This window comes from Brachycentrus maculatus, unplaced genomic scaffold (assembly GCF_059751285.1).
Source record: "Brachycentrus maculatus isolate JH-2025_06_01 unplaced genomic scaffold, ASM5975128v1 h1tg000055l, whole genome shotgun sequence".
Taxonomy (NCBI): Eukaryota; Metazoa; Arthropoda; class Insecta; order Trichoptera; family Brachycentridae; genus Brachycentrus; species Brachycentrus maculatus.
This window is the reverse complement of record NW_028280809.1, coordinates 5,917,592-5,978,539: the sequence shown is the minus strand read 5'-3', so window position 1 is coordinate 5,978,539 and position 60,948 is coordinate 5,917,592. Positions and strand designations below refer to the sequence as shown.

The window sequence follows — 60,948 nt, the reverse complement described above, 5'->3', positions numbered from 1 at the left end:
TACTGCGATCAAACTGCGATTATAATTTTTTTTCCAAAAATAACCTAAAATCTGCATACTATTGTCCTGACGAAGAGACGGGTACGTCTCGAAACAGGTAGACATAAAAATCTCGGTGAGTGGTTATATAACCACTACTATATATATACTTATAGTATATACTACTATTATTAACATTTTTATAAAAAAATAAATAACTAAAAAATCTGCGCTTAAACCTTGATAAGCGGTGGATATGTTGTCATAATTGTTGATTATATGGAGGCAAGTTTAATTCATAATTCATCACCTGAAAGGAAATGAAGGAGAATTGGTTCGAAGGAGTAAAATTGTGTCATTGGTTGACATGGCTTAAACATTTTCAAATTATACATATATGTACGTAGTTTATACATTTTTTAATTAACTTATACGTATTATTTGGGTTTATAAAATGTAAAAAAATATCTATTGTTTTGAGTTTACAGATTTAAAAAACGTTTAAAATTACATTGTTACTATACGACGCAGTGCCCTATGCGTGATTGAGTGTGGTCAAAGTTAAAAAAGAAGAAGTAGCAGCCGAGTAATGAAATGATTTTTATAGCAAGCAATGTCTTTAATTGATTTTTTAATTTAAATTTTACTTGGTGAATTCCGCTGTTTCTCAAAATCTATTTCAACACGTATTTTAATACATTCCGCATCATTTTAATTGTCACAAAATATTTGAAGAAATAGTTGTATTTACCAAGTAAAAATAATTAAAAAAAAAAATGTCTATCTACGCTCTTACAACTCTGATGGATAACAAGGATTATTAATTTAAATTGATCGTGTAGTTTTATTATATAAGCATAAAACACGTATAATTTGGGTTGCTCTTTGCTTACATATATTTGTACTGGAGGAAGTTATAAATAAATTCACCCAGACCACCATCTTTCTATCTGTCAAAATAATGTCGCTTTCGATAGCGCGTCTCGGGACATCTCCGCCTGCGATTCGACTTCTAATGTATTTCTAAAATAAATTTATACGTAGGTAGTGTTCGTCTGATTGGCCAATGAGATTTCTAGTCACAGATCGAGATGTCTAGCTTGAAAAGAATGATAGCCAATATACTCGGAAAAAAATGGTTTTTAATTTAGTTATAGCGTGGATAATTAGTGTTAGAAACTATTATATGTAAATATATATGGCACACTACATAAGTCAGTGATATTTTGTTTAAAACAACAATTAAGTATAATAAAACTGCAAATATATTGCTTTTCACACTTGTTACTAGTATGATGATGCCGGTAACGACAAAAACCTGTCACTGGTCTACTAAAATTAGTGGAAAAAGCAATAGAATTGTTCTTTTATTATGTATAATATAATATAATAAAATGCTGCTCTACCAAAAAAAAAGTATGAAAAACATAAAACTACAAAATTTGATGGAATAAAATAAAAATAATAAAAATAAATAAATTGAATACTAAAGAATAAAATAACAACTATGTAATTTTTCCACATGAGTTTTATTTGACCAGCAACCGGGTTTCGTCCTAACCGACATTATCAAACCAGTCTGATGTATCGGTTATGACGTAACCCGGTTGCTGGTTAAATAAAATTCATGTGGAAAAATGACATACTTGTTTTTTTTCTATAATATGCAGTTCCACCAAAAATGTCAGTACAAAACTTAACTTTAATAAATTGAATACTGCTGAAACTTATCTCAGTTAATGATTATGAAATAAATAAAACTTCAGAGATGCAGAGATGCATTATTATTCAACTTCATTATAAACCTTGAGGTCAGCCGTGCAAGTTTCGTATGGTATAAATATTTTATAAAAAAAATAAGATATGTTATTACAGTATGAAATTTGTTGAATCACAATGACGCATTTTAAGTATTTATTTGTTTTACATATGTGTTTTTTGTACAATAATTGACATTAAAGTGAGGAACTCTTTTAAACTAAATTAACAAATAAAAATTAAAATATTAAAATAATATAACTAAAATGAATCTGCAGTAATAAAGTTCCCTATAAATTTCCACTGCTTGAACAAGTCCACTGGATACAGAAATAGATTCGTGTAGTAGACTTTATTTTCGATTTCAACTGGTGTAGCCTGTTGCTTATCACATTTTAAAACCATGAATGAATTTTAAAGTGAGTAATTCCGAGAAAATGTCCCTAAGGCTACTAACCACATCATAATACATACGTACAATATGCCTACGTACAATATTCTGATTTGTATCCTATTGAAAAAGTTAAATGTATCGGGTTATCTTAATAATCGGGCTTCGACTGCTGTAAATTTTGTTGATACGTCATTTTCTTTATTTAAAGTAACATTTGTTTACTTTTTTTTTTTTTTATTAAGCCTCCACTTGTTATTATACTTATTTTTAAGAGTTCTCATATAAACACATATTTTACAGTTAAGATAATAGATATTTGAAAAATCTACGTGAAAATCTAAAATACACTTTAAAAAGATTATAACTTAAAAATTAACCTTGTAAAAAATTACTTGTTGATTTTTGAAAAAGGTTTTTTTTTATTCTAAAAATGAAAAATTTCAAAAAAAAAATCACAAATATAATTAGAATATATATTTTAAAAAATCATTTAAACATCTGTTTTAATACGAAAATAGGAATTAAATATATAAGTGCCTGATGAATTTAGTTTTATTCTGTTTGCTGGAAAGTTTTAGCGATTTGTCTTTTCTTGAATGCTCCCCTGAGGAGTCCAAAACAGAGTGGTCCAGTGTGCCGGGCAAGCGAGCGAGACGTCGAGACGCAGGCTGCGTGCTTCGTTATACGCGCCGCGACGCCGGAACTCGGCACCTACCGGAAACCAAACTGAAAATTGCATAAACTTCAGCCAATCCTGAAAATCTTTCAAAACGTGCATTTTTTGAAAAGTGATTAATTTTTTTCTCCTGAAAAACTTCCGCGGCGCGCCGAACTTCGTCTTTTTATCATAAAAATTACGAAATATGATGAATTCGTACGTTTAAAGTTCGCTTTATTCGGATATAAAGCGGTTGCTTTGAAGTACTGTGCTGAATTTTACCAACTGATTTATTTAGTTGAAAAGTTATCAAGTTGTGTAGGTTCTTGGCGGTAAATTTGAATTAAGGGACCATATTTTTCGCTTAGGTAAGTTGCTTTGTGTTTTACATATTTGGAGTAAATTTACTGTTTGTAACTCAAAAATTATTATAGTCAACCCATTCATTTTGATTATTTTATTTCTTTTCGAAAAATAATTTATTCTATAAAAACTTAAATTTCTTCCGATTCAGTGGCTTGTTGTAGTCAGTAATAGGGATCAAAATACAAAATAAACATTTTAAAGACTAATTTTTGCTAATCAATCTGTTAAACACTTAAAATAAAATAATTTAATAAATACGAGTATAACGACCACAAATTCAACACATTGCTGATATGTTTCGGAACACTGCTTTTTGAAACCAGTAATACAATTATTTTATATGAAGAGTAAATGGTGGTCCCGGGTTCGATTCCCAGGGGGGGTCAAATAAATGTAAGTGATTTTTTCACTCTTATATTTATTCAATATTACCTTGGACTAATACCGGAAGCGGAGGGCTGATCACCTTTCCTTCATGTGTTAACGATCAAGATAACACTGCGTTTATATGATGCAGAGCCCAATGCACCATTGGGGTGCGGATAAGGGTTTGAATGAAATGGTGTATTATTTTAAAACGTTCAATTGCTTTGCATGAACTTATATTCTCGTACATAAATGAGCTTTTTTTTCAAAATTATAGTACCTTCAAATATCTAAGTTTATTTTAATTCAAGACAAACCCCTTGCTTATTTTTTGTTTTTCATCCTACGTGTAACTTCGTCACTACTATATCTCTTAATTTTAGTCATTCTGATCATTCTAAAAGGTTCCTTAGCCATACTCGATTTATATGCGTTGGTTGGAAAATATAGGGATAAAGGATGTTAGACTTTGAACATAATATATATTTTTGTAAACTACAAAATCAAATAATGTTAAAATAAGATAAACCATGAAAATAGCGGGGTGGTTCGTATGAAGGTTATATTTGGTGATTTTTAATTTTTTACGTATGTCTAAATAAAACATTTGGTAAAAGTTCTTATAAGTTAAAAGCATGTAGTTTAATAGTGTGTATATAAATTACACCTTTTTTTATTTTAAAAAATTATATCAATTACTTCTTTTAGATTGTAAATTAGTGATTCGATGCGGTGATTGATTCACATATCAATTATCTTATCGATTTATCGCATAATGGACTGCAGGATGATGTCATTGACAAATTTGTAATGAAAAATCAGATGAATGACTGCATTTTTGAAGAAAATCATATTTATCGATGATAGTCTACTCTACTCTCACTTTTATATTCTTACTATGTTTATTATTTTTTATTTGGTTCTGTTTTTATTTTACAATTATTTTTGTTTACAATTAGTTTCATACCATAATATAGATATATCCATTTCTAAAAAAAAAAAAAAAATAAGGTTTAAAATTATATCTTTCGTCCATAAACAATGATTATTGTATAGGTCTAGTCTGAAATTGAACAAGAAATTCCATACACACTAGTGTATGGCATGTTGTTGTATGCCATTATGTTATTAATATGCCAGTTTGTAAAGTTTGTTTAACAGATTGTCTAGCTAACTCCCTCTCTAAACGCCAACTATACGCTCTCCTTCTCGTATAGCGGCAACTCTTTTCCAAATTATTTGCATTTATTCTACGCAAGATATAAATATTTAACATTTTCCACCCGATTGAAGATTGATTTTTTAATAATAAAAGTACTCCAAGAAAATTACCAGGTCGTATACGTTTTTCTATCTTTGAAATTTAAATGTAAATTTATTCACCAAAGCACAAGCTCTAGGATGGTATTAAAAATAGCAAAACAGATCTCATTGTTTCATAAATTAAATTAATTCTTGCATGAAACAGGTTCATTGGATCGTAAACTAAATAAAAACCAGATGATTTGCTAATGCAGTAAATTACGTCACTGAAGAACAAGACATGGGTTAGATTTCCCATTTAATCAATGAATGTTTTTTCAAATTTTAGGTTGAATAAAAATGTAGATATAATCAAAATTTGAGGCACTTACTTTTTTAAATTGAGATGTAAAAACAAAGTACTAATTTAAGTTTAAAAAATAGTAATATATATTAGTTTTCAACAATTGTTTATTGTGATTAACCCATTTTTTTCAGTGTTAAAAAATTAATACTTATGAAAATTGCTGAAAATATGGCATTGAGAATTTTACTAATTTTTGCTTTTCTGTAAATTCACAACATTTATAAGAAAAAAGTCATGAAGTATGATTTTTTGTTTGTATTTAAAATATTTTTTCTTATTCTGATTTATGATACAAAAAAAAAATAAAAATGATGCAATAAAAAATATAAAGAAATAATTATTATTACAAAATATATACTATTTTAAAAAAAAAATTGTTTATTGAGATGAAGGGCTTATTGTCATGACATCATGAATTGTAAAATTAATAAATAAAGGTTATCGTAGTATCAAAAAAAGTTTAAGACTCAAACAGAAAAAAAAACACTTTTTACAAATTAGAAACCATTCAAAGGGTTTGATTTCCATAAAAAAATGTTTGAACGTAATTCCAAATAAAAACGTATTAAATAATGTTCACATACCTCGACGTTTCCATTTGTCAAAAAATAAAAACATCTTCTTAAATAATCTAATTTTGTTCATGGGTTGTAAAACATATATTGAATGCAAAGCTGAGAATTATCGAAAACATTTAGAAAGGCGTATTGAGATGGTTTGGTTATGTGAATCGAATGAGTGAAGAAAGAACAATACAAAAAACTTATAATATTATTAGGCGACTATATAATATAATGTAATATGTTCGTTGGGTGAATACAGTCGGAAAAAGAGAGAGAAATACCCTTGGTATATTAAATTATTTCAAATTCTTAAAAGTGGCCAGATTCGAACTCGTGGCAGGTAAATGGTATATGAGGAGATGCATGAATGTGGAAGAGGTGAATATCGTTTGCAAAGACAGAATAGTATGACCCTAAATTCTCTCTGCCTTCCTCTACGGGGAAGCGGAGTGATGGTATGTAAGTAAATAAATTGTAAAACAAAGATAAAAAAATGTAAAAACATGGATGAATTATATTTTTTTTTATTAATGTTTTACATAGTAAATACCACTATATCTTAAAATCTATTGTGACACGTGTTTCGATGCATTCAGTATCATTTTCAAACACCGCATGAAAATGATGCGGAATGCATTGAAACACATGTCACAGTAGATTTTAATAAATTGTGGTATTTACTAAGTAAAACAATAATTAAAATCGGATAAATTTTTACCGCAAAGTGACTGCCGAAGCAATCAATGAATTATTGACAATAAAGATAAAATATGTATCGTAAACATGTATAGGAATTTTCCATATATTCACATAAAAAATATGCTTTAAGGAAGGTCTTTGAGAAAGTTTTGACAACCACTTTCGTACTATCCTACAGGGCTTCAATATTTTGAGAAAATTTAGCTTCTGTGTAATGTTGTGAACAAAAGGCTATTTTTAATTTAAGTTTTACTTGATAAATATCAATCTTTATCATATGCTATTTTCTTATAAAGAAAAAGTTGTATTTACCAGATAAACCTCAAATTAAAAATGGAAAGATATTACCACAAGTGACTGCTGAATAAATTGATGATAAAAAAGGAAAAATGATAAAAAAATGAAAAATGATAATGAAATTCAGACAAAAGATTTTTTTTTAAAGTTAATGAGCAAGAAAGAAAAGAAAGTAGGTTTTGCTAGTTTCTCAAGTAGAACTTGATTTTCGTTATTTGTATAAAGTTTTTAAAATAACACTTCCCCACCTAATAAATCTTATCAAATTAAGGTACAAGGAACTATAAATACTGTAGTTTAAACACAATTATTATAAAGACGGAAAATAATATATTTGGGCTAAGGCCAGACTCTTTGGTAGCTTGCTACTTTAGAGATTGTTAATTTCCTCCGCCCGACTTATTGTTTTACTTTCCGAACAATAGATAGTGTTCAGGTCTAAATAGACAGTTGAAAATGTAGGACATTTCACCGAAAAAATGGGTCGGTGAATTGTATTTCGGGCCTGTTACTCAGAATTTTAATTGGTGCAGTTTAACCAGTAGGTACCTACGCCTCGGGATGTAGTAAAGGGTATTTTTTTAGAGGTATACGAATCCAAATTACCCGCTCAAATTGATGGTGGCACACGCCGTGTGGCTTGTTGCGCCATCTTGTTGAAACCACAGCTCTGTCACATCAATGCCATTTAACTGAGGTACAAAAAAGTCCGCAGGATGCCTGAAAAATTGTATATGGAAAAATCCTGAGTTGAAGATCGCAGCAAAATCAAAATTTACAAAAGTTATGTACGACCCATCATGACGTATGGGATCGAAAGTATAGTGAACAAAAAACACGATTAGAGTGTCAGAAATATGACTCTATGAAGCATATCTGTCAAGAGTCTACGAGACAGAATAAGGAAAGCAAGGATAAGGGAAATATGCGAGATCGAAGATGTCGTTAGGTGGGGAAGGCAACGAACGAAGGAGGAACGAAGGAGACAATGGTATGCACATGTGAGGAGGATGGAACCATCCAAACTCGCCCACATTGCACTGTACGGCCAATCCAATGGTAGATGACTCCCGAGAAGACCGCCAAAGAGATGGATTGGCAGCTGGGAATCGATATCACAGGTGGCTAATCCCTCTTAAAAACAGGCCACAAGCCCTAAACCAAGCTGAAGAAGTTGTTATTAGTTTACCAAGTACGAATATCGCGTTAAGATCATGATGAATTTTCTAAAAACAATCGATGGTACGTTTTTCGAGCTTATACGAGTATATTGAAAAATTATACTTTTATTTCATTTTGAGACTCGTATTTCATAACTTAGTGGAATTCATGTATACGTGGGCTGTACAATTAATACGTTTGTAGATTGACGTCATACAACAAAATGTATTTTATTTAGTAGTCACAAGTCTGGGTCCCCTTCAAGTATTCAACTCCCCGACGCACACACACATCCCAACGGTGTTTCCACTTTTGGAAACAGTATGTTCTTCAGCTTCTTCATCATCTTTGCCTTAATCTCAATTTTTTTCAAAGGTCTTTTGAGTTCCGTTCTTCCCGTTTAAATACGAAATATGTGATTTTTTTTTGAACTCATACATATATCGTAGTCATACAGGAGAAAGTGACAAAGTGAATTTTTTTTACAAAAACGTGATCATTGACTGTTTGATATCTTACTAGCTTAATATTGCCCTGAAAAATCCAAAAGTGATTTGAAACTTGTAAGTATAATATATTGACTTATTAAATATGACTAACTGCATTGATGTTTATTTTCTTGCCAAGCAAAAGTGACTTAAATGGCCCTCCTGAACATTTGACGTTTTGTTAGTTGGTCGCTTTCCTCTGTACGACTACGATATCATTAATCAAATGACACTGTACATGTGAGTTCACTGAAGCCATCTATGGTAGGATTGGGATACATTTTATTGAGACCCTTTTATTTGGATGTATGCACGATCCTAACGGGATTATTTTGCAACATTTTGAGTGTGTCCAAATACCCGTTCACAAATCTGGATTATCTCCAATAATAGGAGTTATTTTTCATATTATTTTTTGATATCTCATCCAAGGTGAAGAAAAATACGAAAGTCTTGGTATTTACGGGGCTGACGACCATCATAGGCTGGTTCAAGTGATCGCTTTACACACGTGCAACATTCACCAATTCTACCCATTATTGACAATACAATGGATTATTTACAATATATCACAATATATATGGATTATATTACATACTAGGATACGTTTGAAAACGTGATTGTCAATTTTTAGCAGCTTATTATATGACCTATTATTTCGAGAAATAAAAATACTTTGTGTTCTGATCCACTCACATTTGAGTGTGAGTGGATCAGAACACAAAGTGAGTACAGAACACTAATGTGAGTGGATCAGAACACAAAGTATTTTTATTTCTCGAAATAATATATCAATATGATCCACAAAGTCAATGCTTTCAATATTCAAAACATATTATATGACCACTTGTTTTATACACAACATTTCCCAGATTTCTGAACCAATTTACACACACTCAAAATATTGTGAATTAAACTAATATTTGAAAGAATTATTTACAAAAACCAGAGAAGACCAAAATATGAATTTATTTTTCGTTCCTGTTTGTAAGGACGTTGGTGAGTATGTATTTTTGTAGTCGAAATCTATAAATACGATGATTTCAAGCCACATAAATTAATTCGTCTCGGCCTTGGTTAACGTAAAGCAAATGGCGTTCATATTTGTTTCTCTATGACTGGAATAGAATACAGTTCAAGGTATCCCGCATGGGATGCGCTAGCTCACATGTGCACCTGGGGTTTATGTAATCGGAAATCGGGACGGACATCTGGAATTATTGATTACCATAATAAATATTTCCGAATGTCTGTAATGTTTACAATTACACGTAAACTACACACACACACACACACGCACACACATATATAATAATAATAATAATAAACCCTTATCCGCACCCCAATGGTGCATAGGGCACTGCTTCATATGAACGCAGTGTTATCTTGATCGTTTACAGATGAAGGAAAGGTGATCAGCTCTCCGCTTCAGTTACCAGTCCAGGGTAATATTGAATAAATATTACATTGAAAAAAAAGGTATAAACACATATATAAGTATGTAAAAAGGCTTTAGATTCACCCATGTATTATTTCAATTAACATACAAAAATCCATTTGAATAATAATATTATAAATTTTTTTTAAAATCTTTGTTTATAAATATAGAATATAGAATAATTGTAATTATTATTATAGTACACTACTTAAGTTCGTTTAATTTGAAATCACTTCGTCGGAAAATTAAATAAGATTAAATAAAACTTTGTTGTGTTGTGATACAACTTAGAATTTTTCCTGGCTGGGCGATGTCGGTAACGACGGTCACCGTCAAATTAAATAAATGTGGAAAAAACTAAATATATTTTATTTTATCATTACCATATATATATATATGTATATATATATATATATATATATATATATATATATATATATATATATATATATATATATATATATATATATATATATATAAATATATATATTTCTTAACATCTAAGATCAAAGTAATTGTCTTTTTGATACAACGATTACAATGTGAGATGATAGTGTTCAAATGTAATTATTTAAAAAAAAACACCTAAAAATACATTTTATATTATGTATACAAAAAATTAATAAAACATTTGGTTTTCACTTTTTTTATTGAGCAAAAATATGTCATATAAAAATAACTGAAATAATAATATTTTTTTTGAATTGATGGACCCGAATATAATAAATAAATACGCACTCTCTCTGAGCTCGGTACTATTCGGGAAGATTGAAAAGGGTCAAAGCTTTTAAACCAGTCCTTAAGTACTAGCATCTTTGGAAAAAATAATCTTGACTTGCGTAGAAAATCATAATAAGTATAAGGGTTCTTTGCTTTACCAATTTTTCAACAAATACCTAAAATTCTCTGTATTTACGTTTTATTCTAGAATTTAGTGAGATATGATTAAAGTTTTATCGTACTTGTATGAAATGTCATACGTACAAATACGCTTTATTTAGGAATCTTCTTTTTAAAAGGGATTACCAACAAAGTTTCTATTTTATGTTTGATGGTAGATATGACATGACAAACACCCAAAAAAATCAAAAATATATGTTTTTGAATTGATATTCCAATGAAGGAATCGAGCCTGCAAATCCAATTTGTAGTCTAGCGTATTCTTCAAATAAACAACAAATTGTAATAGTAGATAGCGACTAGAATATATATGAAATCTGTACGAATTGTGTACGGTAGTTGATGAGTTTAAACCTTAAACTAACTTGACGATATTATATATTTAAATATTTTGGGAATATCGAAATATAATGGAAATATCAAAGTATGGGTTTAAAATTAACTGAATGTAAGAGTATTGCTAGTATATATACACTGTCGTGAAGACAGAGGAGTAAAGACGCCTTTTTTTAAAAACTACTGTTTTGTCCACCTTTTAAAATGAGGTTTTGAGAGGCTTTTGTGTAATTACAAAGCAAATATTCACTTTTTTTATTTTGTTATGATGTTAGAACTCTGGATTAAAGTATATTTTTTACCTTTTAATACAAAATTAACTGTCATACACACTATCTGTGCAAAACAGAAGAGAGAAATCGCCATTTTGAATTGTGTCTGTCCACCTTTTAAAATGAACTTTTGGAAGACTTAAGTGTAATTAAAATCCAAATATTTACTGCTTATTTTTTTCCAAAATGTTAGAGGTCTAAATCAAAGTAGGTATTTTACCTTTGATATAAAATTAACTGCCACATAATTCGAACACAGCTTATGAAAAGAGAAAAGAGAGGTCGTAATTTTAAATAGTTGTTCTCTACATAAATACTTAATTAAATGCGTACTTTTACTTAAGTATACGCCTTTTATACATTTTAATCGAATAAAGAAACCATACACACAAAATAAATAATACAATCAACAAAATAAAAACACATCATTCATAAGTGTAAAGAATAAACAATGAAAGTCCCCCTCCAAGCACAAGAGTTTATTTTCTAGTGAATTTATTGCAAAGAACAGCGTAACTAGTAACAATATAAACTTTATAAAATAAAACAACTTTGTTTTAACCACTTTTTTATTAGTACACTTTATCCAGTCGGTTTTGACAAGAACCTTGTCATCATCAGGGTTTATGTACTAAATTCTAAAACATTGAAATACTCATAGTTAATTACCCTTCTTTTAACAAAAACTTCCACGCACTCCATACAACATATGAAAATATGATTTAAAAAATTTGATTTAAAAAATATTATTTATAAATATGATTTAATAACTTCTAAATATTATAACTTTATCCAGTAGGATAAAGTGTACCAATAAAAAAGTGGTTAAAGCAAAGTTGTTTTATTTTATAAAGTTTATAAAATGTGCCACAAAGTATCTGCGAAAAACATTCAAGAAAGGTATTATGATATGTTGAAAGTAGAAATGTCTAGCAAATTAATAAAGTTATAATATTTTTTGTAACTTTATTATTATTTAAAAAAAAAAACTTTACAAATATATTTATTATTATATTATTTAAAGATCTTAGAACTCTAGATCTAAGTTTGTATTTTACCTTTTCGTACAAAATTAGCTGCGAATTCATCTGTTGTCTACTCGAAGTCCCCATTCCCTCTTAATGAAAACATGCCTCCAGTAATATGATATGAAACTTTGGCAATAAAGTGTCCGTATGACGGCGCCGGCGACACGTGACGCTCTTGCGCTTTGCATCTCCTCGGCTAAATATAGCGGCGCTGCTAATATTACTACCAGGGACACATACACTGGAGAGGAGTCGCGCCGGAGAGACATAAGAAAGAATTAAGAGTTAGCAAGCTCAGAAGAAGTTGGTATATGACGGTCGGTAGGACATTTTGCAAACAAGATAAAACCCTCATAACTATTCATATCGCTGGAAAAAACACTCTTTATCGTTGAAGATCCACCAAAGAAAGAAATATGATTTTTTTTAAATATATAGTTTGTATATTAAAAGCATGGTTACCTTTGTGGCAAGGTAATTTAACACTCTCCTTATCATTCATCGTTCACTTTGTGTACTACCACTTTAGTATTGTTTTTTTTTATATAGTGGAATTACACAATGTGAACTATGAATTATAACGAGAGTGTTAATAATATATTGTTCAATATTCAGATATCAAATATTTAATTGTGAATAATAATTACAATAATTTAAGATAACAAATGTCTTTAAAGTAAATCGTTAACCCTACTTCAAGCACATATTTTAACTTGGTATTATATATTTCCTTATTAAAAATAAATCAAAATAATAATAAAAAACAAACACACACACACATACACACACTAGCTAAAAATTCTTGTTGGATACATGCCAGATAAAAAATATACTGGAATGTATTTTTAAATGCAAAATGTTTTACCATAATAGTAAGGCAAACAGAAAAGTGATAAAAGCCATGAAAAGAAATAAACCTTAACTACACATTTTATAACATGTTTAAATTGAATTTATGCCTTCATTTCCATAAATACTCTATAAAACCATAAAAAGCTTAAATTAATGTTTTTACTTTCCCAGATAATACAATTTTGTACTTGTTTTATAAACATGATTAATATTAAACTCGTTTTTAAAACGTAAATAAAAAACTTATTAAGCTGAATTTTAGCTAAAATTTATTTCAAAAATAATTTTTAATGACTTTCAATAAACGCCTGAAAGACTATTTATTATATTTTTGAAAATTTAAAGTATTTACTTTGTGGATCATATTGATATATTATTTTGAGAAATAAAAAAACTTCGTTTTTTGATCCACTCACATTTTTATTAACAACCAACTAGTTTCGGCAACAACCTGTTTCCCTCGTCAGGGTTTAATTTATGACTTAACATATATATAAAAAAAAAACAGTGTACAAGTTATTGGTTTCGATAAGATAGGGGTGGGGGTAAAGGTGTTTTAAGTAGGGGTAAGAGCAAGGAATTATTTATTAACTGTAATTGAAACCCTATTTTCTTTGGTTTACTCTACTTTTCTTGCCTCAAATCCTTACCTGATACTAGTTCCTTCGCGTTCCTTGCTTTCATCAATTTACACGAAAATATCATGATTTTTATTTATTTACTGTGAATAAGGAAACAAATAATATCGACCACTTAGCATACAAAAAATAATAAGAATCTGGATTCGTTAATCATATTAAATTAATAAAATATCAAGATAAGGATATACTTAGTATAATATACTAAATATATCGTTTTAAATAAGAACATAATTTTTCGTATTTAGAAACAAATTATGTTTCTAAATACGAAAAATCTATCTTATTGTTTAGGCACTTGAGGGATTACACAAACGTAGTGTAGGATAAATGAACACTGAACGCAACACTATTTTAATTAAGTGAACACATTGGTGCTTTCAACAAAATTAATCAGGTAAGCATTTTTTATTCAACAAACCAGTAAATTAAACTTTTCTTGCTCGAATGAGAATGTAATGTGATTAATTTTTTACAGTGATGTCTCGCATAACACACTTTATTTGTTCCAGGAGCAAGTTCGTTATACGAAAAGTTCGTTAAATGAAACGTGTTTTTCCATAACGTCACATGTAAAAAAATCATTTCTGTAGCATAAAATATGTAATTGTAACATAAAAAGGATGGTAACGTTTTTTTTATTTATATCAGGATTAAGAAGAATCTACCGTAGCTAATAGAGTCGAAGGTTTTTATTGAATTATTTCTGGTTTTATTTCAACAGAAAACGCCCTTCTGCGTTTTCTTAATCCATAGTATAAAATACAATACGTTGATACAACATATGTTTGTTCAAGTTCATAAATGTGCATTTTTTTGGATGGGAATTATACTTATTATTTACCTGTATTGTTTATTATGTAAAAGATTTATAGATCATTGAGTGGATTTTTGTTTCTTGTAACTAAATAAAGATATTTTATTTAAAACTGTGTTGGGAACAGGAGAGATCATCTAGTGTGGCCCAATCACGAACTTCTCAGCATTTGCTTATTGCTGGGAGGAAGCCATGTAAAACTCCTCAGTAGAAGACGGACTGTTGTCTGTAATCAACAGATCTTCCGTTCCACTAGAAGAGGGTTCGGCATTTTCTGTCCTAGCTTGGTTTATGGTACCAATGTCCTTCATAGTGCATTGACTGCGTGCGACCTTGGAGCGTTCGATCATCAATATGAAATACGATACAGTCCTTTGTGTGAAGCAAAATTCGTTATGCGAGGCATCACTGTACTTTTTTTTAAATACAGACATAATACAAATAGTTCCTCTCAAGATAGAATGACAAACTCCAGTGTACTGAGATGAGATATTCAGCGAACACCAAACAAACATTAATTTAATCATTGCGTGTAGGCTTCTGTCATCCAGTAAGACGTTAAAAGTCAAATGGTATAATTAGCTTGTTTACTTCATACGAGTATTATTCTTTATGCGCATGCATTTTAAATTAAAATTGACCCAGTCAGAAACAACTTGATTCTTATTTTCATCTCTACCTGAATGTGGGAATAATGGATATGTGTGAGAATACATTTTTAAAATGAAATATATGTAATTTAAATCAATTTCCCTTGAATTTTTAAAAACACTTAGACCTAACCATATTTTAAATAATTGTAAATATTGACTAGATTGTCTACATAGTAATGTTTAAAAAAAAATAGAATAAACTAAAAAGTTTTTGTTTCAATACGATTTTCATTTAAACTTAAACATTTTTTTTAAATATTACAATTCTAATGAAAATTCGGATTTAAAATCTTTATGTTTAATTTAACTGCGATACCTTTCTTATTCTGAAATGATCTTTTTACAATAATTTAAAAAATTTTGCGACTTAAATATTTTATTTTGATACAAGCTTCTCTGTAAGCTTTAAGTGAGATTATTTAAACTTGTAAATTCTTGATGTTTGTTTAAAAACAAAACGAGTTTTCATCGTTTTCTAAACAATTTAATTTGAAGATCGCGTTTTTGTACTACACTTTTTTTAAATTGAGTGGCCAAGTTTTATTATATTCTTTCCATGTTGATAACTCAATAGAATTCAGTACAGTAATGAGTTGAGAAAAATCTTGGAATTTAAAATTTATTTATAATTCTAGGTTAATGCTTGTTAATTTTCATTGAAGTTCTAATTACATAGTGATTGATTTATACTAACATGTGAGTATAATACGTATATTATATTCGGACAAATGGAAAGGAAATTGGAAACTGAATGTTTATCATTAGATATTCCAGGAACCGTTCCAAATAGGTCAATGTAATTGAATTGTATTGTAGAGTATACAAACAAAAAACAGTAAAATGTCCTATTTCCGTATACATAATATATACATATTTATTAAACATTCTGAGTTGGTATTCTTTTATACACACACACATGCACACACACACGCACACACACACACACACACGCACACACATACACACACATACATAAGGATTACTTATACATAAAAAGTTGATATTTTTTTCACATGGAAGATATCTCTTTCTATGTGGGTTCTTAGGAATTTAGACAAAAAAAATACCCATTTAAAAATAAATTACCTACATATCAAATAATAAAATTGTAACACTCCATCTATAAGTGTAAAATAAATGTGCGCATCTAAACAAATTCAAATGAGTTGAAGGAATTTCGACAACTTATTTCACAGTCGTATAAAATACAAACCTTGACTTGAATCACTAACTTGTTTTCAGTTATCTAGATAATGTTATTTCCTAGTAACAAACCCGCCAATGTACACTTAAATTGTACAAGAAGTTTAATAATAAAGTGATAAATTATTAAATTGTTGATAATTCAATAAATAAAGTACCTAGTAACATTAAAAAAATTGCTGGAATGTCGAAAAGTTTTATATGTTATAAAACTTTAGTAATGTATCGCGAGTCGTGAGACAAGATTCACCTGCTTCGCTTTCATCTTCCCCTCCTATCCCTAACGACTCAAATAACACCGAAGCTCTAAAATACCGGATTAGTGCGATTAATCGTAATTCACTGAGCTTTTTTGCAAGCTTCAAGGTGGGCCAGCTATGTATTATATATATACAATAGTATAAAACAAAACGCGAACGTAATATTTCATTCAAACATATCTCTGAGGGTATCAATTTAATTGTGTGACGTAATCTGATATATCGCCCCCGTAATTACAGCAAAGGGTGAAAATTCTCCGGGAAACTGGTCTTATTTATCACATTCCTGGGCTGAGTTTCCAAGACGATTTTCCCATTAACGCTAATGGGTCAGCTTTGTAAGGCAGCCGAGATAAAATACGAGTCATATCCGAGTACATGCCGCTTATATTATACAACTATATCTACATACCGTAATCCCGTGTGTAAGAGACGACAACCCATTATTTATCTTTCGATGCAAGATCATTTTAAACTATTAAATATGGTTTCTTGAATGTTTTTCGCAGATACTTTGTGGCACATTTTATAAACTTTATAAAATAAAACAACTACGCCGCGCAATGCACAGTAAAAATAACATTTAGGAGTTTTCAAATCATATTTTTTAAATCGTATTTTCACATGGTGTACGGAGTGCGTAGAAGTTTTTGGTAAAGGAAGGGTAATTAACCGGTTTGATAAAGTGTACCTACCAATAAAAAGTGGGTAAAGCAAAGTTGTTTTATTTTATAAAGTTTATTAAATATGAGAATTTAAGAGTTTCAAAGTTTTAAATATGTCATTTTGAGTGTGACCAAATACTTGCTCACAAACCTGGATTATCACAGGAGCTATTTTTTTACATTTTACATCTCAACATATGCAGATAAAGAATAATATGGAAGTCTGGACATTTACAAGGCTTATGACCGTCATAGGCTTGGTTAAGTGATCACTTTGAACACGTGCAACATTCACCAATTCTACGTATTATCCACATTCTTGTTCGCAAATCATGGTTTTCGCTCTACTTAACGCTGGTTTTCGCTCCACAAAAATATTTTTGATATCTCAAGCATGTGAAGAAAAATGTGAAAGAATGGGTAAGGAACAGTTTTCCATATTCTTCTTCGACTTTTTTGAGATATTAACAAAAAAAACTTTTAACCATGTTCAATAGATATTTTAAAATATCAACTTAATCGTTTTTTTAAATCATTTAGAATACGGATAGGTACACTAAAAACATTGAGCATATGAAATTTAAAAAAAAAAATGGGTTAACAATATAAAAATTAAATACTTTTTAAAATGTGTGGAATTTACTTAAAGTGTATTTCCATAACCCCTGTTTTCTCAGATGAGTTTAAACATTTAGAATACGGATAGGTACACTAAAAATATTGTGCATTTGAAATGAAAAAATCAGATTGGATTAACAATATAAAAATTTAATCCTTTTTAAAGTAAAATCGTCAAAATTTGGTTTCTAGTTAAAATGGAGCTTTTATTATGAGCGATTATAAATTGATTGATTTGAAATTGTTGTATACTGCCACCATCACGTATATTTTTGATATTACCTACACATAAAATGTGTAGAATTTACTTAAAGTGTATTTCCATAACCCCTGTTTTCTCAGATGAGTTTAAAAGTTTAGAATACGGATAGGTACACTAAAAACATTGTGCATTTGAAATAAAAAAATCAGATTGGATTAGCAATATAAAAATTAAATACTTTTTAAAGTAAAATCGTCAAAATTTGGTTTCTAGTTAAAATGGAGCTTTTATTATGAGCAATTATAAATTGATTGATTTGAAATTGTTGTATACTGCCACCATCACGTATATTTTTGATATTACCTACACATAAAATGTGTAGAATTTACTTAAAGTGTATTTCCATAACCCCTGTTTTCTCAGATTAGTTTAAAAGTTTAGAATACGGATAGGTACACTAAAAACATTGTGCATTTGAAATAAAAAAATCAGATTGGATTAGCAATATAAAAATTAAATACTTTTTAAAGTAAAATCGTCAAAATTTGGTTTCTAGTTAAAATGGAGCTTTTATTATGAGCAATTATAAATTGATTGATTTGAAATTGTTGTATACTGCCACCATCACGTATATTTTTAATATTACACATAAAATGTGTAGAATTTACTTAAAGTGAATTTTTATGACCCCTGTTTTCTCAGATGAGTTTAAAAGTTTCAAAAATAATTATTTGTGTTTTCGAAATGCAAGCTTTCTAATTTATGAATTTATTACACCAAAGGGCATGCATGAGCTGTTATTGCGATAACCAAGTTATAGTTTTCTCATTAATACTTGACTTCATTTTAAAAATACAGTGTAACTGAAGTGGACCACATAGACCACAGCCTCCTGAGAGTAGTGGAACAATATTCCCATTAAAACTTTTAAATTATGCTTTCGAATCGCACCAATCCAATATGGAATTAAATAACATATCAACAAAAAAAGTTTATTTTGAAAATCTGTCGTTCTCAACACTAACAGTAAGTTAATAATTTTAAACGTTAGTTTTCAAAACAAAGTGCATCAGTGCCAATATTTTTATTAATGTCTCAATGGGTTCGTCCCTTATGCATGTAAGTTTTTTTTTATGAGAAGATAATATAAAAGTTTGGGTGTTTGCATCATTTGGTCATAGCTGGCTTATACAATTACTTGGGTATCGTTTTCTATTTTGTAAAATATTTTATTTTACCTCTTTCGAGATACATTTCTCCCGGGGGTCAAATTCAGTAAATATGTGCAAAGATTTGAAGATACAAAAAACAATATTGTTTTTATTTTTGGTTAGATATTATCTCCTTAAAAAAAGTGAAATCTTTGTCAAAAATATATATCGACGTAAATATAGTTACATCAATTGATTCGGCAGTCACTTAGTGGTAAAACCTATCCATTTTTAGTTTAAAAAATTGCTTAGTAAATTCCACTATTTCTTAAAATGTACTTAATTAAAATGTTTGAAAATGATGCGGAATGCATCGAAACACGAGTCACATTACATTTTAAGAAATAGTGGTAAAAATAAATATAGTTACTTTTGACGAATTTTCATTTGAATTTTCATTACTTTATACATACAGTATGTTTTTTTGTAGTAAATTTTAACAATATAAATTGTCGGTTTTTATCGAATTGGCAAAAAATTGTAATTTTAAAATATGTGTCTACTACAAAGTATTTGTTTTTTTGGTTAAAATTGTGATTTACGTAGGTCCAGTTTTTAATGTATTAAATGTTTATAAAAATAATAAAAATCGTTTTATTCTAAATGTTATTGTATAAAAACAATTGTAACTATTAAAGACGACTATCAAAGCCCAAATACAATAAGTAAATTTAATTTATTTGGATATTTTTTTATATGTGGCAAAGTCTTGAGTTAATGTCACGCCCCCGTAAAATAATTTAACTTGTATATTATATTTTTTTCCACACTCATGTGAATTTTATTTATGGTACAACAGTTGCAAAAATAATTTATTTTCACGTAATTTATACATATGTATTTACATTGTATACTTATTTAGAAGCAGAGTTTATGGAAGACACACATTAAAATTATCATAAAGAAATGCTTTTCACCTAAATAAAAAGGATCAATCTCACTTCGTAAATTAAAATTTTCCATCCAATCAATAAAAAAATATAAAAAATGTGTGAGCGAATTTATTTTAAGAACGTTATTACATTGCGAGTATAAACTGTAAAAACTTTGGCACGGATTTCCGATCAAAATAAACGAGTAGTAGTATTGAAATATTTTAGAATCGAAGGTTTTTAAACTTTGATGTTGATGAAACTGTTCGTAGGAGCAGATCGGATCGGTTGCATAATACGCAGACGAGATAATACAAAATACAACGCCGATTGGCTACCAGCCAGTACAATATGTATACAGTTACAGATCACAGATTCACAAGCAGAGCTGTTGAACTAATTTTACAACAGCTACATCTCCTGACATGCGCACTGAATCAATTCATCCACAAAACAGTATCCAATCTAATGTACAATACTGCAAATAAAAACAGTATCTTTATTTTCTTGATTGTTTTTCACAAATACTTGGTGGCACATTTTATAAACATTATAAAATAAATTAACTTTGTCTTTAACCCCTTTTTATTTTTGGGTACTTTTTTTTCTCCTACTGCTTTCGACAATAACCTTGTCATCAGCAGGGTTAAACATGTACATATTTGTGATTTTACACTGTAATATTTATTTAATATTACCCTGGACTGGTTCCTGAAGCGCAAGAGTGATCACCTTGCCTTCATGTAAGTAATGATCAACTGCGTCAATTCGATGCAGTTCCCTATGCACCATTGGGTGTGGATAAGGGTTATAAGTAAGTTTTTAATCCTGATAATAACAACGTTACATTAAACGGTGGTTAAAAATAATTTTGTTTTATTTTATTAACAATAAAATAAAACAAAATTATTATTCTTTTAAATGGTGGAACGATTCTATTACTTGACACAATTACATAGAGACTGAATTTATTCTTCTTCTTGGTGTAGGTCTTGTGGCCTATTTTTAAGAGGCCTTCATAATTAGCCTTCTGCGATGTCGATTCCCAGCTGTCAATCCATCTTCTTGGTGGTCTGTTATGTCTGTCCTTGGGGTTAGATGTGCAATGCAACGTGTGGGAGCCTGGATGGTTCCATTCTCCTCACACTCCCATACCATTGTCTTTTTCGTTGCCTTCCCCACCTAACGACATCTTCGATCTGACATATTTGTCTTATTCTGGATTTCCTTATTCTATCTCGTAGACTCTTGCCAGATGTGCTCCTTAACGTCAACATTTCTGACACTTTTAGCGCGTTTTTTTATTACTGCGGTGTCGCACTGCATTTGATCTTTAAAGGCATTAAAAAAACTAACTTTAAAAGAGCAATTCAGAAATGCATGATGGAGGTGGGTAGATCTGAAATAGATCGCATTATTAGGCCATTTTGTATTTGATTGCATGTCATAAACAAATTTCTTTTATAAAACATTATTAGGACATATTATTTTAATTCTAAATAATGTAAATGAAATATAAATAAATTAATGTACAACATTTTGAGTGTGTCCAAATACTTGTTCACAAAATCTGGATTATCTCCAATTACAGGAGTTATTTTCATTTTATTTTATTTTATTTTAAATAAAAATGCCCAGACTTCCATATTCTTCTTCATCTTTGATGAGATGTCAAAAATAAAATAAATTAATGAATATGAAAGTAGCTCACAAATGTATGGAGTTGGCGAAAGAAGGATAAAAGTAAATTGAATGCAGTGAAAATACTAACTTTCAAATAAATGTAAGTCAAACGATGTATGAGAGATGTTTGAATACTAAGAATATTTTCAATACGTACATACACTAAATACATTAATCCTGTAAAATCAAGTCATTGTTATTTCAGTTCATTTCCTATTTGTATAAATCCGAATGGAGTGCAGTATTCTAAGATTAACATTGAGGTCAGTGACTCCAATAATAATTGGCAACGGAGCAGACCATTTAACATTGCTGTTAAGTTATTGTTTGTTCGAGTAATTTGACGGGTATTATATTATAATTCATATACAGTTCTTTAAAATCACTTGTACTAAAAAACTTGTCGTTGAACCCCAATCACAAATACTTAAAATTTAGTCAAAACAACAAAAGATACTGCCGCGAACTCACACATGAAGCGACGTACAAATTGTATCGTATATATATATATATATATATATATATATATTTATATATACATATATATATTTATATATATTTATATATATTTATATATTTATATATATATATATATATATATATATATATATATATATATATATATATATATATATATATATATATATATATATATATATATATATATATAATAGGTCGTAAGACCTGTAAATAATTATTTCCATGTTTTTCTCCATATTTGTTGAGATGTCGAAAATGTCCAAATAAAGCAAAAGTGGATAAACCCAGATTTGTGAACAAGGATTTGGACAGACTAAAAATGCTTGAAATGCACTTTTTTCTCACAAACCCGAGAACCCAAAAGTTTCTTATTCCGGAAGAACTAAACAACCTACAAATATTTTCTAGAATGGTTTTCACAGATAATTTGTGGCACATTTAATAAACTTTACAAAAAATATTACTTTGTTTTAACCACTTTTATTTGTTCTTTTCTCTGGTTTACCAATAAAAATTCGTTTAAAAAATTACACAATATTTTAAATAAAATTAAGTACATAATATATATTTAAGTTATATCAAAATATTTTATCGAAGTTATTTTAAAACAAAGTTACGGTTTAATTATAAAATGGAAAATCACAAAGTTATTGCTTCAAATATAAATCATATAAATACATAGTTTTATTTTATAAATCTCCAAATAAACTGTATTCTCTAATTGCTTTAGAATAAACGAATACAGCTCTAAATTTTATCTCTCAACCAATGCCTCACTATCTAATATAAATTCGTAATACATTGGGTCAAATAAAATATTCGATAAATACGCTATAGACACGTGGCGACTTCATCTGATAGCGAATTCGCCTGTAGGTAGGCAATCCGGCCAGCACGCGTCGCGTCACCGCCCCTCTTTTGTTCGCAGAAAACTGCTTTGAAAGACTACCCATAGAGCGCGTGGCGGGGCTTTTTGTAATCCTTATCAAAAATAAATTACAATAATTAACTGTTGTATATTATACGTATGTAATTTAATATTGGAACAATGTAAAGATGATTTCAGTTTTGAATTTAATGAATTAGACGCCATAAAAAACGTTTTGGAATTGACAAACGAATCCTCGTCACAGGAGATTCGTTAACAAAAAGTATTACCATAGGCAGGTTGGTGTGCATATTGACAGTTGAAATCAATGTATGCTTATCAGGATTATCAGGAATATATAATCACATCACATATCAATGGAAAAGGGTTATTGAAATACAAATTTCTTCAAATCTCCAAGCTTGTTCGACCTCATATGCCCCGCTGACAGTGATAGGTGCTTTTAAAGCGAGTGTTTTTGCGTAGAATTTTCATTAATGAATTACATGAAATTATAGTAACTTTAAACATAAAGAGTAAATCCACTCACGAGTTGGCATAGGCTATGAAACTTAAAAAGTTGAAGCCTGAGTAGGGTAATGATAAATGGTGTTGCATAAGCCGTAGCTAGATTTCAGAGTCACTTTGGGCGTTAGGTAATTAAAAAATAGGTGCTTTGAAATCATTTGATCTATTTATTTTCCGTATATTATAAATGTCTCATCTTGAGATGAACATCTATTGTTTTCGTACGAGAGAAGATGGATGTCTTAGCATTTCAGAGTTTACGAACTAGCATTTGGCTTGCTTAAGTGATCAGTTTTTACACTTGTGTAACTTACACCATCCTGCTCATTACTGAACATTCATATAACATTAACTTTTTAAAGATGCACTCTTATTAGATTGCTTGCGTATGATAGTTTTAATGCTGATAAAGATAGAGTTGAAAATTGACGAAGAATGTAGCTTTCACTGTTACAGGAATCATTATATTTTTCTCATTATACTCGTAGGTATCCAACAGCAGTGTATATATACATATTTCAATAAAATATAATTATACGAGGTTCAATAATAGGTAAAATCGTAAATGTTACCCAAATATATAAAAATAATCATCTTTACCAGAAAAATTAAAGGTCAAAAGTCTTGGACATCCATCTTCTCTCATATATAATAATAATAATAATAATAAAACCCTTATCGGCATCCAATGATGCATAGGGCACTGTGTCATATAAACGCAGTGTTACCTTGATCGTTTTCACATGAAGGAAAGGTGATCAGGCCTCCGCCTTAGGTACCAGTCCATGGTAGTATTGAATAAATATTACAGTGAATAAATCACTTATATTTATTTTACCCCCCTTGGGAATCGAACCCGGGACCTCCAAAACGGTAGCCGAGCGTGCTGACCATTGCACTACGGAAGCGGACATATATAAACTCATATATAAACGATAGTTTTTTTAAACGAAAGAAGATGGATTATGTTACTAGAAGACACCTAAAACATATATTGTTATACATACATATGATAAAATTGAGTGAATAAGCCAATGTCTGATAGTGTTAAAAAAAATTATGTTTGCTTGGTTGATACAAGTTTAAAATTAAAATTAAGGAGATTATCGTTTTGTTTGCATAAATTCTTAATCGTCTCTCTTGTCATCTGGTATAATAATTGAACAATATTTACTTTATTATGGTCGCAGTGGTGCCTTAACTACTGTTGTGATTCTCTTCGTTTGAAGATGGGCACGATGGGTATACATTGAAACATCACCCCTGACAAGGACTGAAATATCACCGATAACGCAATCACCCCTTATCTTCTAAATGACACAGAGCTTCTGTCTAATTGAACAACGTTTCATCGCCAGCTAAGTGTAAATTGATTGTTTGGAATACGGATGCACATAAAAGGCAAAGTTATTAGATAGTAAACCTACGTACAAAAAAATATAGATTTCTGGGATGAAAATGCATTAAAAAGTAGGATAAAATAATTTCAGATAGTCGAAACCAATTTAATGATTTATGTTTATGTATAAAATATTTTATCTGAATATTTAAACATAAAAAAACAACACAAAACGTTGATTTTTATGATAACTCAGATAAGATATAATATTTGAGTCTTATCAGTAAATTCACGATTTGGTGACCTTTTTTTCTCACATATGTATGTATATGTTTAAAAAAGTATAAAAATATTTGTTCGAAGCAAACAAAAGACCCAATTAGATCGAATACAAAACATCTTAAAAACTAACAGACAATCTCTGATAATTTGAATTCATAATTACAAAATTATTAACATTTTTTATCATTAATACTCAAAATCATCTACTTTTTTGTCATTTATACCTACTACCGAACACTGGGTTATTCATATTCAGACTATCTTTTTTTAAGTTAGAAGAAAGAAAAATCCACTTAAGTAATGGTCTATAAACCTTGTGCATAAATAGCAAGGTAAATAATAAATGTAACTCCCATCTAAAAAAAAAACACTACGGATGACATATCAAGTTTATTATAGGCATCTTTACTCGTTTCCAAAATAACGATGGTGGAAATCTGAGCGCCACAGGGCTTACGACCTGGCATTTGTTAGGCTTAATTATTTAATTAATACACCATTCTGCCCAATACAACTAATAAAAATTACAACTAACATACTAAAGGAATATAACAAAAGTGGATCTTAAAAAAATATGTAAATGGATGTTCAATAATGGAGAGAATGGTGAACGTAACACACGTGTATAAAATGATCACTTAAGCCAGTCAAATCCCAGGTTTATAGTCATTAATTGATTAAAATTCCCTATTTTATCGTTTAAAACGATAGATGCTTCGTTTAAGTTGAGACACCTAAAATATACATAAAAATCTCTTGTAACTTAAGGGTCAAATTCACGTGATCGACGTTTCTGGTTTCCTTTGCGCCGCCCAGGAGATTAAACAACAACCGCCATAGAAGACCAGACCTAGATTACGGGGCGATTAGGTTGCAGCCTTTGACGGCTGTAGAATATTGCAGATCTGATCAAAGCTAGGGGTGTTATGTGCAATGGTTATTATTGCCAATGTGTATTGTTTGGTGTCTGGAAATTCTCGTAGATCTACTGATACGAATAAATGTGAATTTAACTAAATAAAACAGACTCTACAGTTAATATGGTAGGTGGGAAAAAAATCACGAATCATTGATTTTTCGGTAAATTCATGGATAAAGAAAAACAATATAAAAAAAACAAATGATTGTTTCTAATCCGCCTGAAACAACAACAGATACCTATATTTGCAATATAATACAAATAATTAACATTTTTTTTACTTAGTAAAAAAACACTGTTTTACCAAGTAAAACTTTAATTAAAACTGCATAGATACTAACTACTGCAAACTAACTGCATAATTAATGAAAATAATAATATTAAGTAGAAATTTCGAATAAATCATTCAAGTATCCAACTTCATCTGGGCAACGTTATCCGAAATATATTTGGTAGTAATAAAACATAATTAATTTGCCATCATGTGCGATTTGACTCGAATTTTTTTTTTGTATTTTTATTCATAAGGGCATACAAATTGATATATTTTTGGCGTCGAAAATTTATTCAGATTAAATTATAACATTTTGAATTTAATATGATGGAGTTTATATATTATGTAAAAGGACGACGTTATCCGGTTTCACATATAAATCCACAGATACAATGTAAATAATCTATCATCTTTGACGAAGAGAAAACATAACAATCCATCAACCGGCGATGATATTTTCAAATACTTTCGATCTTAATGGTGTCAGCTTGTGGTCATTTTTGTAGTGAGTTTAAAAAATATTTCAAGTTTATTATAATATATTGATTAATAGGCTTTTAATGAAAATTAACATCGACAATTAAGGCAACTGGGATAATCAATAGCCCGAAACATAATTTCATTAAAACCCAGGTAAAATTTAACCTTATTACATTAACTTAATTTAATACATAACACCGTTTTTGTATTGAAAACATTAGTTTTCTTCCAAATAAATATATGGGTTTGAAAAGAAAAGAGTTCATTCACTCAGAGAATTGAAATATTAGAGTTTAAAAAATGATATAAAATATTTATTCGCCAAATTCCAATATGATCATATGGAAAATATAATTCTTATAAAGAAAACCAACCAAGTAGCCAAGTCAATCTTCCAGTGAGAGGCTCAAGGAACCCCTGGGCCTTGAGCTACCTTTAAAAGTACTAAAGCGGTGCTGGTGACAGTTAGCAGAAACGTTATTGTCAAGAAGTGTGCAATGATAGATTGCCAGTCAGTGTTGCCACTGCAGGAATAGAAACATCAAGGTGATTAAGAACTTACCGTGAAGATTTTAAAACATATTTGATTGACAGCGTTTTGAGTATGTCCAATTTTTAAAAAGCTTTTTTCGTCTCACCAAAAGATGTCTCAAGTGAACTTTTAATGAATTTAAGCAATATGTTTCGAATTTTGAGTAAAATAAATAGAAGTTCAAAGAATTTGAGTAGCGTGGTTGCCAATCATGGGTAGAATAGGTGAATGTTACACGTGTGTAAAGTGATCACTTAAATCAGTATATGACGGTCGTAAGCCCTGTAAATGCCCAGACATCCATATTCTACTTCATTTATGTTGAGATGTCATTAAAAATTATGTATCTTGTAAGTACAGATGCAGAATAAGTTCATTAGCGGTTTGTATTGAAAGATCCCCCTTTCTGATATCTGCGTTTTCCGAAACACGACTTGTTCGAGATCTTCGGGATTGCGGAAGATTTGCGATGCGTGCACTGAATGCATTCCGTCTGCATCGGAATAATTGCCGATAAAATATTGATGCAACTCCCTCCGGCGTTTCCAGCGCAGATAGGCTAATTCGATCCCTATCGCGGCCATAAAGCGAACAAAGGAAACATCAAGATGATAATATGTTCCATGTACGATGCACTTTCTGCATGCTGTCGTAAACATCCTCACTCTGACGTTATTCCATTTTTAGGAAGCCTAAATGACTAACATAGCTTTAAAGAGTAATAAACCATTATCCAGACTTAGAAAACAAAATACTCATCTCATAAAAAAAATCATTATCTAAACGGTTTTCTTATAAATTATAACATTTTTTTAATTTAACCTTTATTTGAATGCTATATACCACTACCCAGCCACACTGGCATTTTTAATTGCTATCTTGGGTCAAGATTTCAAAGCAATCGACGAAAAACGTGAACAAACAAAACTTAATTTTTTTTTATACACATAAATCAATTCAAATGTTTTAGATAGAAACATATTCCTTGTGGAGAGTTTTATGAATTATGTTTTATGAATTGAGTTTTACTGAATTTATGTTTTTTTCTAATTTTTCACAGGATGGAGTATCCAACGATGCCGAACCCAGCCCACCGGAGCATCTTCAGTCCAGCTAAGGATATAAAGAGTCCAGTATGTTTCTCATAATCTATTACATAAACGATTTTCAAAATACTTCAATTTATAGGTTTATTCTACAAAAGCTTTAAACGATTAACTTTTAACACAACGAAACATATAGATAATTAAAACGTAATCATAAACATTTTCAGTGCAAATCTGAACATTTTGAGATAGAATTAAATACAATTTTCTTCCAAATCTTAAAATGGTCAAGAATCGAATGAAATCTAAATAATATCGATTGAACGAAAGCCAACTCACAAACTATCTTTCCTTGATTGAATAATATGAAAGAGCAATTATAACGTTCTCCCAAAATATCTACTCATAGGCATTTGAAATTTTGTTCAATATAACGAATCGGGTTACATTTATCGTTTTGAAGAGCAGAGCAATATTGTTGTTATTTAAAAAAAAAACATGACAAATATTATAATTTCATCAATTGATTCGGCAGTCATTTTGTGGTAAAATCTATATATTTTTAATTAATGTTTTACTAAGTAAATACCACTATTTCTTAAAATCTACTGTGTTTCGATGCATTCTGCATCATTTTCAAATACAGTATGGTGTTTGAAAATGAAAATTTCAAACGGTGTTTGAAAATGATTTTAAGAAATAATGGTATTAACCAAGTAAAACATTAATTAAAAAAAATATAGTTAAATAAGAAAGCGTAGGATACAGGGAGATAATTTCCGATTTATCTTTTTTGTAAGGAATTTCCATAATAAAGTCAACATTTCAACAGAGACACAGAAAATTGTCATAATATAGGTAAGATTTAAGCCCCAGATAGGGAATAAGGGTTAGTGCTGCTTATTTACGCTAATTCAGATGAAAGTTAATAATGTATAAGAAGCAATAATCCAAAATAACACTTAATTTTCTATCTCCGTAATAAAATTGTAATTAGATACCTTCAGTTACCATGCATGGGGTTATGGGATTGATTTACGATAGGCGTCAATAGAAATACTATTTATTTTAGGAATAAATATTTCATTTGTGACTTTAGACTACATAGAACTGGAAACGTAAGATATGTAAATCAGCCTCCCTTTTTATAGTTTTCAATCAGGATCAATAGTTTTCACTTAGATGTCTATGAATCTGGAGACTAGAATTATTTTTTTAAAGTTGTTTAATTGAAAAAAAAGTAAACACTGCGTGTAATCAACGTAGTGAAATGCGTTATACTGGTTCTGAATAGTGTTTTTTTCCAAAGCGAAGAAAACAGTTTTATATTTCTGAAAGCTTTATCTGTGAAGGAAGGTTAATATTTTATTTTTATATTGTTATTTTTTTCAGCCAATGTCACCAAGAGAGCCACCTGCTTGTGTTCAAAATGCAATGATGAACAAAGAAAAGAAACCATTCACTTACACTCCCGGTGGCCTTGACCTCTCACAAATTCGGTCTGAGAAGATGGCCAGACGTCTCATGATAAACGCCATGAGTCCCGGGGTACAAGAAAGACCAACGCCTCCTTCTTTTACCCCTTCTTGTGATTCTCCGCCAGTTAAACCTCCCTTAAATAACTATTACAATATGCCAGTAGCAGTGTTTCCAATGATACAGATCCCCGCTAATCCAAAAGAACTACTACGAAGAACAAGTGGACCATATAATAGAAGTGAATCTGTAGAGAGATCAGATGTAAAAACTTCTAAAAAGATAAACAATGACGAAGATTTAAGTTCTGATAAAGATCTTATTTCTACTAAAGCGATAAGTAACCATGAAGATAACAATCCTATAAGTGAAACAAAACCCAGAGAAGTTGATGAGTCCAATGAAAAATATATTGGTAACGGCATTCAAGAAGATGTAAAAGATATAGTTCAAGGGGTGGTAAAAGAAACAGTAAAAGAACTCGTAAAACAAATCCAAGAGTTGAATGAAAAAAAGGATTCTAAAGTTCATGAAAATAAAAGTGTTGAGAAAGAAAGTTCAGATACAACCAGTAAAATACAAGAAACCGAGATAATTCAGCAAGACGTACAGGAAAGTGCTGAGGTTCAAGAAAAATTGGATATAAATGCCAATGTTTGTAAACAGCCTGAAAGGACTCCTACACCAAATCTGGTATCAACGACGGTGCTTAAAATTGAGAACAAAGAAAGTAAAACATTAAATGATGACGTTCTTTTAACAAACGAATCACAAAATGATGTTAATCATAATATTTCTCCGGTACCTTCAGCAAAAGAACAAGAAAAACTAATAGAAAATACCGATGAGGATGGTGATATTACACCTAAAATAGATATCGATACAAAACATTTTGAAACTGTGTTGTCAGAAATGAAAAACAAAGATAACTCTTATAACAATATCTTAAAAAAAGAAAACGAAAAATGCATGGAAAATACACAAAATTTAAGAAATTCAGTGAGTCCAATCCCAACATATGACATTATAGACAAGCAAAAGAGCTTTATGAGAGAAAATCGTGATTCTATAGTAGCACGAAGAAACAATGAAAATATAAAAAGTCTCAATAATGACCTTGATAGTCTTCCAAGTTTAAGTCTTTGCTCAAAACGCTTTTCATTTTTAAGCGAGAGTTCAGCTATCAGCGATGAGGATTCGATTAGTTTATTAACTGGGATACCACCAAAAATATCATTGATAGATCGAAATGTTAAGAAGGAAGCACCAAATGAAACACCAAAAATTGAGATTCTTCCCCCCTGGAAACAGGAAGAAAATTATATTTCTGATAAACAAAGTGATTTTCTGCAACCTTATGATTCTAATGTTACTCAAACCAAACCATGGACGCCAACAAAGAATGCTTCACCAACACCATTCGACCCCGTTGTTCAACCGTTCAAAATATGTAACGAATATGAAAAAAGCTGGCTTAATAATACTTGGAGTAAGCCTAAACCAGTAGAAAATTTGACCCCAGTAAATATAAATAATAATAACGATAGCGAACCAGCGTGGAAACGCGAATTAAGAGAAATAGCCAATCAGAAGCGGGAAGCAAAGGAAGAAAGTGAGTTTTATAAAGAAGAGATAGAGCCTCCGTGGAGGAGAGAGTTGCGTGAACTATCAGAATCTAGACTTTCAAAAGAATCATCACCGACACCGTGGAAACCAACATGTAAATTGAATTACAGCAAATCAAATGTAGAAGACAAATCTTTATCGATAACTAATCCACTTTGGAGTCAAACAGTTCGCCCTAAAACGTGGAGAGAACGTAAAGCAGACTTGTCAAGAGACAAAGAGGTCGATATACCAGAGTGGAAAAAGGTCGGCGAGTTGAGAAGAAATTTTGTGAATTCGTTTATAAATAATAAGAGCACTTCCAGTTCGTCTGCGTGTAGTTCTCCTGCTAGGGAAATAAGGAAAACTCCAGAAATAACGGTAGAAATTGCCGGCCATCCTACAAGTACTCCTGCGGTTCCCGCAAATAACAACGCGTATACATACCCTTGGGAATCTTCATCAGAATCCAGCGCGGCTTTCTCCCCAGAACCATACCTCTTCGATAGGACGCCTACGCCTCAGTCTAGAAACAGTCCCTATAGGCAAACTCCGCAGTACGTTTACGCTGATATGCAGTCGCCTGTTATTCCAAAGTAAGTTTGAATGATGAATTGAATTTTTTTTTACCTAGTTCAGTTTTAGCATCGCATCCCATGGTTTTTAATTCACTTACCAACGCCAAAGGTGAATTGGCTATTTTGAATTTTGATTGTTTATTTTTGTTTTTATTTTTATTTTTCATTTTGAGAATACATGAGTACCTCTTTTTTAAATACTGGTAAATAATCTTAAGCCAGCTAACTAATTATTTTTTGTTTAAAAATGAATAATAATTTCGATGAGAAATAATGTCCGGATTTTTTTTACAATAGTTTGGACACACTCAAAGTATTGTTATTATTTTATATTTTATGTAATGAATGCTAGTTCAACTTTTTTGGAAAACCCGTTTATTTTCACTGCTCGAAAAGAATGCTTTGATATATTTTTTGGTACAATTGTAATTTGTTTGTTAAGTATATAAGTTTAAGGTAAGATGATATACACCTTATAAATAAGTAAACACATATCCTTTGTGATATGTGTTTACTTATTTATAAGGAAATGATATACCTAAGCTAACTTCAGCGCTAATCTAGAATCATTAAATAGTATAAATTCCTGTCTTTCACGAGATAGCGAGTGTTTTTACTTTGACCTATTCACTAAAAAATTAGATGAAAACATCGTTACTTTAATAAAAAGAGTAAACCCACTCGCCATAAAGAATAGGCTAAAAAACTTATAAAGTTGGAATATGATAAGCCAAAGGTAAATTTTAGAGTCACTTTGAGTTTAGGTTTTTCCAAATTGCAATCCTTTGCAAATTCACTGTAATTGTTGTTCGTTGATTCTTTCATGTTTTACAGAGAATATGGCACACTCAGTTATCAGCCAAACCAACGCCAGCAAATAAGATCCTGCCCCATACAATCGAGATCCTTCAAGTATCTTCAACTACTGACAGGAACGACGGAGACGTATGAAGACGATGAACCCTTCATTCCCCAATCACCACTTCACTCTCACTTAAGACCGGATAATTTATAAACTTTAACAATAATTTAAAAAATATTAAGCTTACAATTATATAAACACTTGCCAATATATTATAAAAAGTATTTTTCTCATTGTTTTTGCCATCAAAATGCTTCTTGCTGAAATGTATGTACGTAAAATCAAACAGTTGTAATCGGATAAACGATATTTTACATCAAGACGTGAAGACAATAAACTCTTAATTCCTATATCACCACTTTACTCTCACTTAAGACCAGATAATTTATAAACTTCAACAATAATCATTTAACTAATAAATCATTAAGCTTAGCATTATATAAACACTTGCCAATATGTCCGTTATAAAAAGTATTTTTCTCATTGTTTTTTTCAGCCAAAATGCTTCCCGCTAAAATGAATGTTTTATCAAACAGTTGAAACTATATTTTAAACCGATATCAAGACGCGCATGTTTCAATACTATAGATTTATGAATTTGTATATTATTTACAAACTTAAGTTATTATATTTTGTAATTAAAGAAAAATGTTTAAAAAAACTGTGTATCAATTACTTAATAATCCTATATTCCATTTAAATCTCTTGCAATCTTTATTTTTTTTTTTTTATACATTTTTAATATTATTTACTGATTTGGCATTAACTTATATAAAATAACGTGTTTGGATAATTTAAAAAATTACACACTTGTATTATATGCCATTTGTTGAGTTTTATTTATTTAAAATGATTGATTTAAAAAAACACATGTGTTTTCATCGATAGGTGATTACAAAAACACCTGTACTTTTTTAAACTAGTCGTGTAAAATGAAATAAATATCAATAATTGGCAAAATACAAGTGTATATTCTTTTTAATAAAAAAAATAACTCGTGTGAAAAACAGAATTAGTTTTAAATTTTGTGAATTGAATCATTCATTTTTTATATTCAATTCTTCATAAAAAATTATGGTATTTATATATTTGAAAATATCTTTATTGAATTAAGTAATTTATTAAAATTTCGTTAGTTAAATGATGAAATTCATGAAGAATAATAGTAAGGTTAGGTTAGGTTAGATTTTTTTTAGATAATTGATTTTTAAACAACGAATAACAAAGCGTAATACTTTTTTTAAAAATTAACAACTGAATTAGCTTTCATGAATTTTGCGAACTGAATAATTAGTTTGATATGTTGAATACCTCATAACATTAAAATATTTTAGTTTTCAAAGTATTTATATTGAGTTCATTGTAAAATCTTTATTAAAATGGAATGAAATTCTTACAAACTAAAGAGTTAGAAACGGTTAGTTTAGTTTTTAAGGGTGCGTTTTAAATAATTGTGGCTTTGAATAGTTACCAACTTACTAATTAAAATAAAACTTTTTCATCCAGCTTTTCATTTGAAAACCACATTTTCCTTGCCGATAAATATCGGGAAATTCATATTATTTTCAAATAAAACAGCATCAGGAATAGTCAAAAGTTAGGAAAATATTTAAATGAAATTTCTTGGTCGTTTTTTTTTTAATTTTCAGGTTATATTATGTTTTTAATAGCTTTTCACATGAGAAACTAATTTCTCTATTCCTGATTCCATTACCTTATGTGTGAGTGATATACGAAGTAAAACATGCATTGTAGGCGTTATTTTATTCTGTGTTCTGGAGATAATTAGGTCAAATATTACTATTTTTAATATCCATACTAAATTTTCTTTCATGAAATATATATGTATTTTACTTGTATATGTGTATGAAAATTTGTTAAAAGATTTTGTATACGCTGATTTAAATAGATATTAATGATCCTAATGATAAAACTTAAAGTAGTGTGGTTGTCAATAATGGGTAGAATTGGTGAATGTTACACGTGTGTAAAGTGATCACTTAAACCAGCCTATGACGGTCGTCAGCCCCGTAAATGCCCAGACTTCCATATTCTCCTTCATCTGTGAAGAGATGTCAAAAAATAATAATTAAAGTTAAATTTAATCAAATATTTTTATTTGAAATGTGATTTATGAAGATAAAAATTTTCATTCCTTTTATTTCTTTTAAAAAAGGAGTCGTATGCTGTCTTAAAATGAGGTGGGTATTAAAAAGTTTCCCTTCTGATCTGATTTGAGATTTGAATCCATTTCTTTGCGCATCGCTGAACCTCTTCTGAAAGCCAAGAAAATATGATGACGCTTTAGTGGCATCTAGCGGCCGAACATGGAAACGCTCTTCTGTAAGTGAATTAGATTTGCCCTTAAGTCTTAGTAGGGTAACAAATCCATTAACGTCAACGAATTTTTAAACGAATCTAAACAAATCATTTCTAATATTTTGAATGAAAATTTAATAAAAAGTACCAGAATAGTTTTTTACTTAAAATATAAAGATTTGTTGCCTTAGACATAAGGTAAAGGAACGAATCAAATCTTATATAGGAGCTAATGGAGATTTATATATGTATGTTTTAATGTCTCATGTCCATAGGCATTTTTATTTTATTTTTTGTGATCTTATATCGACTTTATTTTGATACCTGGATTTAAAATTACTTTTGTCATTTTTCAGTAGTTTAAGAAGAGACTTTTTTCAAAAATGGCCTCTACATTAGAAACTTTATATTTATGTGAAACATGGCACCTTACAAGGGCCCAGAGCAGCCGTGTACTAAGCTTTGAGAATATGTGTTTGCGGAGAATTTTAGGCGTGCGGTGGTTTGACTTTGTGAGGAATGAAGAGATAAGGCGTAGGACGCAGCAAATCTTGGTCACAACTGTCGTCAAAAAAAGGCGATTCAGTTGGCTTGGCCATGTACTCCGCATGCCTCCTAAGAGCCTGAATCAAGCTTGCCTCTTTTACAAGGCATCAGGTTCGCGCCGCCCAGGACGACCATTGCTGACAATTCGTCGGCAGTTCTCGTCAGAACTTCGGGACGCGGATCTGACTTGGGAGGATGCAAGGGAGCTGGCAGCCGACAGAAAAGCCTGGAGACAGTTTGTGGACTCCATATGCTCCACCTAGGGAGCGGATATGGTTTATTATTATATTTATGTTAAGAAATTTAATTTTGAAAAAAGTGCAGTGATGGGGAAACGAGTGAGTGTTTAACACCATTTCTTTAAATTTACCGCCTTCACCAGTGCGTCCCGTGAAAGTCTTATTTCTTCGTCAAAATGATTAGGGCATGTTCCAGAGAGTAAGTACATAAGTCGGTAATAGGGTTCTTTACTTTATGTACTAGGTATCCCATACTTAGGGGCGTGCTTTTACTTTCACAAGACATTTGGGGGCGAGTAATACCCTGGTCGATTTTGAGCGACATGGAAACTAGGGGACAGCTGACAATGTCTTAGAAAGGCTTCCAAGACTTAGGGGTGGCTAATAATTAAATCTCGAGAATAATGGACACATACATGATATCATGACGTTGTATGAAAGAGCAGATAATTTTTATTTCAAATACGCATTTTATGTGATTTTTTGAAAAATTTAGGGCTGTCACAGGGTTTTCAGTGGTTTGAGCGATGCCGATGGTGTTAGGGGAGAACAGTGTTTGAGGACAAGAAGAGAAGATAATCATGACTCTAAGTATTAAGTACAGCGACGCAGAAAAAGACATTAAGATAAAAAATGTACACATACATATAAACAAGGAGGTTTTTTTTACATGACATGCTTTTTTTTGTTGTTTGAAAAAATGCATGTCATGTACAAGCACCACATTTATTTGAGTCATTTTCTTGTTTTCTATTCGCTCCACAAGTAATCTGTACCACCTTAAAGAACTCTTCTTAATATTTTCAAATTTCCCTAGTTCAACAACTCTCTCCTTATCATTAATCGTTCACGTTGTGTAATACATCATTTGACCTAAGGATGAAACGAATATTCAGTAATGGTCAGCATGCTCGGCTACCGTTCTGGAGGTCCTGGGTTCGATTCCCAGGGGGGTTTAATAAATATTAGTGATTTTTTCACTCTAATATTTATTCAATATTACACTAGACTGGTACCTGAAGTGGAGGGCTGACCGCCTTTCCTTCATGTGTAATCGATCGAGATAACACTGCGTTTACATGAAGCAGTGCCCTATGCACTATTGGGGTGCGGTAAGGGATTTATTATTATATTTTTATGCAAAGAGAACGATTAATATTAAGGATAGTGGAATATTACCAAACCACAAAATTAACAATGCTTTTAATATACAAAAAAAATATCTCACTAGTCTAGCTAATAAGAACGAATTATTTTCATTTTGTATTACAAAATACATATTAAGATCGTTTGTCCACTGTTTTACCGACTATTCAAATTTTGTATTTGCAAATAATTTCAACGCTGTTACATTGAAGTGACGGTCGCGTGAAGGATATCATTGGAGTGTGTGTTTCAGGCAGCCGCCATGAAAACTGTCCCCCTCCGCTCAAATTGACAAAGAGATTGACGTAACGCAGGAAATCCATTTCCACCGATGCAAGGTGACATTATTTGCATTCAAAATGTGCTAACACCGTTGAGAAATTTACTTATTTAAATAAACGTTTAAACAATAAAATATTTAAATAAACTTATCTCAGTTAGTTTAAATCTCGACATTTTAGATGTTAACTTATGTTTTTAAAAATTATTATTTTTACACACACATATAAACATATTTATCTTACAAAGTGTGTGGATTTACAATATAAAATACACAATATAGTCTAAGAATAATAATATTAAAATAATTAGATTGAATACGACATATTAAAAAAGAGAAATATGGACAAAAAAGAATGAAACAGTAAAATAGGTGGGAAAATAAGTGAATATTGAAAAAAATTAAAAACAAACGAAAAAACAGAATATAACATAATGAATGTTAAAACTCAACATTGAATGTTAAAATTAGCGTAAGAAAATCAACATATTTTATGATTGAATGAATAGAGTTTTTTTCTCAATTAAACTGTTAAATTAAAATATGTACATACATGCGTTTGTTGTGACAAAATATTCAATAATTCAGTCTCTTCCGGACATATGTAGTTTAAATTTTATGAGAAAAATTAATAATAAAAAAATTCATTGCCACTTCAATAGAAATTTCAAAATAAAAACTTATTTCACCCCCAAATATCAGCTTAGATCTATGTAGATTATTTTTTGTCTCTCGTTTACTATAAAAAAAATTAATCGTTTGGATGCAACGTCAATTTCAACGAAAAAGTGATATTTAATAAGATTTAATATTATATATTGTTTACAACATTTTGAGTGTGTCCAAATACTTGTTCACAAATCTGGATTATCTCCAATCATAGGAGTTATTTTTCCGACATCTCATCAAGAATTTGAGTAGTGTGGTTGTCAATAATGGGTAGAATTGGTGAATGTTACACGTGTGTAAAGTGATCACTTACATCCATATTCTTCTTCATCTTTGAAGAGATGTCAAAAAAAATCGTTCGCGAAATCATACAAAAATGCAAATAAAGCGATTTGCCATTATTTTTGTACTAAACATACTTCACTCTAAATATTGTACTACATTGTTACTCTGTATTAAAAGTGTGTAATATTTTAAGTGAATATCAAGTAAATCCTCAAACTTGCCTACGGATAATAAAATTACTTAGAAGTGCCGACTCGATAAATCATGAATTTTCACTCGGTTTTCATCCCTGCAACGTTTGCACTTTATCCGTCCATAAGTGTATGTGCAATCCATACTCGTGGTGCAAGTAATATCGCGATCGTAATAGTGATATTAAACGCCAAATGTGAACGTATTGTGTGCGTTTATGACGTCATTAACAACTTTTATTATCGAATGCTTTACTTGAACCGAATGACGTATCAGGGGGCTTTATTGAAGGACTCTACATCTTTATATTGGTAGGGGCTTCATTCGACTTAATATTTTAATATCAAAATGATTCAAGGAATTGACTTGAACCACTTGAGGTATATGAAAATATTTCACATAGAGTTATTCATGTAAATATATTATTTTTTATTTATGATTTCACTTGGTAAATACCAATAATTCTTAAAATCTATTATGACTTATGTTTCGATGCATTCTGTACCATTTTCAAACGCCGTATGTGAAACTAAATTTAAAGTCTAAATTTTAAAGTTAAATATAAGTTCCTTGGGACGTTGAAGGATGAAGAGAGGTAGGACTATTTTTTAACACATTTTTGGTATTTTAATTTTATATTGTTGTCAGTAGGAATATAAAAGAATTGGGGGGGATATTTTAGTCATTGTTGATAATGGGTTATTTTTTAAAATGAATTTCTATTGGTTCAAAATGTTCCAGTTTATAACTTATTTTAAATATAAATTGTAATTTTTATTGTTTTAATAACTTTTAGTTATCAACAAGATGAGGAATTATATAGAAGTCTGGGTATTTACAGGGCTAACGACTGGTTGAGTGATTACTTTCGTAACACACGTGCAGAAAACCTAGATTTGTAAACAAGTTTTTAGACACACTTAAAATTTACGCAGTTTTAGATTGTTTGATAAGAGAAAGAGGAAGAAAATGAAGATATTAAATTATTATAAGGCGATAAAGAAATAATAGCGGATATTCAAGGTGTTATTGGGACAGGATCCATTCGGAGGACAATGAAAATAGGATAAGATCGCGATAAGAGACGTTCGAAGTGTCAAATAAAAGATCGCATTACCTGGTCTTTATTTGTCCGAATGGGTGTCACCAAAGATAAATTGCCGTTTCATGGCATTTGTTATTGCGACACCATCAAATTGAATTACCCACTTTTGCGCTGTCTGTCAGTATCCGACATACCTTATTTTAATCACTCCGGGATCTCTAGATGTTGTTTTAAATTTATGAAAGTTATTTATCGATTTGGCGTTTAATTTGTGGAACTTCATTTTAATTTATGTATTAATTTTAAATGAAATACAGATTTTTTGAGTGTACTAAGTTGTATTTTATTAACAAAAACACATCAAAAATTAATATTTTGACAATTGTTTCGCCTAGTTCACCTGGCATTATCAAACGCATGTGAAGATCAAATGGACTGACAGTCCTTATGTAGCTATAAAATTCTAAGTCACAGTTTTAACATGTGCAGCAATAATTTATGGGAGCCAACAGTAGCTAATGGTAGCTAACTGCTAAACATATCTAAATAGAACATTATTGTGCATCATCTCTCTCTATGTAAACGCTTGCATGATGCGTTATTGAAAAACTAATAATTTTTAATTACACTCATAAATATAAATTCTTAAAAATAATATTTGTAACGATTGTTTTTAGCTTTAAAACATTAATTCTCTAAAAACATTGCCACGTCAATAAATTTTACCTTTCCCAGAAAATAAATATAAGGGTACGTACCTACATCCCCCATTATTGTTAAAAAGTATCAATATTTTAATATCTAAAATTTACATAGAATTTTCTTAGAGAAAATTATTCATCTATCTTGGCAGTACTCACTGCAAATTTTCTTGTTAATAGACAAAGAAGTACAGAACACACATTTAAGGGTATAACCATAACCTTCCCTCAACTACTCTAGCTAGGGGTTGGTGGATTCCCCGCTGCCTGGAGGCGCGTGGCCCTTGAAAGGACCTTTGTTCCGATACACCCTTAGCCTCAGGCTTTCCCTTTTGGCACCTCCTTCACAAAACAACCCCTGCCGTGCAAGGGTGAGGACAAATAGCGACCCACCAAACAGGATTCGATTATATTCTAAGTGCCCGGGACGCATTAAATGTCCGGGGGATTAATCAGATTAAGCTATGCTAAATTTGAGACATGTTTTATGTGAAGGAAGAATTCGGACACAATGATGAAACAAAAATGTTTACGTTAAATATTTAATATTACACGTGAGTTAAATAATTAATATATTTCATTTCACAAAGTAAAAATGCTTCTTCTTTTTGTAGATCCTAAAAATCTGTTTGTGCCTCCGCCTGTCGCTCTTGGGATATTGACTCTCTGCCATCTTTCCATCTTTTTGAGGATCTGCCCGGGGGTCTGCATCCTTAAGGGTTTCCTTGAAGGGCGATGCGTGGAAGTCTGTCTTCTGACATACTTCAATGAATTTAATTTCACCTAGTTTTTCAGGTCTAAGTCTTGAAATATCTATCTTTTTCTCTCATTGTTGAAATCGTAAAAAAAGTGTTGTTTTTTTTGTTGTTGACAATAATGAGGATTTGTGATAAGAGTATTACTGGAAAATGTATTGTGATTAAATTATTTATTTTTTCTTTCATTCAAATTGCCATAATTTTATGTACAAATAAGCACGATCAAGTATTTTATATGCACTTGAAAGTGGTCAAGTCAGTCGAAATAAAAAGCGGATATATGAGGAGATTCATGAATGTGGAAGAAACGATCGTTTGCAAAGAAAATTGGTGTGGCATTTTTATCCATGGGAAGTAGCGTGATGGTTAGTTCATCATTTAGTCATAATTTAACAAAATGACATAGTTTAAAACATGTTTCATACTAATTTGTAAATGGATTAACGTGATAAATAATTATTTGCTTTCTTTCAGGGATACCTAATCATTTTTTTTTCATATAAATATTTTTTTAATGTTTTTTGTGTATGGATTATAATTTTATAAATTCATTGGTTTTGAATAAATTTCATTAATTGTTTTGTTCTTTAAAAACCAAAAAAAATAATTAAATACTACTTCGTAATTATGTTCATGGCTTAAATTTCATTAATAGGTTCGGCAGTCACTTCGTGTTAATATCCATCCTATTTTATTTTAATTTTACTTGGTAAGTACCACTGTTTAAAAAAAAATCTATTGTGGCCGTATTTTGATGCACTCAGCATCAATGCCAAACAGTGTGTTCATTAATGCCACTAAATGCATCGAAACACATGTCACAATAAATTTTAAGTAAAAATGGTATTCACCAGGCAAAACTTTATTTAAAAGTTATTAAATACTGAAGGACGATATCGTCGAACAAAATACTTTAATATTAGTCTTTCAAAACCGTTGGTCGTGCATATCTGCAATGAAGGAATGAATAAAATAAATTACGTTTACCTCATCGAGGGGAGATGCACCCCTGTGCTTCTAAATCCCATTTGTACAATATTAGATAGAATTCTACCCCTAATGCAATTTAATGCATTTTTTATTATGGCTTATATAGTTGTACAGCACACGAAGGGCTACACCCGAAACCGTACGCTTTGAAATTAGTTCGGGGTTCCGTTAATATGACGGACAGCCGGATTATTTTATGACGTTTTAAATAGTTATACCCTATTTATTTATTTATATTACAAACGAGGTAGGACGGATTTTAATCTCCGAACGTGACACGCAAAATCCCGGCCTGAATTTATAGGTTTGCTTTTCGTTGCGTAGTGTTTGGATGTTTCAGAATATACGCCAGATTTGCTGTCACAAATACAACGTTCCGGATGCGCTTTTAAATTTGTCCAAAGCACGGATTTGCGCCTTGACGTAATCAATCTCTTTTTGGGTAGTTTTCGTTTTGAAGTATTCGGTTTAACTGAATAATATTTGAAATGCAGATTTGAAATATTCATCATCGTCTATAAATCTTTGTATATGTAAAAAAGACAGGTGCCGTAGCGTAGTTGGGTAGACGCTCAACTGAGAAACAGACGTCGCAGGTTCGATTTTCACCAATTGCAAATTAACCTCAAGGACAATATTGTCTCATGTACCTACTAATCCTTTGATAAAGTTTTATTCCTTATATATTAATTAAAATGTAGGTACTGAAAGTGTCGAAGTCCGGCATAAAACTCTTGGTATCCATTCTTGATATATATAAAAATGAAAATATATAAAAATTATTTATTTTTAATTGGTCTGAGTGTAGTGATGTATTTTTCACATCTACCTTCTATATCATTACTTAACTACCTGCAGACAAACCTCCCAAAGAGATTGCTTCTAATTTGGAATAATTATCTTCAGATGTTTTTGGTATTGTATTTTTAATTACACATTTGATCAATATATTGATAAATATTGTCTATTTATGTATTAATTGTTATATCAAACACAGATTTTTGAGTCTACTAAGTTGTATTGTATTGTTAAAAAACGCATTAAAATTAATATTGTGACATTTGTTTCGCCTAGTTACGGCATTTTCAAACGAACGTAATGTTAGTAGACTCATTTTTTTGTTGTTTTATTTAATAATTAATACATAACTTCAAATGGAGCGTATCTTCAACGTGGAGAGTAGAAAAAATGAAAAATGAAAAATGAAAAAAAGAACTCTCCATATAAAATATTGCATTTATTTAAAAAAAAAAAGTAAACTCCTTCCATGATGTAGAGATTTTGGATTTTAGATCATACAAACTAATTAACCATAACACCGCTTCTTAACAGGGATGGGCAGAGAGAATAGAAAGACATGCAACGCTGTCTTTGCAAACAATTGACTTTTTAATATTCATACATATCCGCCGATTGATTTTACAATCGCAAAAGACATCAGAAGTCAAGAAAAGGGTAATTATACATGTGGTTCAGGAATAATAATAATAATAATAAATTTGGATAACTTATATAGCGCCATTTTCGTAAAAAAATACCTCAAGGGCGTTTCTAACATCTTCGGATGAAAACGCTTCTAGCTTATTCGGAAATTTTAATCCGCTTGACTTCTAACTCTACCGAGTTTAAATGAAATTACAATAGAGGCGAACATGTTACTTCGAGAAACAAAGTTGTGCAAGAGTCTATGCCAGTAGAATCCTCGCTCGTATATTCTGCTCACAAGTGGCATCCAATAATAATTTCTGCTATTGCTTCCATCATGCGCCCGCCACGCCCCCAACGAAGATATCAGTTTAATTTAATATCGTATCGCATTCACCGTGCGATAGAAATATTTATGCACATGCTTCGAGTATTCCAATTTTCACCGTTACTTCATTCGACACGTTCTCCCCTACGAACTGCATTTATTACATTTTGAAATATTCAAATGTAGCAGATTTATTTTAAATTCTTTTATGCGCGGTGCCGATGTCACCCCTGCTCCCCGCCAGAATCTCTACGATGATTTTTTTCTCTTATTGAGACATATGGCCGCGGGCTAAATAAATTATTAGGTGGGAGGGGAACAGAGTGCCCGCGAGTTGAAAGAATTCGTTGCGTGCGAGTGCGAATGAAGGATTCGCGTTAAAGCTTCAAAGCTACAAATGAGCGACATAACCTGAGGGGGGTACGTACTCGCAATACGCGTATTTCATTTGCAACACGCGAGATTTCTGGTTTTAATATTTTATTTTGAAACCCATTTGCATTGTGGATAAATTAAATCTGAGGGAATCGAAGAAAATATATTCCCTTTGATTTAAAAAAAGACTCCGACATCCATTTATTTTTTAGATCATACATTAACGTGCAAGTGTTTTTGACAGTTAAGAATATTTATTTCACACCATTACACTTGTAACATCATATTCGCATATTTTAAAGTAAAGTGAAATATACAGAAATCACGTAAGTGCATATACATGTATGTATATATATATATATATATATATATATATATATATATATATATATATATATATATATATATATATATATATATATATATATATATATATATATATTAAATATAAAACTTATTGTGACACGTGTTTTGATCCATTCCGCACAATAATGCACCAAAAGATTCTAAGAAATAGTGTTTTCACCAAGTGTAATTTAAAATGGTAAATTTCAATTTCGAGAATTAATTGATTAAATTTTGAAATTTGAGTGATGTTGATGTGTTTATTAACCCTTGTTCAATTTCAGAGGCAGACATGATTGTGTTTAATAAACATTGTCACTTCTGACTGCTCTTATAACCGGTTACTGCTCATATTATATCACGAACCGAGGCAGAGAATTACCGTGCAGTGCACAGCAAACAATTAATTTCGTACCGCACTATACGTCTACTGACGTCATTATTATTGTCATAGATAAGTGCATTAGATGAACGAGAGATGGCACTACCAAAATTTATACTGTAGATATATATCGTAGTCGTACAGGAGAAAGTGACAAACTAACAAAAGGTAAAATGTTCAGGAGGGCCATTTAAGTCACTTTCGCTTGCCAACAAAATAATCATCAATGCAGTTAGTCATTTTTACCAAGTCAATATATTATACTTCCACGTTTAAAATCGTTTGGGTAATTTTCAGGGCAATATTAAGCTAATAAGATATCAAATAGTCAATGATCACGTATTTGTAAAAAATGCACTTGGTCACTTTCTCCTGTATGACTACAATATTATAAACAATATTGATTGAGAGATAAGCTAGTATTCATGCGGTACAAAAACTATTCTATTTGTTTTTTTTTAAATACTGCAATTAAAGCAATATGATTTTTATTCTATTAGTCGTGTTTCCAAATCTATTTTGACGTTAGTTTAATAATAATCTATTAATTAATCTGGCGTTTAATTTGTTGAAGTCCATTTTAATTTATGTATTATTTTTTTTAATAAAATATAAATTATAATAAAACCCTAATCCGCATCCCAATGGTGCCTAGGGCACTATGTCATATAAACACAGTGTTATCTTGATCGTTTATACATGAAGGAAAGGTGATCAGCCCTCCGCTTCAGGTACCAGTCCATAGTAATTTTGAATAAATATTACAGTGAAAAAATCACTTACATTTATTTTACCCCCCTTGAGAATCGAACCCGGGACCTCCAGAACGGTAGCCGAGCGTGCTGACCATTACACTACGGAGGTGGACAAAATTAATTAATTTTTAATAAATTTTTGAGTCTACTAAATTGTATTTGATTAAAAAAAATGAATACTGTGACAATTGTCTTGCCTAGTTATGGCATTTTCAAACGAACGTTTGAATGAATTCGTTTGAAAATGCCATAACTAGGCAACAACAGGAAACAATTGTCACAATATTAATTTTTATGTATACTTTCATAAAATACAACTAAGTTGACTCAAAAAATCTGTGTTTGATTTAAAAAATAATACATGAGTCAATAATAATATGTAAAAAAAAAATCATCCACATTTTTCTATTTTAGATATATTTGTCATTGTCATCATTTTTTACACAACACAGTAAAATACTTTTTTTAAATAAAAGGAATAATTTACTGACACTCATACTAGTAAAATGGTGTTTTTTCATTATTTAAAAAAATTATAGATGATTTGACCCGAATTTGCATATTTTGCATGTTTGTATATGGAAAATAACTAATATTATTACTAGCCAATTTCGCTAAGTTGATAATTCGATTACGAATCTCAAATTATGGTCCATTTTGAGATGAAATTAAATTATCATACATTGAGGCTGATTTGCAAAATCTTTATGAGAAATCACGGCATTGCGGATTGTTTTAAATTATATTAGATCTAACTAGTTTCATCCGAGTGATGGCGCTTTATTATTTGTTTTGATTCAATTTACACAGATTCGAAGCCTCGAATACGAATACGATAAATCTAATTATTTTCATTATGTAGTTATAAGTTCTTTAGACATGCATAAGTAATAATTTTAGTTCAATCAAATGAACTAAAGCATTTTTAGCATTTATAGTCAGTTTGTGTAAAAATTTGTTCATTTTTAATTAAAGTTTTACTTAGCAAATACCACCATCTCTTAAAATCTACTGTGACACGTGTTTCGATGCATTCCGCATCGTACGGTGTTTAAAAATGACGCGGAATGCATCACATCGAAACACATGTCACATTACATTTTAAGAAATAGTGGTATTTACTAAGTAAAACTTAAATTCAGAAAGGAATAACTTTGGTGCTACATATAGTTCATCTAAATACTATTAGTCCACCTCCGTACTGTAATGGTCAGCACGCTCGGCTACCGTTCTGGAGGTCCCGGGTTCGATTCCCAGAGGGGGTCAAATAAATATAAGTGTTTTTTTTTCACTCTAATATTTATTCTACATTACCTGGTACCTGAAGCGGAGGGCTGATCACCTTTCACTCGTGTGTTAACGATCAAGATAGCACTGGGTTTATATGATGCAGTGCCCTATGCACCATTGGGGTGCGGATAAGGGTTCGAATGAAATACTATTTATAAAAAAAAAATCACGATATTTTGACAAATTATAATATTAATTATGGAGCAATATCAAATACTAATTTCCGAGATTTCTACAGGTAAGAATTTATTTATTCAACGTATTGTTATATAATTAAGCTAATGAATGGTGTCATAATAATGCATAAGGGTAACTTAATATATTTCTATATAACTCTAAAGCGACAAAGTGCATGCAAATGCTTGAATTGCTAATAATATATGAAATGCATACCGCACGTATTATTTGACAAAACGTAATAAGCTTAATTTACAGTAGTGCAGGCGATTAAGGATTAAACAGAGAAATCTAACGAGTCGTGTATTATTGTAGGTTATATTAAGTTGTATACAACACATTATTAGATGATACGGCCGATTGATCCAATCAATTATAAAAAATTAATATACATGATTGAATTTCAACAAAAATCCCATATAGCTTAAACTATAAACAACACAATCTAAGCTTTTATAATTGAAGATATAATTTAACACCTGAAAGTTTGGTGAAGAAAGCGAGTAAAAATTTTGGAAATATTTAATAAAATGATTTGAAATTTATTAAAAAAAAACTAGAAAAGAAGTTAATATAATAAAATGGGTAAAAAATTAAGAAAAAGTAAAAAATTCACTTATAATATGTTAAAATTTATTTTAAAAAAATGGTCGAAAAACTAGAAAGGAGTAAAATTTTTTAATTTCAATAAGAAAATGGAAGAAATTAAGTAAGTAAAAATAATAATATTTTAACAGATAAAAGCTCCAATGTATATGGATTTGAATTCCCTCAAGTAGGTCACATATAAATATATCACAAATCTCATTCATGGCTGCGCTTGGATTTGATGATTAATGAAAATTTGAATTTTTCGGTAATTCGTATATATTTCTCCCTCAGAGTTATTTGTGTACTTACGTTTGTAGGTACATACTACCAATGCGTTTCTTTCCTTATTTGTTCCTGTTCCCACTAAAAAATGACTTAATCCCGTGTACGATGAGAACAGTGGTTTCCACATCTGCTTTCAATGTGAACCGGAGCCGCTTTACGAATGGTTAATGTATGCAGTATTCATCCTTGCTTCTCTAACTTTTCTCGTTTTCCTTTTCGTGCCGAATAACCCGCCTTCCCCTATTTGCATAAACCATTGCGAGATGAAGCCGATTGCTATTTAGCCTCTCGCGGTGCGATGCAGACTTAGTTCTGCACTGCATTATCTCACATATTCTTTCCTGTAATACAGTGCATCTTGCACCCACGAAAGCGTGTTTGTTCCTTCTTTGAGTGCTTTTGGCGAGAGAAATTATGCGGAAAGAATGTCGAAGTGTAAACTTACAAGGGATTTAAGGTTTTTGTACATTGTGCAATATCTAAAACTTAATAATCTGCCACCATTTTGAAAATTTTAACGGGACATGTAAATTATTATTTTAAATAAAAAAACATTAAAATAATTTCTGTGTTCAAATCTTTAAATACTAGTGTGTACTGGACTTTATCATGAATTAATTATTTTTCGCTTCTTCTTGGTGTAGGCATTGTAGCCTATTTTAAAAGGGGATTAGCGTTCTGCGGTGTCAATTCTCAGCTGTCAAATTATCTGTTGGTGGTTAACCAATAGTCGTCTACCTAGAGGTTTGCCTTGCAATCAAATGTAGGGCAGTTTGGATGGTTCCATTCTCGTCACATGCGCATACCATTGTCCTCTTCGTTGCCTTCCCCCAACCTAACCTAACCTAACGACATCTGGATTCAGAATAATAACAAGTATTTTAAAATATTTTAGAACTACAACATATATTATTTTACATTAAACACTTGTATAATACCACTTAATGACTTTTATTTAATTACGCACGACTAGTTTCGAAAACTAACTGACGTTTTCATCTATAGGTGAAAAGTGAAAAGTAACCTATTATTCCACAAAGTTAATGCCGAATCAATAACAATATATAATATATTCAGTAATTAATTAACAAGTATATTTTATTTTCATTTCGCGTTTTCGAGCATTTTCAATCGCGTTTACCCATATAAATATTTTTTTATTTCAAATATTGGATTATTCACTATATGGATAATATCAATATGTTAAATTTACGAATTAAACTTATAAAGGTCTATTTAATGATATATTTATACTCTTTATATGTATAAACGTTTATATAAATAAACATTTTTTAAAAATTCATCATAAAAAATAAAGTTGAATACGATAATTCAAGGTTATCCTCGCAACATATTTTAATGAGATCAAAACCACGACAAAATATCTTGGAAAAGCATGTATTTGCACCATGTGATTACGTATGCACATAGTAATGAAGAAAACGGAAAAGTCTTCAAATTCATTGAATAAAACATAAGTTTTAATATTTCATATTCATATATTAATCGATGCTTTCATTATATAATAGTTCGTGCTACATACCTATATCGTGATAAGGAGTAATAATAATTCAGAAAACATTAAGTATTCATTGTGTTGGAGTCCATACAAGGGAAAGGTAAGTAATGTGTCGTTAATGCAGTTAATATCCTATGCAATTTCCGGTATAACCAATGCAAGCCATTAAAGGAGGAAACGCAAAGGAAGTTAAATATTTATCTTAAGATGTGAAGATGATTTAATGAAGAAGTTTACGTATGACTTCATTTAAAGCATCATGATAATTCTGAAAATCAACCACCCAAAATTATATAAATTTAAATATATGTATATATCTTTATTAAAAATATTGTTTCACTTTACTTTAAGTACGCTGTTATTTTGCTTTTACGCTGCTTTTTTATTTATTGAATTTTATTTCGTGTAATTGTATAAACAATATGAACCTTATGAGACTTTCGTACTTCACATGAAGGTTTTTAATAATGACAAATAAATAAATATTTTATATTAAATACAATATATATATATATATATATATATATATATATATATATATATATATATATATATATATATATATATATATATATATATATATATATATATATATATATGTATATATATAAACATTTATTTAAAATTATTTTTAAAGGAAATATTTAAAAAATGAGACATATAATGTTCATAGAAAAAATAATGACGTTCGGGGAACTGTTTGTAAAACTTACTAATTGTGACATTAAAATATGTATTCATTTTAGATTTTTTTCGTTATTTTTTATAGGCTCTTTTATATTCAAAATAACAAAACTGAACCAATAAACTCATGTTTTTCTAAAGTAAAGCGTTGCAGACTATAATCATAGATGACGGCGGTATTGTTTAAAAAATAAGGATATTTGATATTTCCTCATGAAATAATAATTTATCAGATATAAATAAAGCAGCGTATGAATAATTCATACAACGCCCACTCCCTCACCGATATCGGAAACTGCAACTGCATATTGCGTGTCGGGACCTTTCCTTACGCGTTAGGGGTGCAATCAATTTCTAATATCTTTCCCTTTCAGGGGTAAATATTTGGCCGAGTTCATTATTATTTATGATAACATATTACTCTGTGGTTTGGGGGGGTCGCAGGGTAGTCGGGCCTCTGGGGAGTATCCGTTTCCATGACTAAGCAAAAGTTCTCGAATCTAAATGGCCAGATTAGCCCCGAACCGCCGGCGGACAATGGAAGCATATTGTCCAACTTGGAACTGCATCGGATGCAGCGGAAATTGGAACTGGTCTTCATACGACTTGGAGCTTTAAGGTGTGATATTTGTGCACAACTTTGGAATGATAACGTATTGCGATTGCGAGCGTTTCGCTTATGACCTATGCACATGAGCAAATAAACACGAGTAAATACAATACAATATTCCCATGTCCATAGAGTTATACGGAGATAATATAGGGTGTTCTTTAGTATCAATAAGTAAAAGTTAAAGTTGAAATTGATTTAGAATTTAATAATTAGTTATATTTTTTAAATAGCCGGTATTTAAAAAATATAACTTATTTTTATGTAAAATAATATTTGGCGTTTCATTTGTAGAAGTCCATAGTTTTTATTATAAATATTAAAATCAAATACTGATTATAAGGGTCTACAAATTTACATATTTTATTTTTAAAACTACATAAAAATTCATCGTTACAATTGTGCGCCTTGTTAGTGCATTATAATACTAATGTCCAGTATTTTGATAATGTCCTTAAAGGCGAAATAATTGTCACGACGAATTTTTATTTTTATTATATTATTAAATTAAAACCAATATTTTTAGCTTTTCCACTTTATTTTTATTTGATCAGTGACCGGGTTTCGTCGTTACCGACATCATCAGACTGGTGGGAGGCTATACAAATTGTTATGTTATATATAAAACTAGGCAGGAGTTATCAACTATATATAACATAACAATTTGTATAGCCTCCCACCAGTCTGATGATGTCGGTAACGACGAAACCCGGTCACTGGTCAAACAAAAATAAAGTGGAAAAGCTAAAAATATTGGTTTTAATTTAATAATATATTAAAATGCAATTCCATCACGAAGTGTCAGTGGATAATATAAATTTATTTTTATTGTTATGTATTTTCAAATTAAATAAACAGCTAAATAAACCCTTAATATCAGTGCTCGATTTTAGTATTTAAAATATGATATTTCACAATATTTTTAATAAGCCCAAATCTCTGTTTACCAATTCTGTATTTGTCTCCACTTACATATGAGTAATTTATATCAAGATTTTATTGATTTCTCGGTTCGATCATTTAAAGTTCATCACGCCAATCTGCGCACAAATTTGATTAGGTATTTCTAGCTGCTGATATATTTTACAACTATTGTAGATATAAAGAAATTAAGCTTAAAAGAAATATAAACGGAGAAAAAGCAACGAACATTGGTCACATCCCTAAGTATATATCAAATATCTAAGTGCCCATGCGAATGCAAGCTGGAGGGGACCTCCAGACATACATATTGCCTTCATTATTTTTTTCCGCTTCTGTGCGATATCTGTAATAAATAATTTCGTTTTATTGTAATGATTTTTGAAATGAATATTAAACATTATTATTATTTACATCTCATCAAAGACTCCATACTTCATATTCCATATTCCAGACTTCCATATTCTTCTTCATCTTTGATGAGGTGTCAAAAAAAAAAAAAAAAAATAACTCCTGTAATTAAAGACAATCCAGATTTTGTGAACAAGTATTTGGACACACTCAAAATGTTGTATATTAAATAATAACTACGAGATAGTATAAGTAACACCAGAATAAGATAAATATACAATATCAAAGATGTAGTTAGGTGGGGAAGGCAACGAATAAGACAATTGTATGCGCATGTGAGGAGAATGGAACCATCCAGACTCCCCAGATCGCACTCTACGGCCAACCCCTAGGTAGACAACTCCCGGGCAGACGACCAAAAAAATGGATTGACAGCTGGGAATCGACATCGCTGGAAGCTAATCCCTCTTAAAAACAAGCCACAAAGCCTACACCAAGAAGATGAAAAAGAAGATATAAAAAATAATATACGCCGTACCAAAGCTGATGGCTTCTCAGATAAATATGTTGGTGCATATAAAATAAAAAGTCGGTGGATTGTTTACCTATAGTTTAGTTGAACCGTAACTTGTTTACACAGAGCTACCTAGTAAGTCTTCCCTCATAGTCTGCAGGGGCGAGGATGCCTTCCGCAATAAGGATTGACGTGTTCAAATATTGGCACAGACTTAACGATGAAAAATACTGGAGGGAGAAGGAGTTGTATTTACTCGATCGGCGTGTTCGGCGGATTCGATTTCTGACGCATTGCATTCTGGAAGCTGTTTTGAATGATAAAGGTTTTTTTATGATTCGATGATGTTCTATTACCATTTTTTTATATATCACAGATGCACACATGCATAAATAAGTACATATACATAAACACATTACCATATTTTTTGTAAAATTAGGACACAGAATAGAAGTGATCAGTGCAGTCGGTACTCGATTTTTACATTTACTTTACGTCCACTTCCGTAGTTTAGTGGTTAACATATTTGATTACCATATACGGAGCTTTGGGTTTGATTTCCAGGGGAAAAATTAAAATCGGTTTTTTACCCCTAAATGGTACACGAAGCACAGGACTGATCATCTTGCTTTCACACAATAAACGATCGAATAAAATTGGGTTAATATGATGCAGTGCCCTATGCACAATTGGGTGCCGATAAGGTTAAGTAGTAGTATACTACTGAAATTCCTGAAAATATGTGCGATCTAAAAAAAGTTGAACGTATCAAAACATGTATGGCACAAAATATAAAATGATTGTTTTTAATATGGATGCTCACTTATAGGCAGAATGGTGAATGTTACAAAAGTGTATAAAGTGATCACTTAAGCCAGCCGTATGCTAGATCGTATGTCTTGGAATATTCAGACTACTTTCGTATAAAAAGGCCTCATTTGAGATATCCATAATATATCATCTACAATATACCCTTATAATGTAAATATAAATTTAAAAAGAAAATCATTTATGAAACAAACTGATGCGTGGCTAGTCGACATGCATTCTCTCTGATGAATGTGCGGCAAAACGTTGTACATATATTCAGTTCGAATGGTGATATAAGAAGTGAATGCAGGGCTGAGATAAGCATTTTTAATAAAATAAAGAAAGGTGTATTGAGATGGTTTGGGCATGTGAATCGAATGAGTAAGGAAAAGATTCAAACCCTTATTCGCACCATATGATGCATAGGACACTGCATCATGTAAACATGAATAATCGGCGTTTATATATGAGGAGATGCATAAATGTGAAAGAGGCGAATATTGCTTGCAAAGACAGATTAGTGCGGCGTTCTATTACATCTGCCTACCCCTGCATGAAGCGGCATGATGGTTAGTTAGGTAAAGATAAGTAATATTTTTTTATAAACCTACCTAGTTTAAAAATTACAATTATATGGCACAAATGGGTTATTAAAATTTGAGTGTTTTACTATCATTCATTTTAAGGTGGGGACTGCCGTCATTTCGACGTAACGTAACATTCGCGGCGAGAATCCGAACATCGGATGGAGTATACGAATGCTCGCACCGTTACGTGTAACGATGTTACATGTTATGATGTTACATTACGACGAAAAAACTCCGGTCAGTCCCCACCATAAAGCAGTGTTTTATATAAATATTGTTCACGGATATATTTTAACATCGCGGTAATATTTAACGCACTCCACTGTCAGTATTCATAAGAGACCGTTCCATTTTTCATGTATGAAAAGTTTTGGCATCCCTGATTTGTGATAACGGTTGGCACTATCTCCAATAACGTATTGCATTTTGGGCTGTAAAGCAAACAAGGGCGGAACACAGAGGCTGCACCCCTGTCTACCCCGACCCCTCCCCCCTTCCCCTCCCACGAACACCGATCAAACAAAAACATTATTGAAATATGAAAAAATATTTTGTATGCATTGAATTTTTACCCTAGCACGAACGGGTGGTAGATAATATTTTCGATATATAGTTCGCAAATTTCGAAACGATTTGCAATACATATTTTTGAATATTAAAATAAAACTCTTATTTCTAAGGTCTACTTAGTTTTATATTTTATTTTTAAAATTCATAAAAATCAATAATAAAATTCGTGACAATAGTTTCGCTTTGCTAGGGCATTATCAAACTACTTTTAGTGTCTAAATACTTTTTTTACAAATCTAGATCATCTCTAATTTTACTTTACACACATGTAACATTCACTAATTCTACCCATTTAACAACACTGCTCAAATTCTTAGAAATTATATATAAATATATATATATATATATATATATATATATATATATATATATATATATATATATATATATATATATATATATATATATATATATATATATATATATATATATATATATATATATATATATATATATATATATATATATATATATACATTTATTTATATATATATATATATATATATATATATATATATATATATATATATAAATTGTTTAAATTCAAAACATAATGCTTGAATTCACTAGAATTTTTCAAGAGACATCTATGGTGAGTGAAAAAACTTTTAATTCAGCAGAAACTCTTTCATTTGCATGTGTATTATTACATATCGCTCACTCCTTTCAAGAACGTCATAAATCAAAAAACTTGATTTTTCAGGAGAACGTTTTTAAAGTTTAAAAATATAATACAATGTATAAAAATAAATATCAAGCCACTTACTGAATAATTTACTATGCAACAGATCTTTTTAGGTAAAACCTGAAGGTTTTTTCTCCATTTGAAAAATATTTAGTATATTTAAAAATATAATTAAACAATACCTTTTCTTCAAAATGCAAAAACGACACTTTCTGCCCTGTAGCGGGTAAATATTAAGTTAAAAATATGCCTCTTTTGCTGAGATATAGTACATTTTTTGGGCATTCCAAAAACATGCACAACTGAAAATTGACAATTTTTGATTTATGACGTTCTTGAAAGGAGTGAGCGATATGTATTTCTTGCGGGTGTATTTTATATTTAAAATATCATACGATATTTAAAATAAACTTAAAATATATTTATCAGTCTGTCTGCTGAAATTATGACCTTGAAAAATGAAAGTAATAACTAGTATTCAAATGCAGAATTTTAAAACTTTATTTTCTTAAGATTTTTTCAGCATCAATTGAATCAATATACATCTTAACCAAAGTTTGATTCTTTTTGAGGGTTACTTTTGATAGCTTAAGCCATTGCAATAAAACTAAATTTAATAATAAAACCACTTCTTTTATTGGGTAAGTTTCTTTATTGCAGTCTCATTAGACGCAAAACTTTGTTCATTAAGAATTTTATTGGAAAAACTCTTAAACTTTTTTGTTTGATCAATGACTAAAATAATTTGTCACTATGCTATAAAGAGTAAATTCAATTATAATATTTGAAGTTAATCTGTATCCATCGGTTTATTGTACGTGGCGAAATAATGATAGCAATATTATTTTTTTTTTAATATTTTTGAAATCAAACACAAATTTTTGAGTCTTATAAGTTGTATTTTATTTTTAAAAAAAAACATAAAAATTAATATTGTGACAATTGTTTCGTTTAAAAATACCATAACTAGTCGAAAAATTGTCACAATATTAACTTTTATGTGTCTTTTTAAAAAAAAAATACAACCTAGTTTTTAAAACATCATTTAAAAAATCTGTGTTTGATTTAAAAATTAATATATAAATTAAAATGGAGTTCTACACATTAAACGCCAAATCAATAAATAACTAATATTTACAACATTTTGAGTGTGTCCAAATACTTGTTCACAAAATATGGATTATCTCCAATTACAGGAGTTATTTTCATATTATTTTTTAACATCTCATCAAAGATGAAGAAGAATATGGAAGTCTAGTCAGCCCCGTAAATGCCCAGACTTCCATATTCTTCTTTGATGAGATGTTAAAAAATAATGACTAATATTTAACAATACTCGAATACGCCTAAATCGAAAAATATAGAATGATTTTAACTTTTTTTTTCAAATGAAAAATATATAAATAATCTGAATTTTAACTGCTACCTCAAATGCTTAATTGCATAGGGCACTGTATTACACGGATGCAGGTTTGACTTGATCATAATTTGCATAAAGGTAATATGATCTGGAGCTTCCTAATGGATCGGATATTTGAGAATAGGGGTGGGACGGATGACTCGATTTACCCCGTATACGTAGTATATGTAAGATATATTCATATGCATGTAGTATTTCTACCTTCACCATAAAATACGTATATACGTATTCATAATGAAATTGCAATACCTTTAACCATACATAAAACCGAAGAAGGTAAAATAAACGTTTATTTATTTTAAGTTATGATCAAGTAGCAGAACGTTATAATAAAAACGTTATAATTCTGAGTTTAACAAAATAATATTGTCAAAAAATTATTTAAGTAATCATTGAATTGAATTAAAAAACATTATTAGCATCAAACAGAAAACATACGCAACAGATACGTAGCTATTCATATATTGATGTTAATAATGTTTTTAAATTCAATTTAATAATTACTTAAATAATTTTGTGGCAAATAAGGTAAGTGCTATAGCACTTATTTTTACTTTATTGCTCCTCTCAACTTGTACATTAGCTCTAAATTAAGTCTTATATATTAATCTTCTTAACTTTTGCTATATTTTATTCTTGCTGTTTGCTTTTAACTCATTTAACATTTGTGAAATTTTGTAATTGGAATGTTACAATTACCTGTTTTATTTGTTATTGATTATTGTAAACGCATTTATGTTAATATTCTTTTAAATTTCGTAATAAATAAAATTAAATAAAGTTTTTGCTTTGGTGGTGGTATTTATCATTTATTGTATACTGCTTTTTACACGTCGTTCATTTTGTGGCATTACACAAAATGAACGATGAATGATTAGGAGATTATTTTTAGTACTTTAAAAGCATTGTTAACTTTGTGGTATGATAATATGATACTCTCCTTATTATTTATTCATCATTCACTTTGTATAATTCCACTTTAAAACTTTTCTTTGCGGAAGCCTAAAGATTTTCGTGCTACAGAGTTTTTTGACCTGATGATGGAATAGTTATTCCAAAACTAGCAGTCGTGAAGTAGAATTTTTCAGTGGTATTTTACAAATAAAAAAAAGTGATAAAAAAAGTGTTGAATTATTAAATTTTTGGTATTCCCGATATCATTTAATACAATTATGGTTATTTTTATTTTTTACTAAACATGTTTTTTCCTTTAGTTTGTTATATCTTTTCTGAGTCTATAAATTAATATATTCAATTTTACAGCGTCTGTAATAAAGATACATTTGTAAAACTTTTATTATTTCTTGAATGTTATTCAATATTTTTCACATTTTATAAACTTTTAAAATAAAACTACTCTGTTTTTAACCACTTTTTATTTGTACTTTTCTCCAACTGGTTTCGACGAAAACCTTTTCATTATCGGGGAAAAACATGTACATCTTTAAACATGTGTTTAAACCATAAAAAGTGTAAAATAAAGTATTTCTATTTATAAACTTTTATTATCGATTATTTATTTTTGGTCAACGTATTTCATACCATATCTAAATCGAACCCCACGTTATAGTCACCATCGTGAAGTGCTAATAAAAAATGCAAAACGTTCTGATTTCTAATAATTAATAAGTTCGAGTCGTATGTCGGAACAGGGTTGAAATTACTCAATAAGGGTGGTTTAAGAGCACGCCAAGTGTTTCGTTTGATTAAAGAGCCAATGCCTCCACCACCGCGCATACAACCGCATTCACCCCTTGCATATAATCAATTCATAAACGCCCTTATCCCCCGACCCGACCGCTATTGTGTGAGATCATATACGAGATCATATTATATGGGAAGATGCGGTCCAATATTTAATGAAATTCTGTTGAACGTTTATCTTCCACAAACAACGAAATGTATCACGTGAATTTATGTGCATTTTACCGGAAACATACGTTTTCAGGTTTTGCATATTGCACTGAAATGCACATTGCAAGTACAAGATATTTTAAAACGTTTCTGGGTGCTAAAGCAGGTAATAAATTTGGCGTAAAACCCCCTTCAATAATTAATATGCAATGTTCTTTTATGCGAGGATTAAGGCTGTTTTTATTTTTTTATTTCTAAAGATATAATAAAATATGTTGCTTCTCATTTAGGTAAACTTTAACAGAAGAAGAATACAGAAGTCTGGGCATTTATGGAGCTTACAACCGTTATAGTCTAGTTTAAATGATCACTTTACACACGTGTAACATTCACCAACTGTTCCCATGATTGACAACCACACTGTATAAAGTGACCACTAAAGCCAACCAAATGGCAGGTCATAAGCTCTAGGATGCTCAGACTTCCACTTTTTATCATTGAAAAAAAAAAATATTTCATCCCAAGTTGAGAAACCTATAATATTATTTACGTTCACTTGTTTTCTGCATTTATCTCGTAAAAAGCTGTACAAACTATCTTAAGAGACAAACAACTCTTCATTATATAAACATTTCACAAAAAATGTCTTGTACGAGCATTTTGAAAAATAACGGGTAGTTATACGTTAGAAAACATTCAAATGAAATCCTCGCACTGTGGCTTTTATGCCAAATATAGTGAGAGCCATAAAATTCACGACAAAGGCAATTCTAGTGAAAATGGTGCTGGTTGCACGTTGCATGGTCCACGATGCACAGTGCAGTGGGTACACCACATCCATCTCAGACACTTTAATTTCACTTCACCATTTCCCCTAAGATTTACTGCACTTACTATAAACCTGTAAACATTATTACTGCACTCTGAGTAAGATAAAGGTGCGCTTGGCAAAATGCATTATTTTTAAATTTCAATAAATCGCCTTTGCGTATGAAATATACTCCACTATCCTAAGTATAGTTTTAAGGATTTAGGTGAGATTGGAAAAAAAGATTTATTGGTTAAATAAACAGAGCCTGGATAACAAACGAGATATTTACGTACTATTTTTAAAACGATTTAAACACTATTTTTTAACGTAAAATAAAGGTATGTTTCAACATTTTTCGAAACAAAAAACAATTGATTTTTTGACAATTTTATTATGTCTTATCCGGCTGAATTGAAAAAAAATGTATACAAAGCTATTATGGGAATTTTGAAGCAGGTTAATTAAAAAAAACGAAGATATTTGAAAGGAATCTAAAGCTGAACTAGGGATAATTGAAAAGAGGTGGTATTATATGTTTAGGGAATGGATAAGGAGAGAATGAATACGAAGGAATATATGGCGAATGTGAGCGAGAACGGCCAAAAAAGACTTAGTACATACAATCAGATCAATCAAAACCTAAAATCTGGTGGTGTCAAAAGTCTGCGTTATCGGATGGCATTTATGACTAGATGTATGGGTGTGAAGGAAGCTAGGAGTGTGGCGTTCTATCCTCTCTGCCTACCTCTGCGGAGAAATGGTGTGATGATAGTAGTAGTAGTAATAATTTCAGTACAATATTACGCACAGTGAATACGTTAAGCACATCATACATTCTTTAATCAACTCAAAAAAAATCTAAGAGAAGCTTTTTATTTTAATTTTAAAATTGTCATATTATGCCACATCAATAAATAATATATGTACTAGTCCAGGTACTTTGGAATAAATAACATAAAGTGTATATTTTGACCACAGTGGAACCCTATGGATGGTAGCCAAACTTTTAATCCACTACACTACTTTTACTTTCTTCATTCCATTATTTAATTCCAGTAACCAGATGCCTCCTTTCATAAAGTAAAAATATATTCTTCTTTGTTTTTTAACCTAGTTTATAAGATCATGGAGGACATAAATATTTTTAATCGAATTCTTGTCAAATAAAATTGCCATTTCGTCGTGAATATTTAACAGCTGCTATGAATTTTCGCCTTCACCTTTATCTCAAAAG

At 30.3% G+C, this 60,948-nt stretch overlaps 1 protein-coding gene across 2 annotated transcripts; it reads left to right on the top strand.

The window, feature by feature from the left end:
- The first annotated feature begins 2,789 nt into the window (after positions 1 to 2,789).
- On the top strand, positions 2,790 to 33,916 carry LOC148311952 (uncharacterized). 2 transcript variants are annotated; one of them, XM_088278250.1, is made up of 4 exons: positions 2,790 to 3,157; positions 28,749 to 28,821; positions 30,127 to 32,411; positions 33,246 to 33,916. In XM_088278250.1, exons 2-4 carry the CDS (start codon positions 28,750 to 28,752, stop codon positions 33,406 to 33,408), a joined length of 2,520 nt encoding a protein of 839 aa, XP_088134376.1. In that variant the 5' UTR covers positions 2,790 to 3,157; position 28,749; the 3' UTR covers positions 33,409 to 33,916. The 2 variants fall into 2 exon arrangements, with proteins under 2 accessions (XP_088134376.1, XP_088134375.1); XM_088278249.1 differs by having other exon boundaries at positions 33,228 to 33,916.
- The last annotated feature ends 27,032 nt before the right edge of the window (positions 33,917 to 60,948 follow it).

Excerpts from the sequence above, each read along its gene's own strand:
- LOC148311952 (XM_088278249.1), top strand. The coding sequence starts at position 28,750 with ATGGAGTATCCAACGATGCCGAACCCAGCCCACCGGAGCATCTTCAGT. Across the intron at positions 28,822-30,126 it reads CTAAGGATATAAAGAGTCCA|CCAATGTCACCAAGAGAGCC; the intron begins GTATGTTTCTCA and ends TATTTTTTTCAG. Across the intron at positions 32,412-33,227 it reads CAGTCGCCTGTTATTCCAAA|AGAATATGGCACACTCAGTT; the intron begins GTAAGTTTGAAT and ends CATGTTTTACAG.